Genomic DNA, 72089 nt, shown 5'->3' on the forward strand with positions numbered 1-72089 from the left:
CAGGACAGCACTGTCTATGATTATTACAGGACAGCACTGTCTATGATTATTACAGGACAGCACTGTCTGTCTATGATTATTACAGGACAGCACTGTCTATGATTATTACAGGACAGCACTGTCTATGATTATTACAGGACAGCACTGTCTGTCTCTATGATTATTACAGGACAGCAGGACAGCACTGTCTGTCTCTATGATTATTACAGGACAGCACTGTCTGTCTATGATTATTACAGGACAGCACTGTCTGTCTATGATTATTACAGGACAGCACTGTCTGTCTCTATGATTATTACAGGACAGCACTGTCTGTCTCTATGATTATTACAGGACAGCACTGTCTGTCTCTATGATTATTACAGGACAGCACTGTCTGTCTATGATTATTACAGGACAGCACTGTCTGTCTATGATTATTACACTGTCTATGACAGCACTGTCTGTCTATGATTATTACACTGTCTGGACAGGACAGCACTGTCTGTCTATGATTATTACAGGACAGCACTGTCTGTCTCTATGATTATTACAGGACAGCACTGTCTGTCTCTATGATTATTACAGGACAGCACTGTCTATGATTATTGCACTGTCTATGATTATTACAGGACAGCACTGTCTGTCTATGATTATTACAGGACAGCACTGTCTGTCTATGATTATTACAGGACAGCACTGTCTGTCTATGATTATTACAGGACAGCACTGTCTGTCTGTCTATGATTATTACAGGACAGCACTGTCTGTCTATGATTATTACAGGACAGCACTGTCTGTCTATGATTATTACAGGACAGCACTGTCTGTCTCTATGATTATTACAGGACAGCACTGTCTGTCTATGATTATTACAGGACAGCACTGTCTGATTATTCTCTATGATTATTACAGGACAGCACTGTCTGTCTCTATGATTATTACAGGACAGCACTGTCTGTCTATGATTATTACAGGACAGCACTGTCTGTCTATGATTATTACAGGACAGCACTGTCTGTCTATGATTATTACAGGACAGCACTGTCTGTCTATGATTATTACAGGACAGCACTGTCTGTCTCTATGATTATTACAGGACAGCACTGTCTGTCTATGATTATTACAGGACAGCACTGTCTGTCTATGATTATTACAGGACAGCACTGTCTGTCTATGATTATTACAGGACAGCACTGTCTGTCTATGATTATTACAGGACAGCACTGTCTGTCTATGATTATTACAGGACAGCACTGTCTGTCTCTATGATTATTACAGGACAGCACTGTCTGTCTCTATACAGGATTGATTATTACAGGACAGCACTGTCTGTCTCTATGATTATTACAGGACAGCACTGTCTGTCTCTACAGGACAGCACTGATTATTACAGGACAGCACTGTCTGTCTCTATGATTATTACAGGACAGCACTGTCTGTCTCTATGATTATTACAGGACAGCACTGTCTGTCTCTATGATTATTATGATTATTACAGGACAGCACTGTCTGTCTCTATGATTATTACACTGTCTGGACAGGACACTGTCTGTCTCTATGATTATTACAGGACAGCACTGTCTGTCTCTATGATTATTACAGGACAGCACTGTCTGTCTATGATTATTGTCTCTATGATTATTACAGGACAGCACTGTCTGTCTCTATGATTATTACAGGACAGCACTGTCTGTCTCTATGATTATTACAGGACAGCACTGTCTGTCTCTATGATTATTACAGGACAGCACTGTCTGTCTCTATGATTACTTACAGGACAGCACTGTCTGTCTCTATGATTATTACAGGACAGCACTGTCTGTCTCACTGATTATTCTGTCTCTATGATTATTACAGGACAGCACTGTCTGTCTCTATGATTATTACAGGACAGCACTGTCTGTCTCTATGATTATTACAGGACAGCACTGTCTGTCTATGATTATTACAGGACAGCACTGTCTGTCTATGATTATTACAGGACAGCACTGTCTATGATTATTACAGGACAGCACTGTCTGTCTCTATGATTATTACAGGACAGCACTGTCTGTCTCTATGATTATTACAGGACAGCACTGTCTGTCTCTATGATTATTACAGGACAGCACTGTCTATGATTATTACAGGACAGCACTGTCTGTCTCTATGATTATTACAGGACAGCACTGTCTGTCTCTATGATTATTACAGGACAGCACTGTCTGTCTCTATGATTATTACAGGACAGCACTGTCTGTCTCTATGTCTGTCTCTATGATTATTACTGTTTATTACAGGACAGCACTGTCTATGATTATTACAGGACAGCACTGTCTGTCTATGATTATTACAGGACAGCACTGTCTGTCTCTATGATTATTACAGGACAGCACTGTCTATGATTATTACAGGACAGCACTGTCTGTCTCTATGATTATTACCATACTATTACAGGTTACATTTTGGACAGGGGTCAGTGTTGGATACTAAGGCGTCAACAGTCAGTGCTTGAAATACTCCTCTGTATGGCAGTGATTTTAAACAGGCTTTAATACCCCTCTTTAGGGCAGTGCTTTTAAACAGGCTCTAATACCCTCTGAATGGCAGTGCTTTTAAACAGGCTTTAATACCCCTCTTTAGGGCAGAGCTTTTTAACAGGCTGTAATACCCCTCTGTGGGGCAGTGCTTTTAAACAGGCTTTAATACCCCTCTGTAGGGCAGTGCTTTTAAACAGGCTCTAATACCCTCTGAATGGCAGTGCTTTTAAACAGGCTCTAATACCCTCTGAATGGCAGTGCTTTTAAACAGGCTCTAATACCCCTCTGTGGGGCAGTGCTTTTAAACAGGCTCTAATACCCTCTGACTGGCAGTGCTTTTAAACAGGCTCTAATACCCTCTGTATGGCAGTGCTTTTAAACAGGCTTTCATACCCCTCTGTGGGGCAGAGCTTTTTAACAGGCTGTAATACCCCTCTGTGGGGCAGTGCTTTTAAACAGGCTTTAATACCCCTCTTTAGGGCAGTGCTTTTAAACAGGCTCTAATACCCTCTGAATGGCAGTGCTTTTAAACAGGCTCTAATACCCTCTGTATGGCAGTGCTTTTAAACAGGCTGTAATACCCCTCTGTATGGCAGAGCTTTTAAACAGGCTGTAATACCCCTCTGTAGGGCAGTGCTTTTAAACAGGCTTTAATACCCCTCTGTAGGGCAGAGCTTTTAAACAGGCTTTAATACCCCTCTGAATGGCAGAGCTTTTAAACAGGCTTTAATACCCCTCTGTAGGGCAGAGCTTTTAAACAGGCTTTAATACCCCTCTGTAGGGCAGAGCTTTTAAACAGGCTTTAATACCCCTCTGAATGGCAGAGCTTTTAAACAGGCTTTAATACCCCTCTGTAGGGCAGAGCTTTTAAACAGGCTTTAATACCCCTCTGTAGGGCAGTGCTTTTAAACAGGCTTTAATACCCCTCTGTAGGGCAGAGCTTTTAAACAGGCTTTAATACCCCTCTGAATGGCAGAGCTTTTAACAGGCTTTAATACCCCTCTGTAGGGCAGAGCTTTTAAACAGGCTTTAATACCCCTCTGTAGGGCAGAGCTTTTAAACAGGCTTTAATACCCCTCTGTAGGGCAGAGCTTTTAAACAGGCTTTAATACCCCTCTGTAGGGCAGAGCTTTTAAACAGGCTTTAATACCCCTCTGTAGGGCAGTGCTTTTAAACAGGCTGTAAACCCCTCTGTAGGGCAGAGCTTTTAAACAGGCTCTAATACCCCTCTGTAGGGCAGAGCTTTTAAACATGCTTTAATACCCCTCTGTAGGGCAGTGCTTTTAGGCTCTAATACCTTCTGAATGGCAGAGCTTTTAAACAGGCTCTAATACCCCTCTGTAGGGCAGAGCTTTTAAACAGGCTTTAATACCTTCTGAATGGCAGAGCTTTTAAACAGGCTCTAATACCTTCTGAATGGCAGAGCTTTTAAGCAGGCTTTAATACCTTCTGAATGGCAGTGCTTTTAACCAGGCTTTAATACCCTCTGAATGGCAGAGCTTTTAAACAGGCTCTATTACCTTCTGAATGGCAGAGCTTTTAAACAGGCTCTAATACCCTCTGAATGGCAGTGCTTTTAAACAGGCTTTAATACCTTCTGAATGGCAGAGCTTTTAAACAGGCTCTAATACCTTCTGAATGGCAGAGCTTTTAAGCCGGCTTTAATACCTTCTGAATGGCAGTGCTTTTAACCAGGCTTTAATACCCTCTGAATGGCAGAGCTTTTAAACAGGCTCTAATACCTTCTGAATGGCAGTGCTTTTAACCAGGCTTTAATACCCTCTGAATGGCAGAGCTTTTAAACAGGCTCTATTACCTTCTGAATGGCAGAGCTTTTAAACAGGCTTTAATACCTTCTGAATGGCAGTGCTTTTAAACATGGGGAGGGATGGGAAGGGGTGGGATGGGGAGGGAAGCGGTGGGATGGGGAGGGAAGGGGTGGGGAGAGGAGAGGAGAGGAAGGGAGGGTTGGGATGGGAAGGGAGGGGTGGGATGGGGAGGGAAGGGAGGTGTGGGATGAGAAGGGGAGGGGTGGGATGGGGAGAGGAGGGGAGGGGAGGAATGGGAGGGGAGGAGTGGGATGGGTAGGGGTGGGGTGGGATGCGGCGAGGAGGGGCAGAATGGGAGGGATGGGGACGGGATGGGATAACTGTTCTCCAAGCCAAACAATCGCAGAATTCACAGCCGCTCCTGTTGCTATGGTTACCTGCAGCAGGTTGCCGAGCGAGGACGGTTCCGTCATCAGCAACGAATCAGAGAAGCTCAACTCTGGTCGGGGCTCGGCGGCTCAGAAAGTCACAGCACAGCAGAAATTGACAAAGGAAGAGACACGCAAGAAGAACGGTGAGACCAGTACACACACACACGCACACACACACACACACACACACACACACACACACACACACACACACACACACACACACACACACACACACACACACACACACACGCAGACTCCCCTGTCTGCATACATACTCTCCTGTCTCCAAACATACACTCCTGTCTGCATGCACACTCTCCTGTCTGCATGCACACTCTCCTGTCTGCATGCACACACTCCTGTCTACATGCACACACTCCTGTCTGCATACATACCTTCCTGTCTGCATACATACCTTCCTGTCTGCATACACACTCTCCTGTCTACATGCATACCTTCCTGTCTGCATACACTCTCCTGTCTGCATACATACCTTCCTGTCTGCATGCACACTCTCCTGTCTGCATACATACCTTCCTGTCTGCATACACACTCTCCTGTCTGCATACACACTCTCCTGTCTGCATGCACACTCTCCTGTCTGCATGCACACTCTCCTGTCTACATGCATACCTTCCTGTCTGCATGCACACTCTCCTGTCTGCATGCACACTCTCCTGTCTGCATGCACACTCTCCTGTCTACATGCATACCTTCCTGTCTGCATGCACACTCTCCTGTCTGCATGCACACTCTCCTGTCTGCATACATACCTTCCTGTCTGCATGCACACTCTCCTGTCTGCATGCACACTTGCCTGTCTGCATACACACTCTCCTGTCTGCATACATACTCTCCTGTCTGCATACACACTCTCCTGTCTACATGCATACCTTCCTGTCTGCATGCACACTCTCCTGTCTGCATGCACACTTTCCTGTCTGCATACACACTCTCCTGTCTGCATGCACACTCTCCTGTCTGCATACACACTCTCCTGTCTGCATACATACCTTCCTGTCTGCATACACACTCTCCTGTCTGCATGCACACTTTCCTGTCTGCATACACACTCTCCTGTCTGCATGCACACTCTCCTGTCTGCATACACACTCTCCTGTCTGCATACATACCTTCCTGTCTGCATACACACTCTCCTGTCTGCATACATACCTTCCTGTCTGCATGCACACTCTCCTGTCTGCATACATACCTTCCTGTCTGCATACACACTCTCCTGTCTGCATACACACTCTCCTGTCTGCATACACACTCTCCTGTCTGCATACATACCTTCCTGTCTGCATACACACTCTCCTGTCTGCATACATAACTTCCTGTCTGCATACACACTCTCCTGTCTGCATACATACATACCTTCCTGTCTGCATACATACTCTCCTGTCTGCATACTCTCCTGTCTGCATACATACATACCTTCCTGTCTGCATACATACTCTCCTGTCTGCACACTCTCCTGTCTGCATACATACATACCTTCCTGTCTGCATACATACGCTCCTGTCTGCATACTCTCCTGTCTGCATACATACATACCTTACTGTCTGCATACATACCTTCCTGTCGGCATGCTCTCCTGTCTGCATACTCTCCTGTCTGCAAACATACATACCTTCCTGTCTGCATACATACCTTCCTGTCTGCATACACACTGACAGAAGTGTAATATTAGACCATGTTAGCCGTACTTTACATCACAGATTCACCTGTACCCTCTCTCTCGCTCGCTCTCACTCTCTCCACTCTCTTCATTCTCTCTCACACACACACTCCCTCTCTTTTTAAAGCAGTAAAGGTATCCACTCAGCAGTAACAAGAGAGATGGACCTGATGAATATGTATGAGCTGCTCTGCTGACATGATACAATCTGTCAGTGGCTCAGTGACACACACACACACACACACACACACACACACACACACACACACACACACACACACACACACACACACACACACACACACACACACACACACACACACACACACACACACACACACAGAGACAGAGAGACAGACAGCCAGACAGATACATATAAGATCACAGAGTGCAGAGGTCATGCTCCAAACGTCTCTGGTTCCTCTCTCACCTGACGAGCATGTCTCACCCTACTGCAGTTTGACTGCTCTGCCCCAGAATACATTTTGTTTATGGCTCAAAGGAAAGAAAAGGTCTGATATGTTGATTTCCTATCCATTAGTCCACTGTGGCTGATGTTTTCAGAATATATTTTGGCTTCAGTTATGTTCCAGAATAGTTTAATCAGTTATCTACAGTAGTCTTGGAAGGTCATGTTAATCGGATTAAAATACAGCCACTTATGAATTGGCCTGGGCTTTCTAGATTAGTATTATCTTAATGGAATGATCTGAATAATTTAGCAGCTAAGTTAAAAGCTGGAATTGAATGGACTTCTCCTGATGTTGGATAAGGAGAGAATGCCCAGAGTCAGTCAGTCTTCATCTATCACAGAGACGTGATTCCTGTTCCTCTCTGTCTCAGTGATGGACTGCTTCTGTCTGCCAGTTGGTCTGTGACAAACGTCACAATGTAACCTGTAGCCAGGCAAGGTGACTCCTGTCCTTGGAGGTGTGTGTGTGTGTGTGTGTGTGTGTGTGTGTGTGTGTGTGTGTGTGTGTGTGTGTGTGTGTGTGTGTGTGTGTGTGTGTGTGTGTGTGTGTGTGTGTGTGTGTGTGTGTGTGTGTGTGTGTGTGTGTGTGTGTGTGTGTGTGTGTGTGTGTGTGTGTGTGTGTGTGTGTGTGTGTGTGTGTGTGTGTGTGTGTGTGTGTGTGTGTGTGTGTGTGTGAGGTAAGGTGTGTGTGTGAGAGGGAAGGTGTGTGTGCGTGTGTGTGAGAGGGAAGGTGTGTGTGTGAGAGGGAAGGTGTGTGTGTGTGTGAGAGAGGGAAGGTGCGTGTGTGAGAGGGAAGGTGCGTGTGTGTGAGAGGGAAGGTGCGTGTGTGTGAGAGGGAAAGTGTGTGTGTGTGATGTGAGAGGGAATTTGTGTGTGTGTGTGTGTGTGTGAGAGGGTGGAGAAGTTGTGGTGAGTGTGTATTAACTCCTTGTTCTTTGTGGTGAGTGTGTATTACCTCCTTGTTCTTTGTGGTGAGTGTGTATTAACTCCTTGTTATTTGTGGTGAGTGTGTATTAACTCCTAGTTCCTTGTGGTGAGTGTGTATTAACTCCTAGTTCTTTGTGGTGAGTGTGTATTAACTCCTAGTTCCTTGTGGTGAGTGTGTATTAACTCCTTGTTCTTTGTGGTGAGTGTGTATTACCTCCTTGTTTTTTGTGGTGAGTGTGTATTAACTCCTAGTTATTTGTGGTGAGTGTGTATTAACTCCTTGTTATTTGTGGTGAGTGTGTATTAACTCCTAGTTCCTTGTGGTGAGTGTGTATTAACTCCTTGTTCTTTGTGGTGAGTGTGTATTAACTCCTAGTTCTTTGTGGTGAGTGTGTATTAACTCCTAGTTCCTTGTGGTGAGTGTGTATTAACTCCTTGTTATTTGTGGTGAGTGTGTATTAACTCCTAGTTCCTTGTGGTGAGTGTGTATTAACTCCTTGTTCTTTGTGGTGAGTGTGTATTAACTCCTAGTTCCTTGTGGTGAGTGTGTATTAACTCCTGGTTCTTTGTGGTGAGTGTGTATTAACTCCTAGTTCCTTGTGGTGAGTGTGTTTTAACTCCTAGTTCCTTGTGGTGAGTGTGTATTAACTCCTTGTTCTTTGTGGTGAGTGTGTATTACCTCCTTGTTCTTTGTGGTGAGTGTGTATTAACTCCTTGCTCTTTGTGGTGAGTGTGTATTAACTCCTAGTTCCTTGTGGTGAGTGTGTATTAACTCCTTGTTCTTTGTGGTGAGTGTGTATTAACTCCTAGTTCCTTGTGGTGAGTGTGTATTAACTCCTAGTTCTTTGTGGTGAGTGTGTATTAACTCCTTGTTCTTTGTGGTGAGTGTGTATTACCTCCTTGTTCTTTGTGGTGAGTGTGTATATTAACTCCTTGTTATTTGTGGTGAGTGTGTATTACCTCCTTGTTCTTTGTGGTGAGTGTGTATTAACTCCTAGTTCCTTGTGGTGAGTGTGTATTAACTCCTTGTTCTTTGTGGTGAGTGTGTATTAACTCCTAGTTCCTTGTGGTGAGTGTGTTTTAACTCCTAGTTCCTTGTGGTGAGTGTGTATTAACTCCTTGTTCTTTGTGGTGAGTGTGTATTACCTCCTTGTTCTTTGTGGTGAGTGTGTATTAACTCCTTGTTATTTGTGGTGAGTGTGTATTAACTCCTAGTTCCTTGTGGTGAGTGTGTATTAACTCCTAGTTCTTTGTGGTGAGTGTGTATTAACTCCTAGTTCCTTGTGGTGAGTGTGTATTAACTCCTTGTTCTTTGTGGTGAGTGTGTATTACCTCCTTGTTCTTTGTGGTGAGTGTGTATTAACTCCTTGTTATTTGTGGTGAGTGTGTATTAACTCCTTGTTCTTTGTGGTGAGTGTGTATTAACTCCTAGTTCTTTGTGGTGAGTGTGTATTAACTCCTAGTTCTTTGTGGTGAGTGTGTATTAACTCCTTGTTCTTTGTGGTGAGTGTGTATTAACTCCTTGTTCTTTGTGGTGAGTGTGTATTAACTCCTAGTTCTTTGTGGTGAGTGTGTATTAACTCCTAGTTCTTTGTGCTGAGTGTGTATTAACTCCTTGTTATTTGTGGTGAGTGTGTATTAACTCCTAGTTCTTTGTGGTGAGTGTGTATTAACTCCTAGTTCCTTGTGGTGAGTGTGTATTAACTCCTAGTTCTTTGTGGTGAGTGTGTATTAACTCCTTGTTCTTTGTGGTGAGTGTGTATTAACTCCTTGTTCTTTGTGGTGAGTGTGTATTAACTCCTAGTTCTTTGTGGTGAGTGTGTATTAACTCCTAGTGCTTTGTGGTGAGTGTGTATTAACTCCTAGTTCTTTGTGCTGAGTGTGTATTAACTCCTAGTTCTTTGTGGTGAGTGTGTATTAACTCCTTGTTCTTTGTGGTGAGTGTGTATTAACTCCTAGTTCTTTGTGGTGAGTGTGTATTAACTCCTAGTTCTTTGTGGTGAGTGTGTATTAACTCCTTGTTCTTTGTGGTGAGTGTGTATTAACTCCTTGTTCTTTGTGGTGAGTGTGTATTAACTCCTAGTTCTTTGTGGTGAGTGTGTATTAACTCCTTGTTCTTTGTGCTGAGTGTGTATTAACTCCTTGTTATTTGTGGTGAGTGTGTATTAACTCCTAGTTCTTTGTGGTGAGTGTGTATTAACTCCTAGTTCCTTGTGGTGAGTGTGTATTAACTCCTAGTTCTTTGTGGTGAGTGTGTATTAACTCCTTGTTCTTTGTGGTGAGTGTGTATTAACTCCTTGTTCTTTGTGGTGAGTGTGTATTAACTCCTAGTTCTTTGTGGTGAGTGTGTATTAACTCCTAGTGCTTTGTGGTGAGTGTGTATTAACTCCTAGTTCTTTGTGCTGAGTGTGTATTAACTCCTAGTTCTTTGTGGTGAGTGTGTATTAACTCCTTGTTCTTTGTGGTGAGTGTGTATTACCTCCTTGTTCTTTGTGGTGAGTGTGTATTAACTCCTTGTTATTTGTGGTGAGTGTGTATTAACTCCTTGTTATTTGTGGTGAGTGTGTATTAACTCCTAGTTCCTTGTGGTGAGTGTGTATTAACTCCTTGTTCTTTGTGGTGAGTGTGTATTAACTCCTAGTTCCTTGTGGTGAGTGTGTTTTAACTCCTAGTTCCTTGTGGTGAGTGTGTATTAACTCCTTGTTATTTGTGGTGAGTGTGTATTAACTCCTAGTTCCTTGTGGTGAGTGTGTTTTAACTCCTAGTTCCTTGTGGTGAGTGTGTATTAACTCCTTGTTCTTTGTGGTGAGTGTGTATTACCTCCTTGTTCTTTGTGGTGAGTGTGTATTAACTCCTTGTTATTTGTGGTGAGTGTGTATTAACTCCTAGTTCCTTGTGGTGAGTGTGTATTAACTCCTAGTTCTTTGTGGTGAGTGTGTATTAACTCCTAGTTCCTTGTGGTGAGTGTGTATTAACTCCTTGTTCTTTGTGGTGAGTGTGTATTACCTCCTTGTTCTTTGTGGTGAGTGTGTATTAACTCCTTGTTATTTGTGGTGAGTGTGTATTAACTCCTTGTTCTTTGTGGTGAGTGTGTATTAACTCCTAGTTCTTTGTGGTGAGTGTGTATTAACTCCTAGTTCTTTGTGGTGAGTGTGTATTAACTCCTTGTTCTTTGTGGTGAGTGTGTATTAACTCCTTGTTATTTGTGGTGAGTGTGTATTAACTCCTAGTTCATTGTGGTGAGTGTGTATTAACTCCTAGTGCTTTGTGGTGAGTGTGTATTAACTCCTTGTTATTTGTGGTGAGTGTGTATTAACTCCTTGTTCTTTGTTCAGATCCCTACGACACCTCATTTGGTTCCCTGCAGCTTATTTCCATAAAGCCCATGACTGCTCCACCCACCTATTCACACCCCGCCTCCTCTGACCGCAGCCAAGACTCAGCCATCCTCAATGGAAATGGAGAGGTGAGACACACACACACACGCACACACGCACACATACACACACACACACACTTTTTACATGTCTGTGCTTTTTCTCCCTCCTTCCTTCCTTCCTTCCTTCCTTCCTTCCTTCCTTCCTTCCTTCCTTCCTTCCTTCCTTCCTTCCTTCCTTCCTTCCTTCCTTCCTTCCTTCCTTCCTTCCTGCCTGCCTGCCTGCCTGCCTGCCTGCCTGCTTGCCTGCCTGCCTGCCTGCCTGCCTCCCTCCCTCCCTGCCTCCTCCCTGCCCCCTCCCTCCCTGCCTCCCTGCCTGCCTCCCTCCCTCCCTCCTCCCTTCTCCAGGTGAACCTAGCTCTGAAACAGAAGTCTGACATAGAGCACTACAGGAACAAGCTAAGGCTGAAGGCCAAGAGGAAAGGGTACTATGACTTCCCTTCAGCGGACGGCAGCGGGAGTGGTAGCAGGACGCTGGCACAGAGGCAGAGACACGGACATGAGAGGGCACCTGGAGAGCATGGCCCACCACTGGAGCCTGATGAAGACCGGGCATCCACCTACGTCAAGTCCAGCAGGAGGTGAGATGGGGGAGGGTGTGAGGGGAAAGAGGAGGGGATGGGGATATATGTTGAGGTGTAGGTGGGTAGTTTGATAGTCCCTCCTCCAAAGCTTTTCAAGGACATTGATTGGCACTCTCTCTCTGTCTGTCACGCAGCCTCATTGACCAGTTGTCTGTCTGCAGTTCCATGCCCTCGTCTAACCCTCCCTCTCTATAAATGCTCCCTCAGCATGGCAGTCTGTCTGTCTAATTGTTTCATTATCATCTTTCTGTGATCCAGAGGAGGGTCTCATCAGGCCTCTTTAATCAGACTAATCCCCTCCTGTCTCTGAGATGGTGCTGGGCTCTGGCCCCTGGTCCTCTGGTTTTCTGCTCCTCCAGTCTGGAGATAAGAGGATTTGGTGTACTTGTCTCAGAGCAGGGGAGCCCCTAAGGGGCTCTCCATTGGGACGGCTCTGCCCTGCTCTGTCATGCCATCATTTGCTACTGATGTAGACAGAGAGAGAATAGTTGTGGTTTGTTATGGATGCCGATGAGGGAAAAACACATATGCGTACATAACGCACAGACACGCACACAGACACGTACACAGACAAACACACACACACACACACACACACACACACACACACACACACACACACACACACACACACACACACACACACACACACACACACACACACACACACACACACACACACACACTGTACAGGAGGAGAAAGGAAAGGCAGATGTTGGTTGTTTAGGTGATGGTTTTGTGATTTTCATTACTCTGTTTCTCTGGAGAACCAGCCTTCATATTCACTACTTGTTGCCCTCCTCGTCCTGTCTCCTCTCTCCTGTGTCCTGTCTCCTCTCTCCTGTGTCCTGTCTCCTCTCTCCTGTCTCCTCTCTCCTGTGTCCTGTCTCCTGTGTCCTGTCTCCTGTCTCCTCTCTCCTGTGTCCTGTGTCCTCTCTCCTGTCTCCTCTCTCCTGTCTCCTCTCTCCTGTGTCCTGTCTCCTGTGTCCTGTCTCCTGTGTCCTGTCTCCTGTCTCCTGTCTCCTCTCTTCTGTCTACTCTCTTTTGTCTTCTCTCTTCTGTCTGCTCTCTTCTGTCTCCTCTCTCCTCTCTCCTGTCTCCTCTCTCCTGTGTCCTGTCTCCTGTGTCCTGTCTCCTGTCTCCTCTCTCCTGTGTCCTGTCTCCTCTCTCCTGTCTCCTCTCTCCTGTCTCCTCTCTCCTGTGTCCTGTCTCCTCTCTCCTGTGTCCTGTCTCCTCTCTCCTGTCTCCTCTCTCCTGTGTCCTGTCTCCTGTGTCCTGTCTCCTGTCTCCTCTCTCCTGTGTCCTGTCTCCTCTCTCCTGTCTCCTCTCTCCTGTCTCCTCTCTCCTGTCTCCTCTCTCCTGTGTCCTGTCTCCTGGGTCCTGTCTCCTGTCTCCTGTCTCCTCTCTTCTGTCTACTCTCTTTTGTCTTCTCTCTTCTGTCTGCTCTCTTCTGTCTGCTCTCTCCTGTCTCTATCATCTTTGGTTCTGGTGAAGTTTCCCATAGAGACATGTTTGACAGACTCTCCAGTCATGCTCAGCCTGCTGATAGGACTGTGATGAGTGATGAGATAGCACTCCCAGAGCATGTTCACTGATCTGCATCACTGCATCTTGTTCAACAGACTGAAAAATATGTATCAATATTATCATACATATTACCTCCTCTCTAAGACGTCCTCAGTATGATGCCGTTTTAGGAGTTTCAGCATTGGCTGGCAGGGATAAGTGATTGAAAAACACACAATTATGTCAAATCAATCTGGCAGAGGAGATATTATGTTCAGGAGATATTATATTCAGACTTACACTACCGTTCAAAAGTTTGGGGTCACTTAGAAATGTCCTTGTTTTCCATGAAAACATACAGTACATGAAATGAGTTGCAAAATGAATAGGAAATATAGTCAAGATGTTGACAAGGGCTTCTTCCCTAAATAGTTCTTGCATAGTTTGGACCTGTGCTTTAGGTCATTGTCCTGTTGTAGGAGGAAATGGGCTCCAATGAAGCGCCATTCACAGGGTATGGCATGGAGTTGCAAAATGGAATGATACCATTCCTTCTTCAAGATCCCTTTAACCCTGAACAGATCTCCCACTTTACCATCACCACAGCACCCCCAGACCATCACATTGCCTCCACCATCCTTGACAGATAGCGTCAAGCACTCCTCCAGCATCTTTTCATTGTTTCTACGTCTCTCGAATGTTCTTCTTTGTGATCTGAACACCTCAAACTTAGATTCGTCTGTCCATAACACTTTTTTCCAATATTCCTCTGTCCAGTGTCTGTGTTCTTTTGACCATCTTAATCTTTTCTTTTTATTGGCCAGTCTGAGATATGTTTTTTTCCTTTGCAACTCTGCCTAGAAGGCCAGCATCCCAGAGTCACCTCTTCACTGTTGACGTTGAGACTGGTGTTTTGTGGGTACTATTTAATGAAGCTGCCAGTTGAGGACGTGTGAGGCGTCTGTTTCTCAAACTAGACACTCTAATGAACTTGTCCTCTTGCTCAGTTGTGCACCGGGGCCTCCCACTCCTCTTTCTATTCTGGTTAGAGCCAGTTTGCACTGTTCTGTGAAGGGAGTAGTACACAGCGTTGTATGAGACCTTCAGTTTCTTGGCAATTTCTCGCATGGAATAGCCTTCATTTTCAGAACAAGAATAGACTGATAAGTTTCAGAAGAAAGTTATTTGTTTCTGGCCATTTTGAGCCTGTAATCGAACCCACAAATGCTGACGCTCCAGATACTCAACTAGATACTCAACTAGTCTAAAGAAGGCCAGTTTTATTGCTTCTTTAATCAGAACAACAGTTTTCAGCTGTGCTAACATAATTGCAAAAGGGTTTTCTAATGATTAATTAGCCTTTTAAAATGATAAACTTGGATTAGCTAACACAACGTGCCATTGGAACACAGGAGTGATGGTTGCTGATAATGGGCCTCTGTAGATATTATGTAGATATTATGTAGATATTTGATAGAAAATCTGCCGTAACAGTCATTTACAACATTAACAATGTCTACACTGTATTTCTGATCAATTTGATGTTATTTTAATGGACCAAAAAATTAGCTTTTCTTTCAAAAACAAGGACATTTCTAAGTGACCCCAGACTGTTGAACGGTAGTGTGGCTGGAAAGGCCTATAGAACATAATAGAATGTTGAGTCATGATGACATTGTTGCTGCTGATGATGGTGAGGTTGATGACGAAGAAGACGATGACCACGAAGATGATAATGAAACCAGGAGTTTCTCCTAGTTAACTCTATTGTCTAAGGTGGTTTGTTGCACTCATTTGATTAACACATTCCTCTTCTTATTGGCTGATTGATTCGAGCTCTGTAACACTCTGTGATTGGCAGACACTCTCAGGTGAGGCAGCGGACCTATCGGAGCAGGCAGAGCCTGAACAGCCCGAGTACCGGAGGAACAGAGATGGACCTGCTGGTTATGAGGGAGAGACCCAGGAGAGGCATCAGGAACAGCGGCTACGACGTGAGTCCCACTCCCCTGACCCTGGTCCTGACCCTGACCCTGGTCCTTACCCTGGTCCCGACCCTGGTTCTGACCCTGGTCCTGGTTCTGACCCTGGTCCTGGTTCTGACCCTGGTCCCGACCCTGGTTCTGACCCTGGTCCTGGTCCTGGTTCTGACCCTGGTCCTGATTCTGACCCTGGTCCTGACCCTGGTCCTGACCCTGGTCCTTTCCCACTGGCCCTATCTGAACTGGTGTTCTGGGTCTCAGAAGCAGACTGGGGTTCAAACACTATTTAAAATCTTTCAGTTACTTTGAGCATTTGCTCTAGTATGATGGGTTTGGAGTAGCAGATGGGTGAGGTTTGGAGTAGCAGATGGGTGAGGTTTGGAGTAGCAGATGGGTGAGGTTTGGAGTGCAGATGGGCAGGGTTTGGAATGGCAGATGGGTGGGTTTGGAGTGGCAGATGGGCGGGGTTGGAATGGCAGATGGGAGGGGTTTGGAGGGGCAGATGGGTGGGGTTTGGAGGGGCAGATGGGTGGGGTTTGGAGGGGCAGATGTGCGGGGTTTGGAATGGCAGATGGGAGGGGTTGGAATGGCAGATGGGTGGGGTTTGGAGGGGCAGATGGGTGGGGTTTTGAGGGGCAGATGTGCGGGGTTTGGAATGGCAGATGGGAGGGGTTTGGAGGGGCAGATGGGTGAGGTTTGGAATGGCAGATGGGTAGGGTTTGGAGTAGCAGATGGGTAGGGTTTGGAATGGCAGATGGGTAGGGTTTGGAGTGGCAGATGGGCGGGGTTGGAATGGCAGATGGGTAGGGTTTTGAGGGGCAGATGTACGGGGTTTGGAATGGCAGATGGGAGGGGTTTGGAGTGGCAGATGGGCGGGGTTGGAATGGCAGATGGGTAGGGTTTTGAGGGGCAGATGTGCGGGGTTTGGAATGGCAGATGGGAGGGGTTTGGAGGGGCAGATGGGTGGGGTTTGGAATGGCAGATGGGTAGGGTTTTGGAATGGCAGATGGGGTTTGGATGGCAGGGTAGGGTTGGAATGGCAGATGGGTTTGGGGTGGGGTTGGAATGGCAGATGGGTGAGGGGCAGAGGGTTGGAATGGCAGATGGGAGGGGTTTGGAGGGGCAGATGGGTGGGGTTGGAATGGCAGATGGGTAGGGTTTTGAGGGGCAGATGCAGATGGGAGGGGTTTGGAATGGCAGATGGGTGGGGTTGGAATGGGTTTGGAATGGCAGATGGGAGGGGTTTGGAATGGCAGATGGGTGGGGTTTGGAATGGCAGATGGGTAGGGTTTGGAGTGGCAGATGGGCAGGGTTGGAATGGCAGATGGGTGGGGTTTGGAATGGCAGATGGGTGGGGTTTGGAATGGCAGATGGGTGGGGTTGGAATGGCAGATGGGAGGGGTTTGGAATGGCAGATGGGTGGGGTTGGAATGGCAGATGGGTGGGGTTTGGAGGGGCAGATGGGTGGGGTTTGGATGGGAGGGGGGGCAGATGTGCGGGGTTTGGAATGGCAGATGGGAGGGGTTTGGAGGGCAGATGGGTGAGGGTTTGGAGGGGCAGATGGGTGGGGTTTGGAATGGCAGATGGGTAGGGTTTTTGGGCAGGGTTGGAATGGCAGATGGGAGGGGTTTGGAATGGCAGATGGGTGGGGTTGGAATGGCAGATGGGTGGGGTTGGAATGGCAGATGAGGGGCAGATGGGGTTTGGAATGGCAGATGGGTGGGGTTGGAATGGCAGATGGGTTTTGGAGGGGCAGATGGGTGGGGTTTTTGGGAGGGTTTGGGGGCAGATGGGCGGGGTTTGGAATGGCAGATGGGTAGGGTTTTGGGAGGGGCAGATGTGCGGGGTTTGGAATGGCAGATGGGAGGGGTTTGGAGTGGCAGATGGGTGGGGTTTGGAATGGCAGATGGGTAGGGTTTGGAGTGGCAGATGGGTGGGGTTGGAATGGCAGATGGGTGGGGTTGGAATGGCAGATGGGTGGGGTTTGGAGGGGCAGATGGGTAGGGTTTGGAATGGCAGATGGGTGGGGTTTGGAATGGCAGATGGGTGGGGTTGGAATGGCAGATGGGTAGGGTTTTGAGGGGCAGATGTGGCAGATGGGGGGTTTGGAATGGCAGATGGGAGGGGTTTGGAGGGGCAGATGGGTGGGGTTTGGAATGGCAGATGGGTAGGGTTTGGAATGGCAGATGGGAGGGGTTTGGAGATGGGTGGGGTTGGAATGGCAGATGGGTGGGGTTTGGAATGGCAGATGGGTAGGGTTTGGAATGGCAGATGGGTGGGGTTTGGAATGGCAGATGGGTGGGGTTGGAATGGCAGATGGAGGGGTTTGGCAGATGGGTGGGGTTGGAATGGCAGATGGGTAGGGTTTGGAGGGGCAGATGGGTAGGGTTTGGAATGGCAGATGGGAGGGTTTGGAATGGCAGATGGGTGGGGTTGGAATGGCAGATGGGTGGGGTTTGGAATGGCAGATGGGAGGGGTTTGGAATGGCAGATGGGTGGGGTTTGGAATGGCAGATGGGTGGGGTTGGAATGGCAGATGGGAGGGGTTGGAAGGGGCAGATGGGTGGGGTTTGGAATGGCAGATGGGTGGGGTTTGGAATGGCAGATGGGTGGGGTTGGAATGGCAGATGGGAGGGGTTTGGAATGGCAGATGGGTGGGGTTGGAATGGAATGGGAGGGGTTTGGCAGATGGGTGGGGTTGGAATGGCAGATGGGTAGGGTTTTGAGGGGCAGATGTGCGGGGTTTGGAATGGCAGATGGGAGGGGTTTGGAGGGGCAGATGGGTGGGGTTTGGAATGGCAGATGGGTAGGGTTTGGAGTGGCAGATGGGCAGGGTTGGAATGGCAGATGGGAGGGGTTTGGAATGGCAGATGGGTGGGGTTGGAATGGCAGATGGGTGGGGTTGGAATGGCAGATGGGAGGGGTTTGGAATGGCAGATGGGTGGGGTTGGAATGGCAGATGGGTGGGGTTTGGAGGGGCAGATGGGTGGGGTTTTTGGCAGATGGCAGCGGGGTTGGAATGGCAGATGGGAGGGGTTTGGAGGGGCAGATGGGTGAGGTTTGGAGGGGCAGATGGGTGGGGTTTGGAATGGCAGATGGGTAGGGTTTGGAGTGGCAGATGGGCAGGGTTGGAATGGCAGATGGGAGGGGTTTGGAATGGCAGATGGGTGGGGTTGGAATGGCAGATGGGTGGGGTTGGAATGGCAGATGGGAGGGGTTTGGAATGGCAGATGGGTGGGTTTGGAATGGCAGATGGGTGGGGTTTGGAATGGCAGATGGGTGGGGTTTGGGGCAGATGCAGGTGCGGGGTTTGGAATGGCAGATGGGTGGGGTTTGGAATGGCAGATGGGTGGGGTTTGGAATGGCAGATGGGTAGGGTTTGGAATGGCAGATGGGTGGGGTTGGAATGGCAGATGGGAGGGGTTGGAATGGCAGATGGGAGGGTTTTGAGGGGCAGATGTGCGGGGTTTTGGAAGGGGGTTTGGCAGATGGGTGGGGTTGGAATGGCAGATGGCAGATGGGGGGTTGGAATGGCAGATGGGAGGGGTTTGGAATGGCAGATGGGGTTGGAATGGCAGATGGGTGGGGTTTGGAATGGCAGATGGGAGGGGTTGGAATGGCAGATGGGTGGGGTTGCAATGGCAGATGGGTGGGTGGGGTTGGAATGGCAGATGGGTGGGGTTTGGAATGGCAGATGGGTGGGGTGGCAGATGGGTGGGGTTGGAATGGCAGATGGGTGGGGTTTGGCAGATGGGATGGGGGGTTTTTGGAGGGGGGCAGATGCAATGGCAGATGGGTGGGGTTGGAATGGCAGATGGGAGGGGTTTGGAGGGGCAGATGGGTGGGGTTGGAATGGCAGATGGGAGGGGTTTGGAGGGGCAGATGGGTGGGGTTGGAATGGCAGATGGGAGGGGTTTGGAGGGGCAGATGCGTGGGGTTTTGATGGGTGGGGTTGGGGCAGATGTGCGGGGTTTAGATGGCAGATGGGCAGATGGGTGGGGTTGGAATGGCAGATGGGTGGGGTTTGAAATGGCAGATGTTTTGATTCCATTGTGTCAGCCAGCTAAAGTATTTGGAATTGGCAGATTTCAAATGGCAGATATTTGGAACCCATGGGTGGGGTTGGACTGTTTGCCAGTTACAGCAGATTGTTTGAAAAAATGGCAGATGGGTGGGTTTGAAATGGCAGATGTTAAAGCAGTCCTGCATGCATGTATGTTTATTTTGTTTTTTGTAAACTCAGGTTCCCTTTATCTAACATTAGTTTTTTTTGCTGAAGATCTGACAACATTCAGTATCAAAAATATGCAAAAATAGAGAAAATGTAAAAGGGGGCAAATGGGGTTTTCCTGACACTGCAGATCTGTGGCTGGAATGTCAGACAGGGGTTTAAAACCACTCATTTACAGGTGATTTGGAATCCAAACATAGCTAACATCCCCAGGTGACTGGAGACAACAGCTCCCTGTTGCAAACAAACAAACATATATAGATGCAGGGTTTCCAAATGTTTTGTATGGTGCTGAGGACAAAATAAACACAAACACATTCACTGCTTGCTGCAAAAAGTGTTGACTTGGAATGATTCAGACTAGTGCATGTTTCACAACAGACACATCACTGGGTAGGGTTTGTAGTACCTCTGGCAGGGTACTGTTGCAGTCAAGGCAGTTGTCTTAAGGTGTAGAGGTGAGTTCCATTCAACATCACAACATATTGCAATCCTGAATGCACCCCTAATAGAGCTCTCCAGGAGTCAAAGTCTCAGATAGGAACTGGACTGAATCCACATACAGGTGTGGTTGAGAGTTTGCACATCAGACTGCAGTGAAGGCAGATTGCTTAATGGATGATAGTGGTAGATTCATAAGGTGTTCTTTATGGGTGGGGTTTGGCAGATGGTTTGGAATGGCAGATACCTTTGGAATGGAGATGGGTGGGGTTGGAATGGCAGATGGGTGGGGTTCCTCAGATGGGTGGGGTTGGAATGGCAGATCCTAGGGTTTGGAATGGCAGATGGGTCTCCTCTGGAATGGCAGATGGGTGGGGTTGGAATGGCAGATCCTTTGGAATGGCAGATCCTCTTTGCTCCTGATACTGTTGCTGCATAGATGATGCTGGACAGATGCAGTTAGAATATCAAGAGGCTAAAGAGCAGCTGGGGTTGGAAGTCATGTTTCAGATCACTACTTAACAAACACCACAATTATGGCTAAGACACTCACAACACTGTTAATATCTTATAACCTTTAACCTTTCATTTACAAACAAAGAGAAGGATGGGTAGGGTTTTACAGTAAGCTCCGGGGTTTACAAACAGAACAGCATAGTGTCTTTCTCTCCTTTATCTAATCATCTCAGACATTGGTTTTAACAATAACCACATATTACAGCTAATAGAATATGTATCACATTTAACAGACAGTAACAACTCTTTGAGTCTATTGTCAATATGGGGTTTGGAATGGCAGAAGCATAATTTCCTCCCAAGCAACCTGTCTTCAGATACTTTCTTCCTCTAGTCCTCCCTCCACTGTTCTGCTCCCTGTCTTCCTCTGGAGTCCTCCCTCCACTGTTCTGGGCAGATGTCTTCCTGGAATCCTCCCTCCACTGTTCTGCTCCCTGTCTTCCTCCACCTCCTCCCTCCACTGTTCTGCTCCCTGTCTTCCTCCAGATGGGCCTCCCTCCACTGTTCTGCTAGGGTCTTCCTCCACCTCCTCCCTCCACTGTTCTGGGAGGGGTCTTCCTCCACCTCCTCCCTCCACTGTTCTGATCCCTAGGGTTTCCTCCACCTCCTCCCTCCACTGTTCTGAATGGCAGATGTCTTTCCACCTCCTCCCTCCACTGTTCTGGACTGGCTCTATTGATGGCAGATGGGAGGGGCTTGCTCTGCGGGCCATATCACTGGAATGGCGGATCCAGGGGCAGTCTCCGCCTGTCAGATGGGTAGGGCTTTGGAACTGATTTATGGATGGCAGATGGCCAGGGTCTCCTGTGGCTGCTGCCTTCCACTGGCACAGGAAGTAGGGCACCCTCAGATCCAACTCATTTATCACCCTGAGAGAGAGTGGGATGGGGAGGAAGAGAGAGGCTGGAGTTGGAGAAAGCAAGGTTTGGAATGGCAGATGGCAGATGGGTGGGGTTGGAATGGGTGGATATAGAGAGAGCAGATGGGTGGGGTTGGAACAGATGGGTGGGGTTGGAATGGCAATGGGAAGGTTTGGAATGGCAGATGGGAGGGGTTGGAATGGCAGATGGGTGGGGTTGGAATGGCAGATGGGAGGGTTTGGAATGGCAGATGGGTGGGGTTTGGAATGGCAGATGGGTGGGGTTGGAATGGCAGATGGGAGGGTTTGGAATGGCAGATGAGTGGGGTTGGAATGGCAGATGAGAGGAGTTTGGAGGGCAGATGGGTGGGGTTGGAATGGCAGATGGGAGGGGTTTGGAGGGGCAGATGAGTGGGGTTTTGAGGGGCAGATGAGTGGGAGAGTGGCAGATGAGGTTGGAGTGGAGATGGGTGGGGTTTGAGACAAGATATAACAGTAGGCTAACACACACAGACCTCCAGTAGTTTACCGCAGTGCTTAATTTTAGTATTTGAACCCAGGACTGTCAATTACAGCAGTGATTTGCCGGAGTTTGTTTAAACCCACAAATTAATCTGAGGGCGGGACAAGGATGTTTATTTTGGGGAGGAGGAGATGGAGAGATAAACAGAAACACAACTACAAAAATAGAGAAAATGTAAAAGGGGGCAAATCCTTTTTCCTGACCCTACAGAGACCAACCAGAGTCGTTAATAGCAGTTCCACTGGAGGAATACATAGAACACCTATTCATGTGAGATATTACAGGACCATAGTGTACCATCAAGCAGCTCTGGCTCCAAATGTTTTGTATGGTCAGACATCTTGTCAACAATTCACTGCTTGCTGCAAACAGCCAGGATGAGTCACTAGTATAGCTTCCTGAATCGTTAAAGCCACTTGAACATTTCTCATCTGACCATCTCTGGTTGAGTCAGTGGCATTCCACCCAGCTATCAGGGGACTGTTCATTTGCCGTCGTAGCACTGTGCTCGTAAATCATGAAATGGGGGTTGCAATGTATTGTGGGATAGTACTTCAGTGCTGTAAAGAGAAAGTACTTGGCACGAGTGTCTTTGGGGTTGTGGTGTGTTTCTGTGTAAAGGACATGGCTCCCTAAATACGGGGCAGCATCACCAGTTTGCAGGGTGCTAGAAATAAAGTGGATGAAGAGCAGCTTTTGTTTGAGCCTCTTAGACAAGCACCAAAATGATCTAAGACACTCACAACACTGATAGATCTGGGAGACAATGACACTTTACTCTGAAGGAGTAGTTTTCTGTAAGACAATGACACTCTTTCTCTCTGATAGATCTGGGAGACAATGACACTCTATATTCTGATAGATCTGGGAGACAATGACACTCTACTCTGATAGATCTGGGAGACAATGACTGTCTCTACTCTGATAGATCAACAATGACACTCTGCTCCCTGATCTGATAGATCTGGGAGACAATGACACTCTACTCTGATAGATCTGGGAGACAATGACACTCTACTCTGATAGATCTGGGAGACAATGACACTCTACTCTGATAGGTCTGGGAGACAATGACACTCTACTCTGATAGGTCTGGGAGACAATGACACTACTCTGAAAGGTCTGGGAGACAATGACACTCTACTCTGATAGATCTGGGAGACAATGACACTTCTACTCTGATAGTTCTGGAGACAATGATTACTCTGAAGGTCTGGCCAGACAATGCGGATCCACGTCTCCGCCTGAAAGTGTTCTGGGAACAATGACTGCGCCAGGTCTCTACTCTGATAGATCTGGAAGACAATGACAACTCTACTCTGATAGAGTGGGATGGGGAGACAATGACACTCTACTCTGATGGATCTGGGAGACAATGACACTCGTGGGTACTCTGATAGGTCTGGGAAGACAATGACTCTCTACTCTGATAGATCTGGGAGACAATGAGACTCTACTCTGAAAAGTCTGGGAGACAATGACACTCTACTCTGATAGATCTGGGAGACAATGACACTCTACTCTGATAGGTCTGGAGACAATGACACTGAGTGAGACTCTGATAGGTCTGGGAGGCAATAACAGTAGGCTAACACACACAGACCTCCAGTAGTCTGGGAGACAATGACACTCTACTCTGAAAGGTCTGGGAGACAATGACACTCTACTCTGATAGGTCTGGGAGACAATGACACTCTACTCTGATAGATCTGGGAGACAATGACACTCTGGAGGACTCTGATACCTATTCTGTGAGAGACAATGACATCTACTCTGATAGTCAGCATCTGTCAAGACAATGACAGCTCAGGATACTCTGTATAGGTCTGGGGACAATGACTCTCTACTCTGATAGATCTGGGAGACAATGACACTCTACTCTGTAAAAAGTCTGGGAGGCAATGACATTTTCTGATAGATCTGCTGGAGACAATGACACTGTCTCTGATAGGTCTGGGAGACAATGACTCTCTACTCTGATCAGAGTTTGCAAGTGCAATGACACTGGACTCTGAAAAGTCTGTTTGACAATGACACTAAAATGATCTACTCTGATAGATCTGGGAGACAATGACACTCTACTCTGATAGGTCTGGGAGACAATGACACTCTACTCTGATAGAGTCTGGGAGACAATGACACTCTACTCTGAAAAGTCTGGGAGACAATGACACTCTACTCTGATAGATCTGGAAGACAATGACACTCTACTCTGATAGATCTGGGAGACAATGACACTCTACTCTGATAGATCTGGGAGACAATGACACTCTACTCTGATAGATCTGGGAGACAATGACACTCTACTCTGATAGGTCTGGGAGACAATGACACTCTACTCTGATAGGTCTGGGAGACAATGACTCTCTACTCTGATAGTTCTGGGAGACAATGACACTCTACTCTGATAGGTCTGGGAGACAATGACACTCTACTCTGATAGGTCTGGGAGGCAATGACACTACTCTGATAGGTCTGGGAGACAATGACACTCTACTCTGATAGATCTGGGAGACAATCACACTCTACTCTGATAGGTCTGGGAGACAATGACACTCTACTCTGATAGGTCTGGGAGACAATGACACTCTACTCTGATAGGTCTGGAAGATAATGACTCTCTACTCTGATAGTTCTGGGAGACAATGACACTCTACTCTGATAGGTCTGGGAGACAATGACTCTCTACTCTGATAGATCTGGGAGACAATGACACTCTACTCTGAAAGTCTGGGAGGCAATGACACTCTACTCTGATAGGTCTGGGAGACAATGACACTCTACTCTGATAGGTCTGGGAGACAATGACACTCTACTCTGATAGGTCTGGGAGACAATGACACTCTACTCTGAAAGGTCTGGGAGACAATGACACTCTACTCTGATAGATCTGGAAGACAATGACACTCTACTCTGATAGGTCTGGGAGACAATGACACTCTACTCTGAAAGGTCTGGGAGGCAATGACACTCTACTCTGATAGGTCTGGGAGACAATGACACTCTACTCTGATAGGTCTGGGAGACAATGACACTCTACTCTGATAGATCTGGGAGACAATGACACTCTACTCTGAAAGGTCTGGGAGACAATGACACTCTACTCTGATAGGTCTGGGAGACAATGACACTCTACTCTGATAGGTCTGGGAGACAATGACACTCTACTCTGATAGGTCTGGGAGACAATGACACTCTACTCTGATAGGTCTGGGAGACAATGACACTCTACTCTGATAGGTCTGGGAGACAATGACTCTCTACTCTGATAGGTCTGGGAGACAATGACACTCTACTCTGAAAGGTCTGGGAGACAATGACACTCTACTCTGATAGTTCTGGAAGACAATGACTCTCTACTCTGATAGGTCTGTGAGACAATGACTCTCTACTCTGATAGATCTGGGAGACAATGACACTCTACTCTGATAGGTCTGGGAGACAATGACTCTCTAATCTGATAGATCTGGGAGACAATGACACTCTACTCTGAAAAGTCTGGGAGACAATGACACTCTACTCTGATAGGTCTGGGAGACAATGACACTCTACTCTGATAGGTCTGGGGACAATGACACTCTACTCTGATAGGTCTGGGAGACAATGACACTCTACTCTGATAGGTCTGGGAGACAATGACACTCTACTCTGATAGGTCTGGGAGACAATGACACTCTACTCTGAAAGGTCTGGGAGACAATGACAGTCTGGGAGGCAATGACACTCTCTGATAGGTCTGGGAGATAATGACACTCTACTCTGATAGGTCTGGGAGACAATGACACTCTACTCTGATAGGTCTGGGAGATAATGACACTCTACTCTGATAGGTCTGTGAGACAATGACTCTCTACTCTGATAGATCTGTGAGACAATGACTCTCTACTCTGATAGGTCTGGGAGATAATGACTCTCTACTCTGATAGGTCTGGGAGGCAATGACACTCTACTCTGATAGGTCTGGGAGGCAATGACACTCTACTCTGATAGGTCTGGGAGACAATGACACTCTACTCTGATAGGTCTGGGAGGCAATGACACTCTACTCTGATAGGTCTGGGAGATAATGACACTCTACTCTGATAGGTCTGTGAGACAATGACTCTCTACTCTGATAGATCTGTGAGACAATGACTCTCTACTCTGATAGGTCTGTGAGACAATGACGGCTCATAATGATGGTTGGAACGGCGCCAATGGAGGCATGTGTTTCATGTGTTTGATACCATTCCACTGATTCTGCTCCGTCATTACCACAAGCCTGTCCTCCCTGTTTAAGGTGCCACCAACCTCCTGGGCAGTGTGTGTGTGTGTGTGTGTGTGTGTGTGTGTGTGTGTGTGTAACCAATTCCCCTCTTTTTCTCTGTGTTTCAGACTGAACCGGAGCTGATTGAGGAGACCAACGTGGATCGTCTGATTGGCCCGCGGGGGGGTTATGTCTGCCCCAAAGGGGTCAAAGGTCACTCAGAGACCTCCACGTTGAGCTCCCAGCCGTCCATCGACGAGGTACGCCAGCAGATGCACCTGCTCTTGGAGGAGGCCTTCAGCCTGGCCTCAGGGGGACACTCCTCCACAGCCGCACGCCACCACCACTCCCATCACCCCCACCACGGTTACCACCACGGTTACCACCACGGCCACTACAGCCCCGGACCTCCACCCCTGCCCTACTCTGACGTGGTGACCAGTGCCCCGGGAACCATGAGCCGTGGCCGGGGAGAAGGGCTGCAGTGGGTGCCGGCGTACGGAGCAGACATGTATCAGTGCAGCCTCCCCAAACCTGTGAGTGGGTGGAAGGATACAACCTCTGGGAATGGTTATGTTAGGTCAAAATGTACTACTGTACTGGTTCTAGTTGACTAAACCTTAACAAGTAGACACTTTCTCCTATCAGAATACATCAACCCACAGTATATTATTCATGTGTGTGTTGACTTGTCTTATTCCAGGCATTTAGGTTCACCCAGCTTCCTGACATGGTTATGACCTCTCCTCCACCCCCTATTCCCCCTCGCACCGGCCCCCCTCCAGGGACCTCTCTAAGACGGTACGGCCAGGACACACACACACACACACACACACACACACACACACACACACACACACACACACACACACACACACACACACACACACACACACACACACACACACACACACACACACACACACACACACACACACACACACACAGCCCCATAGCACTATTCTCACCTTTCCTCAAATGAATCAAAGCTGCAACACCTCTCTCACCCCAAAATGAATCACTGAACTCCCCAACCTTCACATGGTAATATTCACCAGGGAAATGCAGTGTGGCCAGACTGATCTCAGTCGTGTATACTGCACATTTGAAAGCAGAATCAGTGCAGAGGAAGATGACATGAATAGCAATGAGAATCCAGTGTTACTGTGGGTCTTATATCGAGCACCACTGTCCTCTTGTGGTGAAGAATATGTGTTGCATGTGAATGTGATTTTGTGATGTGAGCATTATCTCTCTCTCTGACTCAGCTCCTCGCCTGACCTGGGGTCCACGGCCAGGATCTCAGAGTCTGGGACCAAAATGACGGACATGCAGACCCAGCACAATGACAGCAGCGTCCCCTATGTCTCTCTCTCTAGAGCAGCACTCCCCTCAGTCCCCCTCTCCAGAGCAGCACTCCCCTCAGTCCCCCTCTCCAGAGCAGCACTCCCCTCAGTCCCCCTCTCCAGAGCAGCACTCCCCTCAGTCCCCCTCTCCAGAGCAGCACTCCCCTCAGTCCCCCTCTCCAGAGCAGCACTCCCCTCAGTCCCCCTCTCCAGAGCAGCACTCCCCTCAGTCCCCCTCTCCAGAGCAGCACTCCCCTCAGTCCCCCTCTCCAGAGCAGCACTCCCCTCAGTCACAGCAGAACAGCCGGTGTTCACCTACTCAGGTCAGAACCTGTTTGTCTGTTGTTTTTTATTGTTTTATTATCCTAGCTGGGTCTAGGTTAGGAGTTAGGGCTTGGGTAAGGAGTTTGGGTAAGGAGTTTGGGTATGGAGTTTGGGTATGGAGTTTGGGTAAGGAGTTTGGGTAAGGAGTTTGGGTATGGAGTTTGGGTAAGGAGTTTGGGTAAGGAGTTTGGGTATGGAGTTTGGGTAAGGAGTTTGGGTAAGGAGTTTGTGTAAGGAGTTTGTGCTTGGGTAAGGAGTTTGGGTAAGGAGTTTGGGTAAGGAGTTTGGGTAAGGAATTTGGGTATGGAGTTTGGGTAAGGAGTTTGGGTAAGGAGTTTGGGTAAGGAGTTTGTGCTTGGGTAAGGAGTTTGGGTAAGGAGTTTGGGCTTGGGTAAGGGGTTTGGGTAAGGAGTTTGGGTATGGAGTTTGGGTAAGGAGTTTGGGTAAGGAGTTTGGGTATGGAGTTTGGGTAAGGAGTTTGGGTAAGGAGTTTGTGTAAGGAGTTTGTGCTTGGGTAAGGAGTTTGGGTAAGGAGTTTGGGTAAGGAGTTTGGGTAAGGAATTTGGGTATGGAGTTTGGGTAAGGAGTTTGGGTAAGGAGTTTGGGTAAGGAGTTTGTGCTTGGGTAAGGAGTTTGGGTAAGGAGTTTGGGCTTGGGTAAGGGGTTTGGGTAAGGAGTTTGGGCTTGGGTAAGGGGTTTGGGTAAGGAGTTTGGGTAAGGAGTTTGGGCTTGGGTAAGGGGTTTGGGTAAGGAGTTTGGGCTTGGGTAAGGAGTTTGGGTAAGGAGTTTGGTTAAGGAGTTTGGGTAAGGAGTTTGGGCTTGGGTAAGGAGTTTGGGTAAGGAGTTTGGGTATGGAGTTTGGGTAAGGAGTTTGGGTAAGGAGTTTGGGTATGGAGTTTGGGTAAGGAGTTTGGGTAAGGAGTTTGTGTAAGGAGTTTGTGCTTGGGTAAGGAGTTTGGGTAAGGAGTTTGGGTAAGGAGTTTGGGTAAGGAATTTGGGTATGGAGTTTGGGTAAGGAGTTTGGGTAAGGAGTTTGGGTAAGGAGTTTGTGCTTGGGTAAGGAGTTTGGGTAAGGAGTTTGGGCTTGGGTAAGGGGTTTGGGTAAGGAGTTTGGGCTTGGGTAAGGGGTTTGGGTAAGGAGTTTGGGTAAGGAGTTTGGGCTTGGGTAAGGGGTTTGGGTAAGGAGTTTGGGCTTGGGTAAGGAGTTTGGGTAAGGAGTTTGGTTAAGGAGTTTGGGTAAGGAGTTTGGGCTTGGGTAAGGAGTTTGGGTAAGGAGTTTGGTTAAGGAGTTTGGGTAAGGAGTTTGGGTAAGGAGTTTGGGCTTGGGTAAAGGTTTGGGTAAGGAGTTTGGGTAAGGAGTTTGGGTAAGGAGTTTGGGCTTGGGTAAGGAGTTTGGGTAAGGAGTTTGGGTAAGGAGTTTGGGTAAGGAGTTTGGGTAAGGAGTTTGGGTAAGGGGTTTGGGTAAGGAGTTTGGGCTTGGGTAAGGAGTTTGGGTAAGGAGTTTGGGTAAGGAGTTTGGGTAAGGAGTTTGGGCTTGGGTAAGGAGTTTGGGTAAGGAGTTTGGGCTTGGGTAAGGAGTTTGGGTAAGGAGTTTGGGTAAGGAGTTTGGGTAAGGAGTTTGGGTAAGGAGTTTGGGCTTGGGTAAGGAGTTTGGGTAAGGAGTTTGGGTAAGGAGTTTGGGTAAGGAGTTTGGGCTTGGGTAAGGAGTTTGGGTAAGGAGTTTGGGTAAGGAGTTTGGGTAAGGAATTTGGGTATGGAGTTTGGGTAAGGAGTTTGGGTAAGGAGTTTGGGTAAGGAGTTTGTGCTTGGGTAAGGAGTTTGGGTAAGGAGTTTGGGCTTGGGTAAGGGGTTTGGGTAAGGAGTTTGGGTATGGAGTTTGGGTAAGGAGTTTGGGTAAGGAGTTTGGGTATGGAGTTTGGGTAAGGAGTTTGGGTAAGGAGTTTGTGTAAGGTGTTTGTGATTGGGTAAGGAGTTTGGGTAAGGAGTTTGGGTAAGGAGTTTGGGTAAGGAATTTGGGTATGGAGTTTGGGTAAGGAGTTTGGGTAAGGAGTTTGGGTAAGGAGTTTGTGCTTGGGTAAGGAGTTTGGGTAAGGAGTTTGGGCTTGGGTAAGGGTTTGGGTAAGGAGTTTGGGCTTGGGTAAGGGGTTTGGGTAAGGAGTTTGGGTAAGGAGTTTGGGCTTGGGTAAGGGGTTTGGGTAAGGAGTTTGGGCTTGGGTAAGGAGTTTGGGTAAGGAGTTTGGTTAAGGAGTTTGGGTAAGGAGTTTGGGCTTGGGTAAGGAGTTTGGGTAAGGAGTTTGGGTATGGAGTTTGGGTAAGGAGTTTGGGTAAGGAGTTTGGGTATGGAGTTTGGGTAAGGAGTTTGGGTAAGGAGTTTGTGTAAGGAGTTTGTGCTTGGGTAAGGAGTTTGGGTAAGGAGTTTGGGTAAGGAGTTTGGGTAAGGAATTTGGGTATGGAGTTTGGGTAAGGAGTTTGGGTAAGGAGTTTGGGTAAGGAGTTTGTGCTTGGGTAAGGAGTTTGGGTAAGGAGTTTGGGCTTGGGTAAGGGGTTTGGGTAAGGAGTTTGGGCTTGGGTAAGGGGTTTGGGTAAGGAGTTTGGGTAAGGAGTTTGGGCTTGGGTAAGGGGTTTGGGTAAGGAGTTTGGGCTTGGGTAAGGAGTTTGGGTAAGGAGTTTGGTTAAGGAGTTTGGGTAAGGAGTTTGGGCTTGGGTAAGGAGTTTGGGTAAGGAGTTTGGTTAAGGAGTTTGGGTAAGGAGTTTGGGTAAGGAGTTTGGGCTTGGGTAAGGAGTTTGGGTAAGGAGTTTGGGTAAGGAGTTTGGGTAAGGAGTTTGGGCTTGGGTAAGGAGTTTGGGTAAGGAGTTTGGGTAAGGGGTTTGGGTAAGGAGTTTGGGTAAGGAGTTTGGGTAAGGGGTTTGGGTAAGGAGTTTGGGCTTGGGTAAGGAGTTTGGGTAAGGAGTTTGGGTAAGGAGTTTGGGTAAGGAGTTTGGGCTTGGGTAAGGAGTTTGGGTAAGGAGTTTGGGCTTGGGTAAGGAGTTTGGGTAAGGAGTTTGGGTAAGGAGTTTGGGTAAGGAGTTTGGGTAAGGAGTTTGGGCTTGGGTAAGGAGTTTGGGTAAGGAGTTTGGGTAAGGAGTTTGGGTAAGGAGTTTGGGCTTGGGTAAGGAGTTTGGGTAAGGAGTTTGGTTAAGGAGTTTGGGTAAGGAGTTTGGGTAAGGGGTTTGGGTAAGGAGTTTGGGTAAGGAGTTTGGGTAAGGAGTTTGGGCTTGGGTAAGGGGTTTGGGTAAGGAGTTTGGGTAAGGAGTTTGGGTAAGGAGTTTGGGCTTGGGTAAGGAGTTTGGGTAAGGAGTTTGGGTAAGGAGTTTGGGTAAGGAGTTTGGGTTAGGAGTTTGGGTAAGGAGTTTGGGTAAGGAGTTTGGGTAAGGAGTTTGGGTAAGGAGTTTGGGTAAGGAGTTTGGGCTTGGGTAAGGAGTTTGGGTAAGGAGTTTGGGTAAGGAGTTTGGGTAAGTAGTTTGTGCTTGGGTAAGGAGTTTGGGTAAGGAGTTTGGGCTTGGGTAAGGGGTTTGGGTAAGGAGTTTGGGTAAGGAGTTTGGGCTTGGGTAAGGAGTTTGGGTAAGGAGTTTGGTTAAGGAGTTTGGGTAAGGAGTTTGGGTAAGGGGTTTGGGTAAGGAGTTTGGGTAAGGAGTTTGGGTAAGGAGTTTGGGTAAGGAGTTTGGGTAAGGAGTTTGGGCTTGGGTAAGGAGTTTGGGTAAGGAGTTTGGGTAAGGAGTTTGGGTTAGGAGTTTGGGTAAGGAGTTTGGGTAAGGAGTTTGGGTAAGGAGTTTGGGTAAGGAGTTTGGGTAAGGAGTTTGGGCTTGGGTAAGGGGTTTGGGTAAGGAGTTTGGGTAAGGAGTTTGGGTAAGGAGTTTGGGTAAGGAGTTTGGGTAAGTAGTTTGTGCTTGGGTAAGGAGTTTGGGTAAGGAGTTTGGGTAAGGAGTTTGGGCTTGGGTAAGGGGTTTGGGTAAGGAGTTTGGGTAAGGAGTTTGGGCTTGGGTAAGGAGTTTGGGTAAGGAGTTTGGTTAAGGAGTTTGGGTAAGGAGTTTGGGTAAGGGGTTTGGGTAAGGAGTTTGGGTAAGGAGTTTGGGCTTGGGTAAGGAGTTTGGGTAAGGAGTTTGGGTAAGGAGTTTGGGTAAGGAGTTTGGGTAAGGAGTTTGGGCTTGGGTAAGGAGTTTGGGTAAGGAGTTTGGGTAAGGAGTTTGGGTAAGGAGTTTGGGCTTGGGTAAGGAGTTTGGGTAAGGAGTTTGGTTAAGGAGTTTGGGTAAGGAGTTTGGGTAAGGGGTTTGGGTAAGGAGTTTGGGTAAGGAGTTTGGGTAAGGAGTTTGGGCTTGGGTAAGGGGTTTGGGTAAGGAGTTTGGGTAAGGAGTTTGGGTAAGGAGTTTGGGCTTGGGTAAGGAGTTTGGGTAAGGAGTTTGGGTAGGAGTTTGGGTAAGGAGTTTGGGTAAGGAGTTTGGGTTAGGAGTTTGGGTAAGGAGTTTGGGTAAGGAGTTTGGGTAAGGAGTTTGGGTAAGGAGTTTGGGTAAGGAGTTTGGGTAAGGAGTTTGGGCTTGGGTAAGGAGTTTGGGTAAGGAGTTTGGGTAAGGAGTTTGGGTAAGGAGTTTGGGTAAGGAGTTTGGGCTTGGGTAAGGGGTTTGGGTAAGGAGTTTGGGTAAGGAGTTTGGGTAAGGAGTTTGGGTAAGGAGTTTGGGTAAGGAGTTTGGGTAAGGAGTTTGGGTAAGGAGTTTGGGTTAGGAGTTTGGGTTAGGAGTTAGAATTAGGGTTAGGATTAGGATTTAGAATTAGATTTAGGATTAGGATTTAGGTTTAGGTTAACTTTGTTGTTTGTCACATTTGTAGAACAACTTGATTGTTCTTCTAGTAATGGCAGTTGTCATTGTAGTATTTCCGCTGTATAACGACCTCCTAACCCCCACAGGAAACCCCATCACAGCGGTGTACGCCATCCCAGCCTCGCGGTCGGGTTACTCTGAGTACTTTGCCTCCACGCCCCCGTCCTCCTACCACAGCCCATCCTGGATGTCCTACCCCCCCGAGCCTGAGGACGTGCCCCCCCAGTGGGCTGACTCTGTAAGAACCCCCCCTACTCCCCACACTCACCGCGTAGGTAGAAGTAGGTCAAAGATAAATAAACAACGCAGAGACAGAGGATGAGAGGTGAAAAAGACGAGAAGTCAATAGAGTAATAATGATGAAGGGAAATGGTGTTTCTTCTGTAATAGGGAAGTATTGCTCAATGGTTCAGAGACATGGGAGGAATATGTCTTCTGAAATAGGATACTTGTTATTTGGCCATTGGCTAGTTTTATTGCAAGGAATTCTAATTGGTCAACCACAGGCTAGGGCTGGGTTATAACCCTACATGCTGTCGCTTTGTTCTGGGGAGAGAACCACTGGAGAGAATCACTGAGTACAGGGGAGAATGACCATCTACCTCTCAGCATAACATCTATGATTTGGCCTCTTTGAATAAACCTATTTTCCTCCCCCTGATTTGCTTTGGGGTTTGTGTTATTGAAGAGTAACAAAAATTGCTAACAACACTGACCCTGGAACAGATACGTTACCTTATGGTAGTTAGGATGGGGGTGGAATATTCTGATCCTAAATCTGTGCTTAATGGTATGTTCTTCCTCGAGCCACAACCACACCACACATAAGGGAAAGCCCAATCCTGCCCCAGGTCTTAGAGTTGTTATGTAAATTAATGGAAAGTTACAGAGCTCAGTGTGTTTTCCTGGATGTGTGTAAGACACCAAAATGTGACTCATCAGTGAATATGAAGACATTTTCATGACAGCCTCTGCAGAGAGCCTTATCAGGGATTGACAGTGGGCTCATTCCTCATCTACCACTAAGCAAAATGTGGTTCCTAATTTTCTATTGTACAATACTCTCTGTCTCTCTCTGTTAAACATGAAACAGGTTCCATTTCCCCCTCTGTCAGATCTGTTATTGACCATGTGACCTCCCCTCTCCTCACTGGCCTTTCCCCCTCTGTCAGATCTGTTATTGACCATGTGACCTCCCCTCTCCTCACTGGCCTTTCCCCCTCTGTCAGATCTGTTATTGACCATGTGACCTCCCCTCTCCTCACTGGCCTTTCCCCCTCTGTCAGATCTGTTATTGACCATGTGACCTCCCCTCTCCTCACTGGCCTTTCCCCCTCTGTCAGATCTGTTATTGACCATGTGACCTCCCCTCTCCTCACTGGCCTTTCCCCCTCTGTCAGATCTGTTATTGACCATGTGACCTCCCCTCTCCTCACTGGCCTTTCCCCCTCTGTCAGATCTGTTATTGACCATGTGACCTCCCCTCTCCTCACTGGCCTTTCCCCCTCTGTCAGATCTGTTATTGACCATGTGACCTCCCCTCTCCTCACTGGCCTTTCCCCCTCTGTCAGATCTGTTATTGACCATGTGACCTCCCCTCTCCTCACTGGCCTTTCCCCCTCTGTCAGATGTGTTATTGACCATGTGACCTCCCCTCTCCTCACTGGCCTTTCCCCCTCTGTCAGATCTGTTATTGACCATGTGACCTCCCCTCTCCTCACTGGCCTTTCCCCCTCTGTCAGATGTGTTATTGACCATGTGACCTCCCCTCTCCTCACTGGCCTTTCCCCCTCTGTCAGATCTGTTATTGACCATGTGACCTCCCCTCTCCTCACTGGCCTTTCCCCCTCTGTCAGATCTGTTATTGACCATGTGACCTCCCTCTCCTCACTGGCCTTTCCCCCTCTGTCAGATCTGTTATTGACCATGTGACCTCCCCTCTCCTCACTGGCCTTTCCCCCTCTGTCAGATGTGTTATTGACCATGTGACCTCCCCTCTCCTCACTGGCCTTTCCTCTTCTGTATGGAATGTTCTTTGTATCCCTGTCTGTCTGCCTGTTTCAACCAGATGCCTTCACGCAGTGTCTTTTTGCAGAACCAGTGTCATTTAGAAACCATTTGCTGAACTGAATGTATGGCTGGCGTTGAGTGGACACAGCAAAATACCGGGGTAGTTGAGCACATTTCCTAAATGAACACCTCTTTTCTTTTTTCTTTTGGGTATTTCAATGATTAGTTTTGTGTAGAGTCAGACACATCTCATGTCCACATTCTAAACTAAACCATAAGTGGAGTTCAAATGCTTGGTTTGAATCGAAAGTCCATTTTTAAAAGTCACAGATATTTTAATCGCCGTTTTAATTTTTACTTCTTCATTTATTTTATCGTGTGAGTTTCGTCCAAGTGTGCTTGTGTATATTTTCCCTTGTTTTCAGCCATTTGAATATATGTGTAATACATGTGGAAGAGAGACGATGTTCACCCAGCAAACTGATCCAATAAGGATAATATGTTTTTAAATTTGAAAAATAAAAATAAAAACAAAGCATCAGCTGTATTTCCTATCATTTAGGTGGGTATCAAACCCTGTGTGGTTGTTTTGGTGACGCCTGGCCTACCCTCTCTTCCAGGTGGCTCTCCCAGGGTACGTGGAGGCCTTCCCTCATCCCCGCTACCCTCAAGGCAGCTCCCCCAGACTCCCCCTACACTACGGTCAGGCCATGGAGCCACCCCCCACCCCGACCAGCGCCGCGTCCCAGCAGAGCCTGCCCGATGCGGGGAAGCCCAGAGACAGAGTCCCCCTCAGCAGTCTCTCCACATCCGCCCTGGTCCAGGCCATCCGCCAGGAGGTGGCAAAGCTGGCCAAGAAGCAGACAGACATGTTTGAGTTCCAGGTGTAATCCCTCCCTCTAGTGGCCGGGAGGTGGAATTGCAGCACTCTCTTTTCTGAACATGCTGTAACACTAGAGACAAAACAAACTCTCAAACTCAACTTTTTTGACATTTGTATATTAAGACAGATAAAAGCCTCTTTCTTTCTATTTCTCTCTCTCCCCCACCTCTCTCAAAGTGGGAAAGTCCCACGTTTCTCCGATGTGTTTTATCACCATGCTGTTATTTTGGAGTTACTGAAGACTGAAAGTGTTCTATCTCAAACTGTCCGTCATCTCTTCTTAACGATGTCTCTATAGTTACATTACCTGTTCCTTTACATTGTACATATGTCATCCCCACATCTAAAGACCTGTAATAATGAAAGATGAGTGTTTCACTAACCAGGACAGTAACCTTAGCAACCCACAGAGGAGTATGTCATGACATCAATAGAACAATTGATGAGGCAGAGAGAGTCGTCACATGTTCATGCACAAAGGTCCAACCACTTCAGAACATCAGAATGAAGTGATAACGAGCCAAGGGTTTTAGGAGGATATATTGGCACGGTTGTTGTTAGGCCTGAGATGAAGTCGAGGGCAGGCAGACCGTGGCACTAAATCCTCCAAACACCGGTTTCGAGGGCATCACTTTTATACAATGTGTTACCAACATATTCAAATAATGATTGACATATGGCCATTAGTATTATTTTACATCCTTCTACAAGATATAGTCCCGACACAAATCTAGCCGGCTTGTCGTCCGTTCTATCAGTTTGGTTGCTACAGTAGAGAAGCGACACAGAGTCGTTCAGTCTTTTTGTTCTGTATTTATGCGTGCGACCCAGTCATTTGTTCTAAATGTTCCGTTTCCATGCCGGCTGGCAACGTTCTTATCCCTTTCTTTCTCGTTAGCCAACTAAGGCTAACTGACAACTAGAATAACAACAAAGTAGCTGCATTTGTTTTAGCTGTTTTCTAGAGATATTTATTTGGATAAATCCATAACAATGAGCTAATGAGGCTTGATTTGTCCTGGCATAGATAATGTGCTCACTTGTCAGGACACTGTTGTTCAGAGAGGCTAACCAACAACACAGCTACACAGTCACTTCAAACTGAAGCTGGAAAGACTGCAAACGAGCTGCACTTCGTTTCATTTGACCTTTTTTCAATTTACATTTCTTTGTATATATCCATAAAAACGATACCAGATGATTCATGATTTTGACTTGTTGAGAAACGCTGCCTGTCTGTCTTGTCCCGACTCCCGACATGTTCATTACTATGGGACAGCTGGAGGTTGAATTTGAATATTGAAACAATGTTGCAAATGTCGGAGAGACAGAGAGCAAGATTAATACAACACTCTGCTGTTGAAAACTAAATGTTAGTCTAAAGGAAATGTGAGACAATGTCTAGATGCTTTTTATAGTGGAGATTAAGTTTATAAATAGCATAGCTGGGTTGATGAGGCAGTGGTTTGCGCAGTCAGATGGAACAGAGTAAATAGACATTTTAACATCATAGATTTAGCCGGTGGTAACTTGTGGAATAGACACTGGCTGGAATGCGGTTTTAACCAATCAGCATTCAGGATTAGACCCACCTGTTGTATAATGTGTATATATAAGCATGTAAAGGGATGCCATGTATCTTAGCTCTTTTTATAGAACAAGTCCATTTCAACTAAAAGAGAGACTTCTGTTTTGTTGTCATCTGCAATGGCCCTGAATATTACATCTTCTGACTGAGGTGATTTACCTTGTTATGTTCTTCAATGACAATTGAGAACTGAGTCAGATTCTCTTTTCCTGTGTTCAGCCATGTCTTCTACGTATCATTTCAAGCAGTTTGAAAACAACATGACCACAAATTACATTGGACCACAAATTAGGCACAATTGAAGTCAGTAGATTTAAAGAAGGGTGTTGATTTTCTCCTATGAAAAGGAGGTGCTGGTATTGTATATGAATGGATATGAACAGTGAGTTGAGATCTGACACCATGTTTGGAAGACACACCTGTCAGAACACATGTGCCTCATAAACTGTGATTATTGTGTCGACAAACACTTGAATCTGAAGGATGCCAACAACAATTTAGCTTGTTTCTTCACGATGCCTCCAAACTGCCTTTCACAACGTGAACATGATCAGAAATCCAGTACTGTAGCCCTTTTCTTGGACACTGTAAAGTTGGACTGGGTTTAACACAACTGTAAATGTACTGTGTTTCTTAACAGAAAGGAGAGAGGACACTTTAAATGCTGACACAGTGCTCAGTTAGATTTCTCTTTTCTTTAGAAATCAGAAAGAAATCATAAATTGGCCACAGAATCCACTCAGCAAATGTTAGAGAAAGTATGTATTGCACTGTAAGGATTCTATATAACAGAGTGTCATATCTGTGTTCTACACAATACATTTCTACATTCTGTAATGTTTTTTCTTCTAATAATGATCAAATAAGACAAAAAGCAGACTGACTCTTTGACATTTTAGGACTGGAGATGTGCATCTCTGGTTTAATGCACAAAATCCCCAGGATTGAAGACCAAGGTCCTCTAGTAGGTATAATGATACTATACAGTTCATATGGACAGTGGTGGACTGGGACACTGACTACATAGAGATTAGTTTGACCTTTGAAGACCAAGGTCCTCTAGTAGGTATAATGATACTATACAGTTCATATGGACAGTGGTGGACTGGGACACTGTTAACTACATAGAGATTAGTTTGACCTTTGAAGACCAAGGTCCTCTAGTAGGTATAATGATACTATACAGTTCATATGGACAGTGGTGGACTGGGACACTGTTAACTACATAGAGATTAGTTTGACCTTTGAAGACCAAGGTCCTCTAGTAGGTATAATGATACTATACAGTTCATATGGACAGTGGTGGACTGGGACACTGTTAACTACATAGAGATGAGTTTGACCTTTGAAGACCAAGGTCCTCCAGTAGGTATAATGATACTATACAGTTCATATGGACAGTGGTGGACTGGGACACTGTTAACTACATAGAGATGAGTTTGACCTTTGAAGACCAAGGTCCTCTAGTAGGTATAATGATACTATACAGTTCATATGGACAGTGGTGGACTGGGACACTGTTAACTACATAGAGATGAGTTTGACCTTTGAAGACCAAGGTCCTCTAGTAGGTATAATGATACTATACAGTTCATATGGACAGTGGTGGACTGGGACACTGTTAACTACATAGAGATGAGTTTGACCTTTGAAGACCAAGGTCCTCTAGTAGGTATAATGATACTATACAGTTCATATGGACAGTGGTGGACTGGGACACTGTTAACTACATAGAGATGAGTTTGACCTTTGAAGACCAAGGTCCTCCAGTAGGTATAATGATACTATACAGTTCATATGGACAGTGGTGGACTGGGACACTGTTAACTACATAGAGATGAGTTTGACCTTTGAAGACCAAGGTCCTCCAGTAGGTATAATGATACTATACAGTTCATAGGGACAGTGGTGGACTGGGACACTGTTAACTACATAGAGATTAGTTTGACCTTTGAAGACCAAGGTCCTCTAGTAGGTATAATGATACTATACAGTTCATATGGACAGTGGTGGACTGGGACACTGTTAACTACATAGAGATTAGTTTGACCTTTGAAGACCAAGGTCCTCTAGTAGGTATAATGATACTATACAGTTCATATGGACAGTGGTGGACTGGGACACTGTTAACTACATAGAGATTAGTTTGACCTTTGAAGACCAAGGTCCTCTAGTAGGTATAATGATACTATACAGTTCATATGGACAGTGGTGGACTGGGACACTGTTAACTACATAGAGATTAGTTTGACCTTTGAAGACCAAGGTCCTCTAGTAGGTATAATGATACTATACAGTTCATATGGACAGTGGTGGACTGGGACACTGTTAACTACATAGAGATTAGTTTGACCTTTGAAGACCAAGGTCCTCTAGTAGGTATAATGATACTATACAGTTCATATGGACAGTGGTGGACTGGGACACTGTTAACTACATAGAGATGAGTTTGACCTTTGAAGACCAAGGTCCTCTAGTAGGTATAATGATACTATACAGTTCATATGGACAGGGGTGGACTGGGACACTGTTAACTACATAGAGATTAGTTTGACCTTTGAAGACCAAGGTCCTCTAGTAGGTATAATGATACTATACAGTTCATATGGACAGGGGTGGACTGGGACACTGTTAACTACATAGAGATGAGTTTGACCTTTGAAGACCAAGGTCCTCTAGTAGGTATAATGATACTATACAGTTCATAGGGACAGTGGTGGACTGGGACACTGTTAACTACATAGAGATGAGTTTGACCTTTGAAGACCAAGGTCCTCTAGTAGGTATAATGATACTATACAGTTCATATGGACAGGGGTGGACTGGGACACTGTTAACTACATAGAGATTAGTTTGACCTTTGAAGACCAAGGTCCTCTAGTAGGTATAATGATACTATACAGTTCATAGGGACAGTGGTGGACTGGGACACTGTTAACTACATAGAGATGAGTTTGACCTTTGAAGACCAAGGTCCTCCAGTAGGTATAATGATACTATACAGTTCATAGGGACAGTGGTGGACTGGGACACTGTTAACTACATAGAGATTAGTTTGACCTTTGAAGACCAAGGTCCTCCAGTAGGTATAATGATACTATACAGTTCATATGGACAGGGGTGGACTGGGACACTGTTAACTACATAGAGATTAGTTTGACCTTTGAAGACCAAGGTCCTCTAGTAGGTATAATGATACTATACAGTTCATAGGGACAGTGGTGGACTGGGACACTGTTAACTACATAGAGATGAGTTTGACCTTTGAAGACCAAGGTCCTCTAGTAGGTATAATGATACTATACAGTTCATATGGACAGTGGTGGACTGGGACACTGTTAACTACATAGAGATTAGTTTGACCTTTGAAGACCAAGGTCCTCTAGTAGGTATAATGATACTATACAGTTCATATGGACAGTGGTGGACTGGGACACTAACTACATAGAGATGAGTTTGACCTTTGAAGACCAAGGTCCTCCAGTAGGTATAATGATACTATACAGTTCATATGGACAGTGGTGGACTGGGACACTGTTAACTACATAGAGATTAGTTTGACCTTTGAAGACCAAGGTCCTCCAGTAGGTATAATGATACTATACAGTTCATATGGACAGTGGTGGACTGGGACACTGTTAACTACATAGAGATGAGTTTGACCTTTGAAGACCAAGGTCCTCTAGTAGGTATAATGATACTATACAGTTCATATGGACAGTGGTGGACTGGGACACTGTTAACTACATAGAGATTAGTTTGACCTTTGAAGACCAAGGTCCTCTAGTAGGTATAATGATACTATACAGTTCATATGGACAGTGGTGGACTGGGACACTGTTAACTACATAGAGATGAGTTTGACCTTTGAAGACCAAGGTCCTCTAGTAGGTATAATGATACTATACAGTTCATATGGACAGTGGTGGACTGGGACACTGTTAACTACATAGAGATGAGTTTGACCTTTGAAGACCAAGGTCCTCTAGTAGGTATAATGATACTATACAGTTCATATGGACAGTGGTGGACTGGGACACTGTTAACTACATAGAGATGAGTTTGACCTTTGAAGACCAAGGTCCTCTAGTAGGTATAATGATACTATACAGTTCATATGGACAGTGGTGGACTGGGACACTGTTAACTACATAGAGATGAGTTTGACCTTTGAAGACCAAGGTCCTCTAGTAGGTATAATGATACTATACAGTTCATATGGACAGTGGTGGACTGGGACACTGTTAACTACATAGAGATGAGTTTGACCTTTGAAGACCAAGGTCCTCCAGTAGGTATAATGATACTATACAGTTCATAGGGACAGTGGTGGACTGGGACACTGTTAACTACATAGAGATTAGTTTGACCTTTGCAGACCAAGGTCCTCCAGTAGGTATAATGATACTATACAGTTCATATGGACAGTGGTGGACTGGGACACTGTTAACTACATAGAGATGAGTTTGACCTTTGAAGACCAAGGTCCTCTAGTAGGTATAATGATACTATACAGTTCATATGGACAGTGGTGGACTGGGACACTGTTAACTACATAGAGATGAGTTTGACCTTTGAAGACCAAGGTCCTCCAGTAGGTATAATGATACTATACAGTTCATATGGACAGTGGTGGACTGGGACACTGTTAACTACATAGAGATGAGTTTGACCTTTGAAGACCAAGGTCCTCTAGTAGGTATAATGATACTATACAGTTCATATGGACAGTGGTGGACTGGGACACTGTTAACTACATAGAGATTAGTTTGACCTTTGAAGACCAAGGTCCTCTAGTAGGTATAATGATACTATACAGTTCATATGGACAGTGGTGGACTGGGACACTGTTAACTACATAGAGATTAGTTTGACCTTTGAAGACCAAGGTCCTCCAGTAGGTATAATGATACTATACAGTTCATATGGACAGTGGTGGACTGGGACACTGTTAACTACATAGAGATGAGTTTGACCTTTGAAGACCAAGGTCCTCTAGTAGGTATAATGATACTATACAGTTCATATGGACAGTGGTGGACTGGGACACTGTTAACTACATAGAGATGAGTTTGACCTTTGAAGACCAAGGTCCTCCAGTAGGTATAATGATACTATACAGTTCATATGGACAGTGGTGGACTGGGACACTGTTAACTACATAGAGATGAGTTTGACCTTTGAAGACCAAGGTCCTCCAGTAGGTATAATGATACTATACAGTTCATATGGACAGTGGTGGACTGGGACACTGTTAACTACATAGAGATGAGTTTGACCTTTGAAGACCAAGGTCCTCTAGTAGGTATAATGATACTATACAGTTCATATGGACAGTGGTGGACTGGGACACTGTTAACTACATAGAGATGAGTTTGACCTTTGAAGACCAAGGTCCTCTAGTAGGTATAATGATACTATACAGTTCATATGGACAGTGGTGGACTGGGACACTGTTAACTACATAGAGATGAGTTTGACCTTTGAAGACCAAGGTCCTCTAGTAGGTATAATGATACTATACAGTTCATAGGGACAGTGGTGGACTGGGACACTGATTACATAGAGATGAGTTTGACCTTTGAAGACCAAGGTCCTCTAGTAGGTATAATGACACTATACAGTTCATATGGACAGTGGTGGACTGGGACACTGTTAACTACATAGAGATTAGTTTGACCTTTGAAGACCAAGGTCCTCCAGTAGGTATAATGATACTATACAGTTCATATGGACAGTGGTGGACTGGGACACTGTTAACTACATAGAGATGAGTTTGACCTTTGAAGACCAAGGTCCTCTAGTAGGTATAATGATACTATACAGTTCATATGGACAGTGGTGGACTGGGACACTGTTAACTACATAGAGATGAGTTTGACCTTTGAAGACCAAGGTCCTCCAGTAGGTATAATGATACTATACAGTTCATATGGACAGTGGTGGACTGGGACACTGTTAACTACATAGAGATGAGTTTGACCTTTGAAGACCAAGGTCCTCCAGTAGGTATAATGATACTATACAGTTCATATGGACAGTGGTGGACTGGGACACTGTTAACTACATAGAGATGAGTTTGACCTTTGAAGACCAAGGTCCTCTAGTAGGTATAATGATACTATACAGTTCATATGGACAGTGGTGGACTGGGACACTGTTAACTACATAGAGATGAGTTTGACCTTTGAAGACCAAGGTCCTCTAGTAGGTATAATGATACTATACAGTTCATATGGACAGTGGTGGACTGGGACACTGTTAACTACATAGAGATGAGTTTGACCTTTGAAGACCAAGGTCCTCTAGTAGGTATAATGATACTATACAGTTCATAGGGACAGTGGTGGACTGGGACACTGATTACATAGAGATGAGTTTGACCTTTGAAGACCAAGGTCCTCTAGTAGGTATAATGATACTATACAGTTCATATGGACAGTGGTGGACTGGGACACTGTTAACTACATAGAGATGAGTTTGACCTTTGAAGACCAAGGTCCTCTAGTAGGTATAATGATACTATACAGTTCATAGGGACAGTGGTGGACTGGGACACTGATTACATAGAGATGAGTTTGACCTTTGAAGACCAAGGTCCTCTAGTAGGTATAATGATACTATACAGTTCATATGGACAGTGGTGGACTGGGACACTGTTAACTACATAGAGATTAGTTTGACCTTTGAAGACCAAGGTCCTCCAGTAGGTATAATGATACTATACAGTTCATATGGACAGTGGTGGACTGGGACACTGTTAACTACATAGAGATTAGTTTGACCTTTGAAGACCAAGGTCCTCTAGTAGGTATAATGATACTATACAGTTCATATGGACAGTGGTGGACTGGGACACTGTTAACTACATAGAGATTAGTTTGACCTTTGAAGACCAAGGTCCTCCAGTAGGTATAATGATACTATACAGTTCATATGGACAGTGGTGGACTGGGACACTGTTAACTACATAGAGATGAGTTTGACCTTTGAAGACCAAGGTCCTCTAGTAGGTATAATGATACTATACAGTTCATATGGACAGTGGTGGACTGGGACACTGTTAACTACATAGAGATGAGTTTGACCTTTGAAGACCAAGGTCCTCTAGTAGGTATAATGATACTATACAGTTCATAGGGACAGTGGTGGACTGGGACACTGTTAACTACATAGAGATTAGTTTGACCTTTGAAGACCAAGGTCCTCCAGTAGGTATAATGATACTATACAGTTCATATGGACAGTGGTGGACTGGGACACTGTTAACTACATAGAGATTAGTTTGACCTTTGAAGACCAAGGTCCTCCAGTAGGTATAATGATACTATACAGTTCATATGGACAGTGGTGGACTGGGACACTGTTAACTACATAGAGATTAGTTTGACCTTTGAAGACCAAGGTCCTCTAGTAGGTATAATGATACTATACAGTTCATATGGACAGTGGTGGACTGGGACACTGTTAACTACATAGAGATTAGTTTGACCTTTGAAGACCAAGGTCCTCCAGTAGGTATAATGATACTATACAGTTCATATGGACAGTGGTGGACTGGGACACTGTTAACTACATAGAGATGAGTTTGACCTTTGAAGACCAAGGTCCTCTAGTAGGTATAATGATACTATACAGTTCATATGGACAGTGGTGGACTGGGACACTGTTAACTACATAGAGATGAGTTTGACCTTTGAAGACCAAGGTCCTCTAGTAGGTATAATGATACTATACAGTTCATAGGGACAGTGGTGGACTGGGACACTGTTAACTACATAGAGATTAGTTTGACCTTTGAAGACCAAGGTCCTCCAGTAGGTATAATGATACTATACAGTTCATATGGACAGTGGTGGACTGGGACACTGTTAACTACATAGAGATGAGTTTGACCTTTGAAGACCAAGGTCCTCCAGTAGGTATAATGATACTATACAGTTCATATGGACAGTGGTGGACTGGGACACTGTTAACTACATAGAGATGAGTTTGACCTTTGAAGACCAAGGTCCTCCAGTAGGTATAATGATACTATACAGTTCATATGGACAGTGGTGGACTGGGACACTGTTAACTACATAGAGATTAGTTTGACCTTTGAAGACCAAGGTCCTCCAGTAGGTATAATGATACTATACAGTTCATAGGGACAGTGGTGGACTGGGACACTGTTAACTACATAGAGATGAGTTTGACCTTTGAAGACCAAGGTCCTCTAGTAGGTATAATGATACTATACAGTTCATATGGACAGTGGTGGACTGGGACACTGTTAACTACATAGAGATGAGTTTGACCTTTGAAGACCAAGGTCCTCCAGTAGGTATAATGATACTATACAGTTCATATGGACAGTGGTGGACTGGGACACTGTTAACTACATAGAGATGAGTTTGACCTTTGAAGACCAAGGTCCTCTAGTAGGTATAATGATACTATACAGTTCATATGGACAGTGGTGGACTGGGACACTGTTAACTACATAGAGATTAGTTTGACCTTTGAAGACCAAGGTCCTCTAGTAGGTATAATGATACTATACAGTTCATATGGACAGTGGTGGACTGGGACACTGTTAACTACATAGAGATTAGTTTGACCTTTGAAGACCAAGGTCCTCTAGTAGGTATAATGATACTATACAGTTCATATGGACAGTGGTGGACTGGGACACTGTTAACTACATAGAGATTAGTTTGACCTTTGAAGACCAAGGTCCTCTAGTAGGTATAATGATACTATACAGTTCATATGGACAGTGGTGGACTGGGACACTGTTAACTACATAGAGATGAGTTTGACCTTTGAAGACCAAGGTCCTCTAGTAGGTATAATGATACTATACAGTTCATAGGGACAGTGGTGGACTGGGACACTGACTACATAGAGATGAGTTTGACCTTTGAAGACCAAGGTCCTCTAGTAGGTATAATGATACTATACAGTTCATAGGGACAGTGGTGGACTGGGACACTGACTACATAGAGATGAGTTTGACCTTTGAAGACCAAGGTCCTCTAGTAGGTATAATGATACTATACAGTTCATAGGGACAGTGGTGGACTGGGACACTGACTACATAGAGATGAGTTTGACCTTTGAAGACCAAGGTCCTCTAGTAGGTATAATGATACTATACAGTTCATAGGGACAGTGGTGGACTGGGACACTGTTAACTACATAGAGATTAGTTTGACCTTTGAAGACCAAGGTCCTCTAGTAGGTATAATGATACTATACAGTTCATATGGACAGTGGTGGACTGGGACACTGTTAACTACATAGAGATTAGTTTGACCTTTGAAGACCAAGGTCCTCCAGTAGGTATAATGATACTATACAGTTCATATGGACAGTGGTGGACTGGGACACTGTTAACTACATAGAGATGAGTTTGACCTTTGAAGACCAAGGTCCTCCAGTAGGTATAATGATACTATACAGTTCATATGGACAGTGGTGGACTGGGACACTGTTAACTACATAGAGATGAGTTTGACCTTTGAAGACCAAGGTCCTCTAGTAGGTATAATGATACTATACAGTTCATATGGACAGTGGTGGACTGGGACACTGTTAACTACATAGAGATGAGTTTGACCTTTGAAGACCAAGGTCCTCTAGTAGGTATAATGATACTATACAGTTCATATGGACAGTGGTGGACTGGGACACTGTTAACTACATAGAGATGAGTTTGACCTTTGAAGACCAAGGTCCTCTAGTAGGTATAATGATACTATACAGTTCATAGGGACAGTGGTGGACTGGGACACTGATTACATAGAGATGAGTTTGACCTTTGAAGACCAAGGTCCTCTAGTAGGTATAATGATACTATACAGTTCATATGGACAGTGGTGGACTGGGACACTGTTAACTACATAGAGATTAGTTTGACCTTTGAAGACCAAGGTCCTCCAGTAGGTATAATGATACTATACAGTTCATATGGACAGTGGTGGACTGGGACACTGTTAACTACATAGAGATTAGTTTGACCTTTGAAGACCAAGGTCCTCTAGTAGGTATAATGATACTATACAGTTCATATGGACAGTGGTGGACTGGGACACTGTTAACTACATAGAGATTAGTTTGACCTTTGAAGACCAAGGTCCTCCAGTAGGTATAATGATACTATACAGTTCATATGGACAGTGGTGGACTGGGACACTGTTAACTACATAGAGATGAGTTTGACCTTTGAAGACCAAGGTCCTCTAGTAGGTATAATGATACTATACAGTTCATATGGACAGTGGTGGACTGGGACACTGTTAACTACATAGAGATGAGTTTGACCTTTGAAGACCAAGGTCCTCTAGTAGGTATAATGATACTATACAGTTCATAGGGACAGTGGTGGACTGGGACACTGTTAACTACATAGAGATTAGTTTGACCTTTGAAGACCAAGGTCCTCCAGTAGGTATAATGATACTATACAGTTCATATGGACAGTGGTGGACTGGGACACTGTTAACTACATAGAGATGAGTTTGACCTTTGAAGACCAAGGTCCTCCAGTAGGTATAATGATACTATACAGTTCATATGGACAGTGGTGGACTGGGACACTGTTAACTACATAGAGATGAGTTTGACCTTTGAAGACCAAGGTCCTCCAGTAGGTATAATGATACTATACAGTTCATATGGACAGTGGTGGACTGGGACACTGTTAACTACATAGAGATTAGTTTGACCTTTGAAGACCAAGGTCCTCCAGTAGGTATAATGATACTATACAGTTCATAGGGACAGTGGTGGACTGGGACACTGTTAACTACATAGAGATGAGTTTGACCTTTGAAGACCAAGGTCCTCTAGTAGGTATAATGATACTATACAGTTCATATGGACAGTGGTGGACTGGGACACTGTTAACTACATAGAGATGAGTTTGACCTTTGAAGACCAAGGTCCTCAGTAGGTATAATGATACTATACAGTTCATATGGACAGTGGTGGACTGGGACACTGTTAACTACATAGAGATGAGTTTGACCTTTGAAGACCAAGGTCCTCTAGTAGGTATAATGATACTATACAGTTCATATGGACAGTGGTGGACTGGGACACTGTTAACTACATAGAGATTAGTTTGACCTTTGAAGACCAAGGTCCTCTAGTAGGTATAATGATACTATACAGTTCATATGGACAGTGGTGGACTGGGACACTGTTAACTACATAGAGATTAGTTTGACCTTTGAAGACTAAGGTCCTCTAGTAGGTATAATGATACTATACAGTTCATATGGACAGTGGTGGACTGGGACACTGTTAACTACATAGAGATTAGTTTGACCTTTGAAGACCAAGGTCCTCTAGTAGGTATAATGATACTATACAGTTCATATGGACAGTGGTGGACTGGGACACTGTTAACTACATAGAGATGAGTTTGACCTTTGAAGACCAAGGTCCTCTAGTAGGTATAATGATACTATACAGTTCATAGGGACAGTGGTGGACTGGGACACTGACTACATAGAGATGAGTTTGACCTTTGAAGACCAAGGTCCTCTAGTAGGTATAATGATACTATACAGTTCATAGGGACAGTGGTGGACTGGGACACTGACTACATAGAGATGAGTTTGACCTTTGAAGACCAAGGTCCTCTAGTAGGTATAATGATACTATACAGTTCATAGGGACAGTGGTGGACTGGGACACTGACTACATAGAGATGAGTTTGACCTTTGAAGACCAAGGTCCTCTAGTAGGTATAATGATACTATACAGTTCATAGGGACAGTGGTGGACTGGGACACTGTTAACTACATAGAGATGAGTTTGACCTTTGAAGACCAAGGTCCTCTAGTAGGTATAATGATACTATACAGTTCATATGGACAGTGGTGGACTGGGACACTGTTAACTACATAGAGATTAGTTTGACCTTTGAAGACCAAGGTCCTCTAGTAGGTATAATGATACTATACAGTTCATATGGACAGTGGTGGACTGGGACACTGTTAACTACATAGAGATTAGTTTGACCTTTGAAGACCAAGGTCCTCTAGTAGGTATAATGATACTATACAGTTCATATGGACAGTGGTGGACTGGGACACTGTTAACTACATAGAGATGAGTTTGACCTTTGAAGACCAAGGTCCTCTAGTAGGTATAATGATACTATACAGTTCATAGGGACAGTGGTGGACTGGGACACTGACTACATAGAGATGAGTTTGACCTTTGAAGACCAAGGTCCTCTAGTAGGTATAATGATACTATACAGTTCATAGGGACAGTGGTGGACTGGGACACTGACTACATAGAGATGAGTTTGACCTTTGAAGACCAAGGTCCTCTAGTAGGTATAATGATACTATACAGTTCATAGGGACAGTGGTGGACTGGGACACTGACTACATAGAGATGAGTTTGACCTTTGAAGACCAAGGTCCTCTAGTAGGTATAATGATACTATACAGTTCATAGGGACAGTGGTGGACTGGGACACTGACTACATAGAGATGAGTTTGACCTTTGAAGACCAAGGTCCTCTAGTAGGTATAATGATACTATACAGTTCATATGGACAGTGGTGGACTGGGACACTGTTAACTACATAGAGATGAGTTTGACCTTTGAAGACCAAGGTCCTCCAGTAGGTATAATGATACTATACAGTTCATATGGACAGTGGTGGACTGGGACACTGTTAACTACATAGAGATGAGTTTGACCTTTGAAGACCAAGGTCCTCTAGTAGGTATAATGATACTATACAGTTCATATGGACAGTGGTGGACTGGGACACTGTTAACTACATAGAGATTAGTTTGACCTTTGAAGACCAAGGTCCTCTAGTAGGTATAATGATACTATACAGTTCATATGGACAGTGGTGGACTGGGACACTGTTAACTACATAGAGATTAGTTTGACCTTTGAAGACCAAGGTCCTCCAGTAGGTATAATGATACTATACAGTTCATATGGACAGTGGTGGACTGGGACACTGTTAACTACATAGAGATGAGTTTGACCTTTGAAGACCAAGGTCCTCTAGTAGGTATAATGATACTATACAGTTCATAGGGACAGTGGTGGACTGGGACACTGTTAACTACATAGAGATTAGTTTGACCTTTGAAGACCAAGGTCCTCTAGTAGGTATAATGATACTATACAGTTCATATGGACAGTGGTGGACTGGGACACTGTTAACTACATAGAGATGAGTTTGACCTTTGAAGACCAAGGTCCTCCAGTAGGTATAATGATACTATACAGTTCATATGGACAGTGGTGGACTGGGACACTGTTAACTACATAGAGATGAGTTTGACCTTTGAAGACCAAGGTCCTCCAGTAGGTATAATGATACTATACAGTTCATATGGACAGTGGTGGACTGGGACACTGTTAACTACATAGAGATTAGTTTGACCTTTGAAGACCAAGGTCCTCCAGTAGGTATAATGATACTATACAGTTCATAGGGACAGTGGTGGACTGGGACACTGACTACATAGAGATTAGTTTGACCTTTGAAGACCAAGGTCCTCCAGTAGGTATAATGATACTATACAGTTCATATGGACAGTGGTGGACTGGGACACTGTTAACTACATAGAGATGAGTTTGACCTTTGAAGACCAAGGTCCTCCAGTAGGTATAATGATACTATACAGTTCATAGGGACAGTGGTGGACTGGGACACTGTTAACTACATAGAGATTAGTTTGACCTTTGAAGACCAAGGTCCTCAGTAGGTATAATGATACTATACAGTTCATATGGACAGTGGTGGACTGGGACACTGTTAACTACATAGAGATGAGTTTGACCTTTGAAGACCAAGGTCCTCCAGTAGGTATAATGATACTATACAGTTCATATGGACAGTGGTGGACTGGGACACTGTTAACTACATAGAGATGAGTTTGACCTTTGAAGACCAAGGTCCTCCAGTAGGTATAATGATACTATACAGTTCATATGGACAGTGGTGGACTGGGACACTGTTAACTACATAGAGATGAGTTTGACCTTTGAAGACCAAGGTCCTCCAGTAGGTATAATGATACTATACAGTTCATAGGGACAGTGGTGGACTGGGACACTGATTACATAGAGATGAGTTTGACCTTTGAAGACCAAGGTCCTCTAGTAGGTATAATGATACTATACAGTTCATATGGACAGTGGTGGACTGGGACACTGTTAATTACATAGAGATGAGTTTGACCTTTGAAGACCAAGGTCCTCTAGTAGGTATAATGATACTATACAGTTCATATGGACAGTGGTGGACTGGGACACTGTTAACTACATAGAGATGAGTTTGACCTTTGAAGACCAAGGTCCTCTAGTAGGTATAATGATACTATACAGTTCATAGGGACAGTGGTGGACTGGGACACTGTTAACTACATAGAGATGAGTTTGACCTTTGAAGACCAAGGTCCTCCAGTAGGTATAATGATACTATACAGTTCATATGGACAGTGGTGGACTGGGACACTGTTAACTACATAGAGATTAGTTTGACCTTTGAAGACCAAGGTCCTCTAGTAGGTATAATGATACTATACAGTTCATATGGACAGTGGTGGACTGGGACACTGTTAACTACATAGAGATGAGTTTGACCTTTGAAGACCAAGGTCCTCTAGTAGGTATAATGATACTATACAGTTCATATGGACAGTGGTGGACTGGGACACTGTTAACTACATAGAGATTAGTTTGACCTTTGAAGACCAAGGTCCTCTAGTAGGTATAATGATACTATACAGTTCATAGGGACAGTGGTGGACTGGGACACTGATTACATAGAGATGAGTTTGACCTTTGAAGACCAAGGTCCTCTAGTAGGTATAATGATACTATACAGTTCATATGGACAGTGGTGGACTGGGACACTGTTAACTACATAGAGATGAGTTTGACCTTTGAAGACCAAGGTCCTCTAGTAGGTATAATGATACTATACAGTTCATAGGGACAGTGGTGGACTGGGACACTGTTAACTACATAGAGATGAGTTTGACCTTTGAAGACCAAGGTCCTCCAGTAGGTATAATGATACTATACAGTTCATATGGACAGTGGTGGACTGGGACACTGTTAACTACATAGAGATTAGTTTGACCTTTGAAGACCAAGGTCCTCTAGTAGGTATAATGATACTATACAGTTCATATGGACAGTGGTGGACTGGGACACTGTTAACTACATAGAGATGAGTTTGACCTTTGAAGACCAAGGTCCTCCAGTAGGTATAATGATACTATACAGTTCATATGGACAGTGGTGGACTGGGACACTGTTAACTACATAGAGATTAGTTTGACCTTTGAAGACCAAGGTCCTCTAGTAGGTATAATGATACTATACAGTTCATATGGACAGTGGTGGACTGGGACACTTAACTACATAGAGATGAGTTTGACCTTTGAAGACCAAGGTCCTCCAGTAGGTATAATGATACTATACAGTTCATAGGGACAGTGGTGGACTGGGACACTGATTACATAGAGATGAGTTTGACCTTTGAAGACCAAGGTCCTCTAGTAGGTATAATGATACTATACAGTTCATATGGACAGTGGTGGACTGGGACACTGTTAACTACATAGAGATGAGTTTGACCTTTGAAGACCAAGGTCCTCTAGTAGGTATAATGATACTATACAGTTCATAGGGACAGTGGTGGACTGGGACACTGTTAACTACATAGAGATGAGTTTGACCTTTGAAGACCAAGGTCCTCCAGTAGGTATAATGATACTATACAGTTCATATGGACAGTGGTGGACTGGGACACTGTTAACTACATAGAGATTAGTTTGACCTTTGAAGACCAAGGTCCTCTAGTAGGTATAATGATACTATACAGTTCATATGGACAGTGGTGGACTGGGACACTGTTAACTACATAGAGATTAGTTTGACCTTTGAAGACCAAGGTCCTCCAGTAGGTATAATGATACTATACAGTTCATATGGACAGTGGTGGACTGGGACACTGTTAACTACATAGAGATGAGTTTGACCTTTGAAGACCAAGGTCCTCCAGTAGGTATAATGATACTATACAGTTCATATGGACAGTGGTGGACTGGGACACTGTTAACTACATAGAGATGAGTTTGACCTTTGAAGACCAAGGTCCTCTAGTAGGTATAATGATACTATACAGTTCATATGGACAGTGGTGGACTGGGACACTGTTAACTACATAGAGATTAGTTTGACCTTTGAAGACCAAGGTCCTCTAGTAGGTATAATGATACTATACAGTTCATATGGACAGTGGTGGACTGGGACACTGTTAACTACATAGAGATGAGTTTGACCTTTGAAGACCAAGGTCCTCCAGTAGGTATAATGATACTATACAGTTCATAGGGACAGTGGTGGACTGGGACACTGTTAACTACATAGAGATTAGTTTGACCTTTGAAGACCAAGGTCCTCCAGTAGGTATAATGATACTATACAGTTCATAGGGACAGTGGTGGACTGGGACACTGTTAACTACATAGAGATTAGTTTGACCTTTGAAGACCAAGGTCCTCCAGTAGGTATAATGATACTATACAGTTCATATGGACAGTGGTGGACTGGGACACTGTTAACTACATAGAGATTAGTTTGACCTTTGAAGACCAAGGTCCTCCAGTAGGTATAATGATACTATACAGTTCATATGGACAGTGGTGGACTGGGACACTGTTAACATAGAGATTAGTTTGACCTTTGAAGACCAAGGTCCTCTAGTAGGTATAATGATACTATACAGTTCATAGGGACAGTGGTGGACTGGGACACTGTTAATTAACTACATAGAGATTAGTTTGACCTTTGAAGACCAAGGTCCTCCAGTAGGTATAATGATACTATACAGTTCATATGGACAGTGGTGGACTGGGACACTGTTAATTAACTACATAGAGATTAGTTTGACCTTTGAAGACCAAGGTCCTCCAGTAGGTATAATGATACTATACAGTTCATATGGACAGTGGTGGACTGGGACACTGTTAACTACATAGAGATGAGTTTGACCTTTGAAGACCAAGGTCCTCCAGTAGGTATAATGATACTATACAGTTCATATGGACAGTGGTGGACTGGGACACTGTTAACTACATAGAGATGAGTTTGACCTTTGAAGACCAAGGTCCTCTAGTAGGTATAATGATACTATACAGTTCATATGGACAGTGGTGGACTGGGACACTGTTAACTACATAGAGATTAGTTTGACCTTTGAAGACCAAGGTCCTCCAGTAGGTATAATGATACTATACAGTTCATAGGGACAGTGGTGGACTGGGACACTGTTAATTAACTACATAGAGATTAGTTTGACCTTTGAAGACCAAGGTCCTCCAGTAGGTATAATGATACTATACAGTTCATAGGGACAGTGGTGGACTGGGACACTGTTAACTACATAGAGATTAGTTTGACCTTTGAAGACCAAGGTCCTCCAGTAGGTATAATGATACTATACAGTTCATATGGACAGTGGTGGACTGGGACACTGTTAACTACATAGAGATTAGTTTGACCTTTGAAGACCAAGGTCCTCTAGTAGGTATAATGATACTATACAGTTCATATGGACAGTGGTGGACTGGGACACTGTTAACTACATAGAGATGAGTTTGACCTTTGAAGACCAAGGTCCTCCAGTAGGTATAATGATACTATACAGTTCATATGGACAGTGGTGGACTGGGACACTGTTAACTACATAGAGATTAGTTTGACCTTTGAAGACCAAGGTCCTCTAGTAGGTATAATGATACTATACAGTTCATATGGACAGTGGTGGACTGGGACACTGTTAACTACATAGAGATGAGTTTGACCTTTGAAGACCAAGGTCCTCTAGTAGGTATAATGATACTATACAGTTCATATGGACAGTGGTGGACTGGGACACTGTTAACTACATAGAGATGAGTTTGACCTTTGAAGACCAAGGTCCTCTAGTAGGTATAATGATACTATACAGTTCATATGGACAGTGGTGGACTGGGACACTGTTAACTACATAGAGATTAGTTTGACCTTTGAAGACCAAGGTCCTCCAGTAGGTATAATGATACTATACAGTTCATATGGACAGTGGTGGACTGGGACACTGTTAACTACATAGAGATTAGTTTGACCTTTGAAGACCAAGGTCCTCTAGTAGGTATAATGATACTATACAGTTCATATGGACAGTGGTGGACTGGGACACTGTTAACTACATAGAGATGAGTTTGACCTTTGAAGACCAAGGTCCTCTAGTAGGTATAATGATACTATACAGTTCATATGGACAGTGGTGGACTGGGACACTGTTAACTACATAGAGATTAGTTTGACCTTTGAAGACCAAGGTCCTCTAGTAGGTATAATGATACTATACAGTTCATATGGACAGTGGTGGACTGGGACACTGTTAATTAACTACATAGAGATGAGTTTGACCTTTGAAGACCAAGGTCCTCCAGTAGGTATAATGATACTATACAGTTCATATGGACAGTGGTGGACTGGGACACTGACTACATAGAGATGAGTTTGACCTTTGAAGACCAAGGTCCTCTAGTAGGTATAATGATACTATACAGTTCATATGGACAGTGGTGGACTGGGACACTGTTAACTACATAGAGATGAGTTTGACCTTTGAAGACCAAGGTCCTCTAGTAGGTATAATGATACTATACAGTTCATATGGACAGTGGTGGACTGGGACACTGTTAACTACATAGAGATGAGTTTGACCTTTGAAGACCAAGGTCCTCCAGTAGGTATAATGATACTATACAGTTCATATGGACAGTGGTGGACTGGGACACTGTTAACTACATAGAGATTAGTTTGACCTTTGAAGACCAAGGTCCTCTAGTAGGTATAATGATACTATACAGTTCATATGGACAGTGGTGGACTGGGACACTGTTAACTACATAGAGATTAGTTTGACCTTTGAAGACCAAGGTCCTCCAGTAGGTATAATGATACTATACAGTTCATATGGACAGTGGTGGACTGGGACACTGTTAACTACATAGAGATTAGTTTGACCTTTGAAGACCAAGGTCCTCAGTAGGTATAATGATACTATACAGTTCATATGGACAGTGGTGGACTGGGACACTGTTAACTACATAGAGATGAGTTTGACCTTTGAAGACCAAGGTCCTCTAGTAGGTATAATGATACTATACAGTTCATATGGACAGTGGTGGACTGGGACACTGTTAACTACATAGAGATTAGTTTGACCTTTGAAGACCAAGGTCCTCTAGTAGGTATAATGATACTATACAGTTCATATGGACAGTGGTGGACTGGGACACTGTTAGTTTGACTACATAGAGATGATACTATACAGTTTGACCTTTGAAGACCAAGGTCCTCCAGTAGGTATAATGATACTATACAGTTCATAGGGACAGTGGTGGACTGGGACACTGTTAACTACATAGAGATTAGTTTGACCTTTGAAGACCAAGGTCCTCCAGTAGGTATAATGATACTATACAGTTCATATGGACAGTGGTGGACTGGGACACTGTTAACTACATAGAGATTAGTTTGACCTTTGAAGACCAAGGTCCTCAGTAGGTATAATGATACTATACAGTTCATATGGACAGTGGTGGACTGGGACACTGTTAACTACATAGAGATTAGTTTGACCTTTGAAGACCAAGGTCCTCCAGTAGGTATAATGATACTATACAGTTCATATGGACAGTGGTGGACTGGGACACTGTTAACTACATAGAGATTAGTTTGACCTTTGAAGACCAAGGTCCTCTAGTAGGTATAATGATACTATACAGTTCATAGGGACAGTGGTGGACTGGGACACTGTTAACTACATAGAGATTAGTTTGACCTTTGAAGACCAAGGTCCTCCAGTAGGTATAATGATACTATACAGTTCATATGGACAGTGGTGGACTGGGACACTGTTAATTAACTACATAGAGATTAGTTTGACCTTTGAAGACCAAGGTCCTCCAGTAGGTATAATGATACTATACAGTTCATATGGACAGTGGTGGACTGGGACACTGTTAACTACATAGAGATGAGTTTGACCTTTGAAGACCAAGGTCCTCCAGTAGGTATAATGATACTATACAGTTCATATGGACAGTGGTGGACTGGGACACTGTTAACTACATAGAGATTAGTTTGACCTTTGAAGACCAAGGTCCTCTAGTAGGTATAATGATACTATACAGTTCATATGGACAGTGGTGGACTGGGACACTGTTAACTACATAGAGATATGGACAGTTTGACCTTTGAAGACCAAGGTCCTCTAGTAGGTATAATGATACTATACAGTTCATATGGACAGTGGTGGACTGGGACACTGTTAATTAACTACATAGAGATTAGTTTGACCTTTGAAGACCAAGGTCCTCCAGTAGGTATAATGATACTATACAGTTCATATGGACAGTGGTGGACTGGGACACTGTTAACTACATAGAGATTAGTTTGACCTTTGAAGACCAAGGTCCTCTAGTAGGTATAATGATACTATACAGTTCATATGGACAGTGGTGGACTGGGACACTGTTAACTACATAGAGATGAGTTTGACCTTTGAAGACCAAGGTCCTCCAGTAGGTATAATGATACTATACAGTTCATAGGGACAGTGGTGGACTGGGACACTGTTAACTACATAGAGATTAGTTTGACCTTTGAAGACCAAGGTCCTCCAGTAGGTATAATGATACTATACAGTTCATATGGACAGTGGTGGACTGGGACACTGTTAACTACATAGAGATGAGTTTGACCTTTGAAGACCAAGGTCCTCTAGTAGGTATAATGATACTATACAGTTCATATGGACAGTGGTGGACTGGGACACTGTTAACTACATAGAGATTAGTTTGACCTTTGAAGACCAAGGTCCTCCAGTAGGTATAATGATACTATACAGTTCATATGGACAGTGGTGGACTGGGACACTGTTAACTACATAGAGATTAGTTTGACCTTTGAAGACCAAGGTCCTCTAGTAGGTATAATGATACTATACAGTTCATATGGACAGTGGTGGACTGGGACACTGTTAACTACATAGAGATGAGTTTGACCTTTGAAGACCAAGGTCCTCAGTAGGTATAATGATACTATACAGTTCATAGGGACAGTGGTGGACTGGGACACTGTTAACTACATAGAGATTAGTTTGACCTTTGAAGACCAAGGTCCTCCAGTAGGTATAATGATACTATACAGTTCATATGGACAGTGGTGGACTGGGACACTGACTACATAGAGATTAGTTTGACCTTTGAAGACCAAGGTCCTCTAGTAGGTATAATGATACTATACAGTTCATATGGACAGTGGTGGACTGGGACACTGACTACATAGAGATTAGTTTGACCTTTGAAGACCAAGGTCCTCCAGTAGGTATAATGATACTATACAGTTCATATGGACAGTGGTGGACTGGGACACTGTTAATTAACTACATAGAGATTAGTTTGACCTTTGAAGACCAAGGTCCTCTAGTAGGTATAATGATACTATACAGTTCATATGGACAGTGGTGGACTGGGACACTGACTACATAGAGATGAGTTTGACCTTTGAAGACCAAGGTCCTCCAGTAGGTATAATGATACTATACAGTTCATATGGACAGTGGTGGACTGGGACACTGTTAATTAACTACATAGAGATTAGTTTGACCTTTGAAGACCAAGGTCCTCTAGTAGGTATAATGATACTATACAGTTCATATGGACAGTGGTGGACTGGGACACTGACTACATAGAGATTAGTTTGACCTTTGAAGACCAAGGTCCTCCAGTAGGTATAATGATACTATACAGTTCATATGGACAGTGGTGGACTGGGACACTGTTAATTAACTACATAGAGATTAGTTTGACCTTTGAAGACCAAGGTCCTCTAGTAGGTATAATGATACTATACAGTTCATATGGACAGTGGTGGACTGGGACACTGACTACATAGAGATTAGTTTGACCTTTGAAGACCAAGGTCCTCCAGTAGGTATAATGATACTATACAGTTCATATGGACAGTGGTGGACTGGGACACTGTTAATTAACTACATAGAGATTAGTTTGACCTTTGAAGACCAAGGTCCTCTAGTAGGTATAATGATACTATACAGTTCATATGGACAGTGGTGGACTGGGACACTGTTAATTAACTACATAGAGATTAGTTTGACCTTTGAAGACCAAGGTCCTCTAGTAGGTATAATGATACTATACAGTTCATATGGACAGTGGTGGACTGGGACACTGTTAATTAACTACATAGAGATGAGTTTGACCTTTGAAGACCAAGGTCCTCTAGTAGGTATAATGATACTATACAGTTCATATGGACAGTGGTGGACTGGGACACTGTTAATTAACTACATAGAGATTAGTTTGACCTTTGAAGACCAAGGTCCTCTAGTAGGTATAATGATACTATACAGTTCATATGGACAGTGGTGGACTGGGACACTGTTAATTAACTACATAGAGATGAGTTTGACCTTTGAAGACCAAGGTCCTCTAGTAGGTATAATGATACTATACAGTTCATATGGACAGTGGTGGACTGGGACACTGTTAACTACATAGAGATTAGTTTGACCTTTGAAGACCAAGGTCCTCTAGTAGGTATAATGATACTATACAGTTCATATGGACAGTGGTGGACTGGGACACTGTTAATTAACTACATAGAGATTAGTTTGACCTTTGAAGACCAAGGTCCTCTAGTAGGTATAATGATACTATACAGTTCATATGGACAGTGGTGGACTGGGACACTGTTAATTAACTACATAGAGATTAGTTTGACCTTTGAAGACCAAGGTCCTCTAGTAGGTATAATGATACTATACAGTTCATATGGACAGTGGTGGACTGGGACACTGTTAACTACATAGAGATGAGTTTGACCTTTGAAGACCAAGGTCCTCTAGTAGGTATAATGATACTATACAGTTCATAGGGACAGTGGTGGACTGGGACACTGTTAATTAACTACATAGAGATTAGTTTGACCTTTGAAGACCAAGGTCCTCCAGTAGGTATAATGATACTATACAGTTCATATGGACAGTGGTGGACTGGGACACTGTTAACTACATAGAGATGAGTTTGACCTTTGAAGACCAAGGTCCTCCAGTAGGTATAATGATACTATACAGTTCATATGGACAGTGGTGGACTGGGACACTGTTAACTACATAGAGATGAGTTTGACCTTTGAAGACCAAGGTCCTCCAGTAGGTATAATGATACTATACAGTTCATATGGACAGTGGTGGACTGGGACACTGTTAACTACATAGAGATTAGTTTGACCTTTGAAGACCAAGGTCCTCCAGTAGGTATAATGATACTATACAGTTCATATGGACAGTGGTGGACTGGGACACTGTTAACTACATAGAGATGAGTTTGACCTTTGAAGACCAAGGTCCTCTAGTAGGTATAATGATACTATACAGTTCATAGGGACAGTGGTGGACTGGGACACTGACTACATAGAGATTAGTTTGACCTTTGAAGACCAAGGTCCTCCAGTAGGTATAATGATACTATACAGTTCATATGGACAGTGGTGGACTGGGACACTGTTAATTAACTACATAGAGATTAGTTTGACCTTTGAAGACCAAGGTCCTCTAGTAGGTATAATGATACTATACAGTTCATAGGGACAGTGGTGGACAGGGACACTGACTACATAGAGATTAGTTTGACCTTTGAAGACCAAGGTCCTCCAGTAGGTATAATGATACTATACAGTTCATATGGACAGTGGTGGACTGGGACACTGTTAATTAACTACATAGAGATTAGTTTGACCTTTGAAGACCAAGGTCCTCTAGTAGGTATAATGATACTATACAGTTCATATGGACAGTGGTGGACTGGGACACTGACTACATAGAGATGAGTTTGACCTTTGAAGACCAAGGTCCTCCAGTAGGTATAATGATACTATACAGTTCATATGGACAGTGGTGGACTGGGACACTGTTAATTAACTACATAGAGATTAGTTTGACCTTTGAAGACCAAGGTCCTCTAGTAGGTATAATGATACTATACAGTTCATATGGACAGTGGTGGACTGGGACACTGACTACATAGAGATTAGTTTGACCTTTGAAGACCAAGGTCCTCCAGTAGGTATAATGATACTATACAGTTCATATGGACAGTGGTGGACTGGGACACTGTTAATTAACTACATAGAGATTAGTTTGACCTTTGAAGACCAAGGTCCTCTAGTAGGTATAATGATACTATACAGTTCATATGGACAGTGGTGGACTGGGACACTGACTACATAGAGATTAGTTTGACCTTTGAAGACCAAGGTCCTCCAGTAGGTATAATGATACTATACAGTTCATATGGACAGTGGTGGACTGGGACACTGTTAATTAACTACATAGAGATTAGTTTGACCTTTGAAGACCAAGGTCCTCTAGTAGGTATAATGATACTATACAGTTCATATGGACAGTGGTGGACTGGGACACTGTTAATTAACTACATAGAGATTAGTTTGACCTTTGAAGACCAAGGTCCTCCAGTAGGTATAATGATACTATACAGTTCATATGGACAGTGGTGGACTGGGACACTGTTAATTAACTACATAGAGATTAGTTTGACCTTTGAAGACCAAGGTCCTCCAGTAGGTATAATGATACTATACAGTTCATATGGACAGTGGTGGACTGGGACACTGTTAATTAACTACATAGAGATTAGTTTGACCTTTGAAGACCAAGGTCCTCTAGTAGGTATAATGATACTATACAGTTCATATGGACAGTGGTGGACTGGGACACTGACTACATAGAGATGAGTTTGACCTTTGAAGACCAAGGTCCTCCAGTAGGTATAATGATACTATACAGTTCATATGGACAGTGGTGGACTGGGACACTGTTAATTAACTACATAGAGATTAGTTTGACCTTTGAAGACCAAGGTCCTCTAGTAGGTATAATGATACTATACAGTTCATATGGACAGTGGTGGACTGGGACACTGACTACATAGAGATGAGTTTGACCTTTGAAGACCAAGGTCCTCCAGTAGGTATAATGATACTATACAGTTCATATGGACAGTGGTGGACTGGGACACTGTTAATTAACTACATAGAGATTAGTTTGACCTTTGAAGACCAAGGTCCTCTAGTAGGTATAATGATACTATACAGTTCATATGGACAGTGGTGGACTGGGACACTGTTAACTACATAGAGATGAGTTTGACCTTTGAAGACCAAGGTCCTCCAGTAGGTATAATGATACTATACAGTTCATATGGACAGTGGTGGACTGGGACACTGTTAACTACATAGAGATTAGTTTGACCTTTGAAGACCAAGGTCCTCTAGTAGGTATAATGATACTATACAGTTCATATGGACAGTGGTGGACTGGGACACTGTTAATTAACTACATAGAGATTAGTTTGACCTTTGAAGACCAAGGTCCTCTAGTAGGTATAATGATACTATACAGTTCATATGGACAGTGGTGGACTGGGACACTGTTAACTACATAGAGATTAGTTTGACCTTTGAAGACCAAGGTCCTCTAGTAGGTATAATGATACTATACAGTTCATATGGACAGTGGTGGACTGGGACACTGTTAATTAACTACATAGAGATTAGTTTGACCTTTGAAGACCAAGGTCCTCTAGTAGGTATAATGATACTATACAGTTCATATGGACAGTGGTGGACTGGGACACTGTTAACTACATAGAGATGAGTTTGACCTTTGAAGACCAAGGTCCTCCAGTAGGTATAATGATACTATACAGTTCATATGGACAGTGGTGGACTGGGACACTGTTAACTACATAGAGATTAGTTTGACCTTTGAAGACCAAGGTCCTCTAGTAGGTATAATGATACTATACAGTTCATATGGACAGTGGTGGACTGGGACACTGTTAATTAACTACATAGAGATTAGTTTGACCTTTGAAGACCAAGGTCCTCCAGTAGGTATAATGATACTATACAGTTCATAGGGACAGTGGTGGACTGGGACACTGTTAATTAACTACATAGAGATTAGTTTGACCTTTGAAGACCAAGGTCCTCTAGTAGGTATAATGATACTATACAGTTCATATGGACAGTGGTGGACTGGGACACTGTTAACTACATAGAGATTAGTTTGACCTTTGAAGACCAAGGTCCTCTAGTAGGTATAATGATACTATACAGTTCATAGGGACAGTGGTGGACTGGGACACTGTTAACTACATAGAGATTAGTTTGACCTTTGAAGACCAAGGTCCTCCAGTAGGTATAATGATACTATACAGTTCATATGGACAGTGGTGGACTGGGACACTGTTAACTACATAGAGATTAGTTTGACCTTTGAAGACCAAGGTCCTCTAGTAGGTATAATGATACTATACAGTTCATATGGACAGTGGTGGACTGGGACACTGTTAACTACATAGAGATGAGTTTGACCTTTGAAGACCAAGGTCCTCCAGTAGGTATAATGATACTATACAGTTCATATGGACAGTGGTGGACTGGGACACTGTTAACTACATAGAGATGAGTTTGACCTTTGAAGACCAAGGTCCTCTAGTAGGTATAATGATACTATACAGTTCATATGGACAGTGGTGGACTGGGACACTGTTAACTACATAGAGATTAGTTTGACCTTTGAAGACCAAGGTCCTCTAGTAGGTATAATGATACTATACAGTTCATATGGACAGTGGTGGACTGGGACACTGTTAACTACATAGAGATTAGTTTGACCTTTGAAGACCAAGGTCCTCTAGTAGGTATAATGATACTATACAGTTCATATGGACAGTGGTGGACTGGGACACTGTTAACTACATAGAGATGAGTTTGACCTTTGAAGACCAAGGTCCTCTAGTAGGTATAATGATACTATACAGTTCATATGGACAGTGGTGGACTGGGACACTGTTAACTACATAGAGATTAGTTTGACCTTTGAAGACCAAGGTCCTCTAGTAGGTATAATGATACTATACAGTTCATATGGACAGTGGTGGACTGGGACACTGTTAACTACATAGAGATGAGTTTGACCTTTGAAGACCAAGGTCCTCCAGTAGGTATAATGATACTATACAGTTCATAGGGACAGTGGTGGACTGGGACACTGTTAACTACATAGAGATTAGTTTGACCTTTGAAGACCAAGGTCCTCCAGTAGGTATAATGATACTATACAGTTCATATGGACATTGGTGGACTGGGACACTGTTAACTACATAGAGATTAGTTTGACCTTTGAAGACCAAGGTCCTCTAGTAGGTATAATCATACTATACAGTTCATAGGGACAGTGGTGGACTGGGACACTGTTAACTACATAGAGATTAGTTTGACCTTTGAAGACCAAGGTCCTCTAGTAGGTATAATGATACTATACAGTTCATATGGACAGTGGTGGACTGGGACACTGACTACATAGAGATGAGTTTGACCTTTGAAGACCAAGGTCCTCCAGTAGGTATAATGATACTATACAGTTCATATGGACAGTGGTGGACTGGGACACTGTTAATTAACTACATAGAGATTAGTTTGACCTTTGAAGACCAAGGTGCTCTAGTAGGTATAATGATACTATACAGTTCATAGGGACAGTGGTGGACTGGGACACTGACTACATAGAGATTAGTTTGACCTTTGAAGACCAAGGTGCTCTAGTAGGTATAATGATACTAAACAGTTCATAGGGACAGTGGTGGACTGGGACACTGTTAATTAACTACATAGAGATTAGTTTGACCTTTGAAGACCAAGGTGCTCTAGTAGGTATAATGATACTATACAGTTCATAGGGACAGTGGTGGACTGGGACACTGACTACATAGAGATTAGTTTGACCTTTGAAGACCAAGGTGCTCTAGTAGGTATAATGATACTATACAGTTCATAGGGACAGTGGTGGACTGGGACACTGTTAATTAACTACATAGAGATTAGTTTGACCTTTGAAGACCAAGGTCCTCTAGTAGGTATAATGATACTATACAGTTCATATGGACAGTGGTGGACTGGGACACTGTTAATTAACTACATAGAGATTAGTTTGACCTTTGAAGACCAAGGTCCTCTAGTAGGTATAATGATACTATACAGTTCATATGGACAGTGGTGGACTGGGACACTGTTAACTACATAGAGATTAGTTTGACCTTTGAAGACCAAGGTCCTCTAGTAGGTATAATGATACTATACAGTTCATATGGACAGTGGTGGACTGGGACACTGTTAATTAACTACATAGAGATTAGTTTGACCTTTGAAGACCAAGGTCCTCTAGTAGGTATAATGATACTATACAGTTCATATGGACAGTGGTGGACTGGGACACTGTTAACTACATAGAGATTAGTTTGACCTTTGAAGACCAAGGTCCTCTAGTAGGTATAATGATACTATACAGTTCATATGGACAGTGGTGGACTGGGACACTGTTAATTAACTACATAGAGATTAGTTTGACCTTTGAAGACCAAGGTCCTCTAGTAGGTATAATGATACTATACAGTTCATATGGACAGTGGTGGACTGGGACACTGTTAACTACATAGAGATGAGTTTGACCTTTGAAGACCAAGGTCCTCCAGTAGGTATAATGATACTATACAGTTCATATGGACAGTGGTGGACTGGGACACTGTTAACTACATAGAGATTAGTTTGACCTTTGAAGACCAAGGTCCTCTAGTAGGTATAATGATACTATACAGTTCATATGGACAGTGGTGGACTGGGACACTGTTAACTACATAGAGATGAGTTTGACCTTTGAAGACCAAGGTCCTCCAGTAGGTATAATGATACTATACAGTTCATAGGGACAGTGGTGGACTGGGACACTGTTAACTACATAGAGATTAGTTTGACCTTTGAAGACCAAGGTCCTCTAGTAGGTATAATCATACTATACAGTTCATAGGGACAGTGGTGGACTGGGACACTGTTAACTACATAGAGATTAGTTTGACCTTTGAAGACCAAGGTCCTCTAGTAGGTATAATGATACTATACAGTTCATATGGACAGTGGTGGACTGGGACACTGACTACATAGAGATGAGTTTGACCTTTGAAGACCAAGGTCCTCCAGTAGGTATAATGATACTATACAGTTCATATGGACAGTGGTGGACTGGGACACTGTTAATTAACTACATAGAGATTAGTTTGACCTTTGAAGACCAAGGTGCTCTAGTAGGTATAATGATACTATACAGTTCATAGGGACAGTGGTGGACTGGGACACTGACTACATAGAGATTAGTTTGACCTTTGAAGACCAAGGTGCTCTAGTAGGTATAATGATACTAAACAGTTCATAGGGACAGTGGTGGACTGGGACACTGTTAATTAACTACATAGAGATTAGTTTGACCTTTGAAGACCAAGGTGCTCTAGTAGGTATAATGATACTATACAGTTCATAGGGACAGTGGTGGACTGGGACACTGACTACATAGAGATTAGTTTGACCTTTGAAGACCAAGGTGCTCTAGTAGGTATAATGATACTATACAGTTCATAGGGACAGTGGTGGACTGGGACACTGTTAATTAACTACATAGAGATTAGTTTGACCTTTGAAGACCAAGGTCCTCTAGTAGGTATAATGATACTATACAGTTCATATGGACAGTGGTGGACTGGGACACTGTTAATTAACTACATAGAGATTAGTTTGACCTTTGAAGACCAAGGTCCTCTAGTAGGTATAATGATACTATACAGTTCATATGGACAGTGGTGGACTGGGACACTGACTACATAGAGATTAGTTTGACCTTTGAAGACCAAGGTCCTCTAGTAGGTATAATGATACTATACAGTTCATATGGACAGTGGTGGACTGGGACACTGACTACATAGAGATGAGTTTGACCTTTGAAGACCAAGGTCCTCTAGTAGGTATAATGATACTATACAGTTCATATGGACAGTGGTGGACTGGGACACTGACTACATAGAGATTAGTTTGACCTTTGAAGACCAAGGTCCTCTAGTAGGTATAATGATACTATACAGTTCATAGGGACAGTGGTGGACTGGGACGCTGTTAATTAACTACATATAGATTAGTTTGACCTTTGAAGACCAAGGTCCTCTAGTAGGTATAATGATACTATACAGTTCATAGGGACAGTGGTGGACTGGGACACTGTTAACTACATAGAGATGAGTTTGACCTTTGAAGACCAAGGTCCTCTAGTAGGTATAATGATACTATACAGTTCATAGGGACAGTGGTGGACTGGGACACTGTTAACTACATAGAGATTAGTTTGACCTTTGAAGACCAAGGTCCTCTAGTAGGTATAATGATACTATACAGTTCATAGGGACAGTGGTGGACTGGGACACTGTTAATTAACTACATAGAGATTAGTTTGACCTTTGAAGACCAAGGTCCTCTAGTAGGTATAATGATACTATACAGTTCATATGGACAGTGGTGGACTGGGACACTGACTACATAGAGATGAGTTTGACCTTTGAAGACCAAGGTCCTCTAGTAGGTATAATGATACTATACAGTTCATATGGACAGTGGTGGACTGGGACACTGTTAACTACATAGAGATGAGTTTGACCTTTGAAGACCAAGGTCCTCTAGTAGGTATAATGATACTATACAGTTCATATGGACAGTGGTGGACTGGGACACTGTTAACTACATAGAGATTAGTTTGACCTTTGAAGACCAAGGTCCTCTAGTAGGTATAATGATACTATACAGTTCATATGGACAGTGGTGGACTGGGACACTGTTAACTACATAGAGATGAGTTTGACCTTTGAAGACCAAGGTCCTCTAGTAGGTATAATGATACTATACAGTTCATATGGACAGTGGTGGACTGGGACACTGTTAACTACATAGAGATTAGTTTGACCTTTGAAGACCAAGGTCCTCTAGTAGGTATAATGATACTATATAGTTCATAGGGACAGTGGTGGACTGGGACACTGTTAACTACATAGAGATTAGTTTGACCTTTGAAGACCAAGGTCCTCTAGTAGGTATAATGATACTATACAGTTCATATGGACAGTGGTGGACTGGGACACTGTTAACTACATAGAGATTAGTTTGACCTTTGAAGACCAAGGTCCTCTAGTAGGTATAATGATACTATACAGTTCATATGGACAGTGGTGGACTGGGACACTGACTACATAGAGATGAGTTTGACCTTTGCAGACCAAGGTGCTCTGTCAGCAGTCCATATTCTTTACATCATATTGTGAATGTTGATCCCAATGACTTTGATCTCCTCCTTGATGATTGTACTGTAACTTTTTATTTTTAACGAGAACCAGCTCAAATGCACTTTATCCTATAGGTATATGTCTGTTATGTTAACTGTTGCTGGACAGGAAGGTGAAAAGGTCAGGGCAGCTCCCAGTCCTAAGTTTGGTCCTCTCCATGGAGTCTGGCTTTCATTCTCTCGTTCCCAGTGAGTGAACACACCTTGTCTGAAGCTCCTTGTCAGTACAGTATTCATACAGTGGCTCTTGGTATTCTAATGGGTGGACATGGCATGCATGAGTCTACACATGGAACCCAAAGCTGAGATGAGCCTGGTTTGATTATCTTTGATAAGAGGAACAAGTGAGAGGGGGAAGAGTGTAATCATTTTGGTCACAGTATACCAAAGGATGGGTGGAAGAGCACATCACCTCACACATCATAGGTGGTATTGCAACACAAAAATAAACTGTTAAAATGAAAAGTTGTCCCAAAAATGTAACATATTTTCTCCTTCTGTGTTTATCATGACGACACATTATTGCATTATTTCAGATGTAGGTTATAGTTTTTCACCCTGATTTCCTTTTTTACAGACCCCCTGTACAGTAGAGTTTCTGTTTTCAGATGCACCCTGGGAGATTGGGTTTTCCAGCCCGTCCTGTGTGTCTGAGTGTAAATAGGAGAGGAATACTCTCTCTTACTGTAACTCCAAACCAGAACTCTGTTGCTTTTCTGTTTCCAGCATCTCTTTTGCTGATGGACTGACAACACTCATGGTTGAGGATGGACGGTTATGTTATCATATAGCTGCAGTATTGTAAAATGAAACCCTTTCTGTCTATTCTGTAGATGCTGACCAGTTTTGTGATGAAATGAACACTTTTCACATGTGAATGCTGATACATCAGTCTGAAGAGAGAAACAGGATGGCAGATTATGCTATTTGAATCTTTGCAGATTAACTCAATAAAAGGGATGACAGATTGGCTGTTTGATGAAGAGTTTGTGACTTTAATATATGATTTATTTATGAACATAAATAGTTGTTAGTCAAGGTAATTCTGATGAGATACAATCATTATAGATTTTTCCCTGATTTGAATCCTTCTCTTCTCAGTTGTTGGATGACAGATGTATGAAGGTTGCTTAGGAAGTAATCTATAAAGGGAGGGAAAGAGAATCAATCAATTTATAAAAGTGTTGGCACTAATTCTCCAAAGAAGTCAGACATTGTAATAGACAACAGCATCAGACGCCCCAAACTGTCTGTCTGTCACATAGACCTACCAGGTCTACAATACGAAACAGCGAGTTTGAAGTCAGATTGTCATATGAAAAAAATACCACTGTATTTTACATCTCCCGCGATCTAAAGGGGAAGAATCTGGATTGGTTGGCATTCATCTGGTCTTCACTGTTCAGTAGCTCATGAATTCAGGTTTGTTTGGATTCGAAAGGTGAATGCACCTGGTGATTCTGGAACCATTACCTCAAGTTCTTCATGTTCTAAACCTTTTGTTGCATTGTCATTTGCGCAGTAGGCTAAGCCTAATGCTAAAAGGAAACATTTAATAAATACATTAATTCACCTTAGGGGAAAAGAATAAAGTAAGAAAATATAACAAACATATATGGGGGATTGGAAATGGTGCAGATAATTACATTGATAGAAGCCACAATCTCTGCAATATTAAATATGATCTACTCTCTAAAACAAGTCAAATAAAAACATCTTAGTACAAACTCTGCTGTTCTATTGTGTGGGTAATCATGTTTAATGATGTCCTATGATTTTGTCTTTGTTTGAATGAAAGTCTTTGTTGTAAATCGCAAACTGAAGTGGCAGTTTCACCTCTATGGATTCCAACGTTCAGGTCAGGGTCAAAAGGAGACATGAACTTGGTACTGGACAGACAGGCTGAGACATGACTACAGGAGGGGTGTGGTCTGAGGAGGAGGAAAGATACAGTTCCTAGTAATATGTATTCTGTAGAACTCTGATAGGTTAATCATTTTACACCTTAATAATGAACTGGGTACTGGACAGACAGGTTGAGACATGACTACAGGAGGGGTGTGGTCTGAGGAGGAGGAAAGATACACTTCCTAGTAATATGTATTCTGTAGAACTCTGATAGGTTAATCATTTTACACCTTAATAATGAACTGGGTACTGGACAGACAGGTTGAGACATGACTACAGGAGGGGTGTGGTCTGTGGAGGAGGAAAGATACAGTTCCTAGTAATATGTATTCTGTAGAACTCTGATAGGTTTATCATTTTACACCTTAACTGGACAAACTGTATAAAAGAGACACTCAGTTCTCTGATTTGTACACTTTCTACTAGAGACGTTGTCGTGGAGAATCGTCTCAGAAATATAACACTCTTAAAAGAACTTGTGAATTCAATATACACTTTAATACAAAGTAGCAAAACTGAGCTCCTTCATGGAAGGACCCCATCACAAACATAACAGGGCCCTTCCATGGAAGGACCCCATCACAAACATAACAGGGCCCCTCCATGGAAGGACCCTATCACAAACATAACAGGGCCCTTCCATGGAAGGACCCCATCACAAACATAACAGGGCCCTTCCATGGAAGGACCCTATCACAAACATAACAGGGCCCCTCCATGGAAGGACCCCATCACAAACATAACAGGGCCCATCCATGGAAGGACCCCATCACAAACATAACAGGGCCCTTCCATGGAAGGACCCCATCACAAACATAACAGGGCCCCTCCATGGAAGGACAATATCACAAACATAACAGGGCCGAGCCCCTCCATGGAAGGACCCTATCACAAACATAACAGGGCCGAGCCCCTCCATGGAAGGACCCCATCACAAACATAACAGGGCCGAGCCCCTCCATGGAAGGACCCCATCACAAACATAACAGGGCCGAGCCCCTCCATGGAAGGACCCCATCACAAACATAACAGGGCCGAGCCCCTCCATGGAAGGACCCTATCACAAACATAACAGGGCCGAGCCCCTCCATGGAAGGACCCCATCACAAACATAACAGGGCCCTTCCATGGAAGGACCCTATCACAAACATAACAGGGCCCCTCCATGGAAGGACCCTATCACAAACATAACAGGGCCCTTCCATGGAAGGACCCCATCACAAACATAACAGGGCCCTTCCATGGAAGGACCCCATCACAAACATAACAGGGCCGAGCCCCTCCATGGAAGGACCCCATCACAAACATAACAGGGCCCCTCCATGGAAGGACCCTATCACAAACATAACAGGGCCGAGCCCCTCCATGGAAGGACCCCATCACAAACATAATAGGGCCGAGCCCCTCCATGGAAGGACCCCATCACAAACATAACAGGGCCCCTCCATGGAAGGACCCTATCACAAACATAACAGGGCCGAGCCCCTCCATGGAAGGACCCTATCACAAACATAACAGGGCCCCTCCATGGAAGGACCCCATCACAAACATAACAGGGCCGAGCCCCTCCATGGAAGGACCCCATCACAAACATAACAGGGCCGAGCCCCTCCATGGAAGGACCCTATCACAAACATAACAGGGCCCCTCCATGGAAGGACCCCATCACAAACATAACAGGGCCCCTCCATCGAAGGACCCC

The 72089-nt window shown here is 44.1% G+C and overlaps 1 protein-coding gene across 1 annotated transcript; it reads left to right on the forward strand.

Annotated features, from left to right (window-relative positions):
* Positions 1–4664: 4664 nt before the first annotated feature.
* Positions 4665–37979, forward strand: LOC135555529 (UPF0606 protein KIAA1549L-like). Its single transcript, XM_064988050.1, has 9 exons — positions 4665–4844; positions 11120–11250; positions 11569–11801; positions 15172–15304; positions 26237–26644; positions 26812–26909; positions 27377–27777; positions 32719–32870; positions 35263–37979. Exons 1-9 carry the CDS (start codon positions 4700–4702, stop codon positions 35530–35532), a joined length of 1971 nt encoding a protein of 656 aa, XP_064844122.1. The 5' UTR covers positions 4665–4699; the 3' UTR covers positions 35533–37979.
* The last annotated feature ends 34110 nt before the right edge of the window (positions 37980–72089 follow it).

Source organism: Oncorhynchus masou, chromosome 2 (genome assembly GCF_036934945.1).
Source record: "Oncorhynchus masou masou isolate Uvic2021 chromosome 2, UVic_Omas_1.1, whole genome shotgun sequence".
In the NCBI taxonomy this organism is placed as follows: domain Eukaryota; kingdom Metazoa; phylum Chordata; class Actinopteri; order Salmoniformes; family Salmonidae; genus Oncorhynchus; species Oncorhynchus masou.

Excerpts from the sequence above, each read along its gene's own strand:
- LOC135555529 (XM_064988050.1), top strand. The coding sequence starts at position 4,700 with ATGGTTACCTGCAGCAGGTTGCCGAGCGAGGACGGTTCCGTCATCAGC. Across the intron at positions 15,305-26,236 it reads TCAGGAACAGCGGCTACGAC|ACTGAACCGGAGCTGATTGA; the intron begins GTGAGTCCCACT and ends TCTGTGTTTCAG. Across the intron at positions 27,778-32,718 it reads GCCGGTGTTCACCTACTCAG|GAAACCCCATCACAGCGGTG; the intron begins GTCAGAACCTGT and ends TAACCCCCACAG.